Source organism: Notechis scutatus, chromosome 3 (genome assembly GCF_049901735.1).
Source record: "Notechis scutatus isolate UNSWTSFEM ecotype Mainland chromosome 3, rNotScu1.2, whole genome shotgun sequence".
Taxonomy (NCBI): Eukaryota; Metazoa; Chordata; class Lepidosauria; order Squamata; family Elapidae; genus Notechis; species Notechis scutatus.
In genome coordinates this window covers 16778396-16833135 of record NC_142011.1, presented here as the reverse complement: position 1 = coordinate 16833135, position 54740 = coordinate 16778396, and the positions used below count along the sequence as shown (strand labels likewise).

General features: G+C 40.8%; 1 protein-coding gene and 1 pseudogene across 1 annotated transcript; one reads left to right on the top strand and one right to left on the bottom strand.

Moving 5' to 3' along the window:
- Window positions 1–7123: 7123 nt before the first annotated feature.
- Window positions 7124–11674, bottom strand: LOC148131085 (uncharacterized; annotated as a pseudogene).
- A 14424-nt stretch (window positions 11675–26098) lies between these two features.
- PCK1 (phosphoenolpyruvate carboxykinase 1) lies at window positions 26099–43899 on the top strand. Its single transcript, XM_087959248.1, has 10 exons — window positions 26099–26230; window positions 26755–27018; window positions 29011–29192; window positions 31790–31993; window positions 33400–33587; window positions 34960–35122; window positions 37256–37480; window positions 37586–37717; window positions 40053–40148; window positions 42552–43899. Exons 2-10 carry the CDS (start codon window positions 26795–26797, stop codon window positions 43007–43009), a joined length of 1872 nt encoding a protein of 623 aa, XP_087815374.1. The 5' UTR covers window positions 26099–26230; window positions 26755–26794; the 3' UTR covers window positions 43010–43899.
- The last annotated feature ends 10841 nt before the right edge of the window (window positions 43900–54740 follow it).

Sequence of the window (54740 nt, the reverse complement as noted above, 5' to 3'; positions counted from 1 at the left end):
CTTAGATATCATGGTTTAAGTGCTTATCACTTTAAGCACAATGCAGCAGGCAATTAGCCGATTAAGGGTGCGGTTAGAAGTTACAATATAAGGAAGCATTAGAAGCTGGAAAGCTGACTGTAACTGTGTGCTGCTGTGACTTACTGTGTGTCACTGCGACTAACTGTGATTACTGACTGTGAGTGCCTGTGACTGAACTGTTATTGTTTGCTACTGTTTGCTGTTTACTGCGTAATTCTACTGAATATCCAGCGTTTGTTTCTCTGGAGAGTGAAACCGGAGGAGAAGAAGATATCTTTATCGGCTGATAAAGATATTGCAAGACTCTTAACTTGGACTATACTAGTGAGTCTTACTGGATGGAAATACTGTGAATGATTTAATGGACTGAATGACAATGCTTAAACTCTAACTGGATTAAAAACTATTTAAACTACAAACAGTGTTTGTGTTCAGTGTGTGTATACTCTGGGGCCCTTCCGCTCTCCTTTGGTTGCCTGGCTTGACTACTGCTGCAATACTCTTCTAGGGGTTAATTCCCAAACCCTAACATTGGTTATGGGCCCAGCAGCATAGTCTAAATAACCAGGATATAGCAGAGAGAGTTGGTGTGAGTTGCACATTACTGTAAAATACAAACTGTTTTAATTAGTTTAAAATAGTCAAAATATCTGAAGAGCAATGGCACAAGTAAATTTGTCACAACTGTCCATGATATCCAGGCTGGATGGAACAAACTATGTTTCATGGTCAATGAAATGTAGTTTACTTCTACGCAGAGAAGGTTTGTGGGACATTATAGCAAACCCACCAGATGTGAGTAGATGGGATCCTGCTGATGATGATGATAAAGAAAAGTTACAAGACTTTAAACTGAAGAATGAGCAGGCTTTATGCATCATAGGACTGACTCTCTGTGATCAGCAGCTTGTCCATATTCGTGGAGAAGAAAATGCTGCAAACTGCTGGGAGAACCTCAGGAAGATTTATGTTCGGGACAGTGTAGGAGCACATATAAATCTTACACGGAAGCTTTTCGAACGCATCTTCAGAGGAATGGAGATATGTTAGTTCATTTAAACTGTATGAAGAGCATTTTTCAAGATTTGCAAGAAAAAGAGCTTATATTTAATGAACTGCAACAAGTCTACATAATATTATCTTCATTAGATCAAAGCTATGATGACTATGTGACTTCGTTAGAAGTATTGCCAAAAGAAAGTCTCTCATTAACCGAGATTACAGGCAGGCTACTAGAAGAAGCCAGAAGAAGGCGTGAGCGTGACGAGCTGAGAGAAGATAAGAAAGAAGAGAAATTATCTTCAAAGCTTGAAAGAAACCAGCAAAGCAAAGTAAAGCACCGGAAGAAGAGAATTTATCTTCAGCGGCATACACAATTAAAAGTGTTTTAATTGTGGAGGCAGAGGACATTTGGCAAGATTCTGCAAAAAGAGAAAAAGCCAGAATATAAAAAAGCCAAAGAAAGCATTTGAACTAGCCACGTTTAGCAACTCTGATGTGAAGAATAATTTATGGGTGGTTGACAGTGGAGCATCCCACTGCATCACAAGAGATAAGACAAAATTTATAAAAATGTCTACAAGTTCTCAACATATATCTCTTGCTAACGGCTGGAACCTGAAAGCGAAAGGTCAAGGTTTTGCACGTTGTCCGTACATAAACCAGGATATAAAAATGTTGTATGTACCGCAACTAAAGTTTAATTTGCTTTCAGTAAGGGTATTAGATAAATTAGGTTATGTAATTACTTTTAAAGATAATAATTGCATAATTGAAAAAGATAACAAAAGGGTAACTGCAGCTTTAAATGGAACATTATATGTATTAGATAATAGTAAGAAAGGGGAGGCTCAAACTGTATTTAATAATATAAAGCCTCATGAAGAATGTATCCATTTATTGCATAGGCGTTTGGGGCATGTAAATTTTAAAATGCTAAAACGTACAGTTGAGTTATCTGAAGGAATAAGGTTAAAACCTTGTGATAAATATTTGCGTTGTAATGTTTGCTGTGAAGATAAGAGCAAGGTATTGCCTGCAAATAGGCTAAATGGTTTCAAAACAAAAGAACCTTTAGAAGTAGTATTTGCAGACATCATAGGTCCAAAGAAACCCAGTATGGGGGTGCTAGATATATACTGAGCATTATGGACCATTATTCTAGATATGGGTTTTGCTATTTAATGAAAAGCAAAACTGAAACATATCAACATTTTTCAATTGGCTTAGGTTTGCTGAAAGAAAGTCTAAGCGACAACTGATAACCCTGGTGACAGATAATGGCACGGAATTTATTAATAACAAATTCCAGAACAGACTTAAGGTAGCTGGAATAGAGCATAAGAAGTCTGCTCCATACAGGCCAGAACATAATGCTTTTATTGAAAGAAGAGGCCAAACACTACAGGCAATGGTTAGAACAATGTTAAATGATTCTGGGTTACCTGATTCTTTGTGGGGGAGGCTACAATGTGTGCTAATAACATATTGAACAACGTTGTTAATACAACAACAGGTGAAATACCATTTACCAGATGGCATGGCAGGAAACCTGACCTAAGTTACCTGCACACATTTGGTGCACCAGCATGGGTGCATATTCCTGCACAACTCAGAAAAAAAGGGCAACATAGAGCTAAAAGATTTTTCTTCGTTGGTTATCAGGCAAACCATAGGGCATATAGATTTTGGGAGAAAGGCACATCTAAAGTGTTATGTAGTGCTAGTGCCCAATTTCTAGAACATGAAGGATGGGAGAAATTAGAACAGGATGCCAATAAAGATGTAATTATTGAATCCTATAGAAATCCCATTAGTTATCCCTGTAACTTTAAAAATAAAGTAAAGAGACAAATACAGGATGAAATAGTGCCCATAAAGGAAGAAACAGATTCAATAGCTGAACAGGATGAGGAAGATGAACAGGTAGTAGTTCAACAAAGTCCTCCTGTAAGCCCTGTAATTCCCAGAAGAACTACACGTATATCTAGACCGCCTGATAGGTACCAGGCTAACACAGTGTGTCAGATTAATCAAGTTCCTAATTCTGTTGAAGAAATTAAAAAGTATCCTACTAAGGAAAAAGAAAGATGGTATGCAGCAATGAATAAGGAACTGAATTCATTAAGAGATATGAAAGTGTATGAAAATGCCAAATTACCTGTAGGAAAGAAATCCATTGGCTGCAAATGGATATTTAAGGTAAAAACAGATAAAGATGGTAATTTAATCCATAAGGCAAGGTTAGTAGCCCAAGGTTTTAGGCAGAATGCCAATGACTATGATGAGGTGTTTGCACCTAGTCTTAAGGCAGCAACCTTGAGGGCAGCTTTAGTGTGGGCAGCTAGTAAAAACTATATAGTTAACCATCTAGATGTGGAAACTGCTTACTTGCACGCCCCATTAAAACATATTATTTATATGAAAAAACCTGTTGGTATTAAAAGTGAAAATAAGGATAATAATGATTGTTGGTTGTTAAAGAAAAGCCTCTATGGTCTTAAACAATCAGGCTATGAATGGAACCAGTATATTGTAAAGGAACTAGACAATATAGGATTTAAAGCTGGTTTAGCCGATCCATGTCTGTTTAAGAGGGAGACAAATGGGAAAGTATCATTATTATTACTATTCACAGATGACATTGCATTGATAACTGAAACTAATGATGAAGCAAATAAAATAATAGCATCATTAGGAAGAGAATAAAGATCAAGCAATTAGGGAGATAAAGAAGTATCTCGGTTTGAATATAAAGAAAACACGGAAAGGTTTTAAGATATCTCAGGAAGATAAGATAAGCAAATTGCTAAAAGATTACAAGATGGAGCTTTGTAAGCCAGCTAAGACTCCAATGAGTCAGGAGTTTAGCAACACTGATGAACAAAGCCCTGAGTTTGATAAGGTGATTTATCAATCTTTAATTGGTAGTTTGAGTTATATTAGTAATTGGTCTAGACCAGATATATCGTACTGCGTGAATCAGTTGGCTAGATTCAATTCTGCACCATGTGAAAGACACTGGAATGCAGCTAAGAGGATATTAAGATATCTTAAAAAGACAATGAATTATTCATTGTATTTAGAACCAAAGGGTGATTTAATTTTGAGTGCTTATGCAGATGCTAGCTTTGCATCAGAAAGAGACACTAGAAAGTCGACTTCAGGAACAGCCATAATGCTGGGTAATACATTAATAGGCTGGAAGTCAATAAGACAACAGCATATAAGTTTGTCTACTATGGAGGCAGAATTCTCTTGTTTATCATTGTTATGTACAGAATTAATAATGTATAAACAAATGTTAATTGATATAGGTATAACTGTAGATTATCCTATAATTATACATGAAGATAATCAGGCAGCAATTCAAATGGCCACAAATATTGGAGTAAAAACAAGGAGCAAGCATACAGATCTAAGATACCTAAACGTGAGACAATCTGTAAGAAGTAAGATGATTCAGCTAGAGTACTGTATGTCGGAGGACAATTTAGCTGATAATTTTACTAAAGCCCAAGGTGCCAATAAGCACCAAGAGAGTTGTGAAAAATATGGGGTTAGATTGTAAGGTATTATATATTTATTTCACCCAAAAGGGGAGTATGTTAGGTATAACATTGATACCAAATATGGTTTGGGTGAATAAATATATAAAACTTAGATATCATGGTTTAAGTGCTTATCACTTTAAGCACAATGCAGCAGGCAATTAGCCGATTAAGGGTGCGGTTAGAAGTTACAATATAAGGAAGCATTAGAAGCTGGAAAGCTGACTGTAACTGTGTGCTGCTGTGACTTACTGTGTGTCACTGCGACTAACTGTGATTACTGACTGTGAGTGCCTGTGACTGAACTGTTATTGTTTGCTACTGTTTGCTGTTTACTGCGTAATTCTACTGAATATCCAGCGTTTGTTTCTCTGGAGAGTGAAACCGGAGGAGAAGAAGATATCTTTATCGGCTGATAAAGATATTGCAAGGACTCTTAACTTGGACTATACTAGTGAGTCTTACTGGATGGAAATACTGTGAATGATTTAATGGACTGAATGACAATGCTTAAACTCTAACTGGATTAAAAACTATTTAAACTACAAACAGTGTTTGTGTTCAGTGTGTGTATACTCTGGGGCCCTTCCGCTCTCCTTTGGTTGCCTGGCTTGACTACTGCTGCAATACTCTTCTAGGGGTTAATTCCCAAACCCTAACAGCAGCATTTTGGGAACATGCCTCAGAAAAGACGCTGGCAGGCTATGTACTTTGTACAGAGTTTGTACTACTGTGATGAAGAAAGATTCTCAGTCTTAACTACACCATAGAGCAATTACAAGAGGAGAGGAAGAGAACTAGTTCCCTCTAAGGCAGAGTGTGTCAAACTCAAGGCCCAGGGACCAGATCTGGCTCTCAAGGTACTTAGATCTGGCCCGCGGGACGCCCTGGAAACAGCAAAGGACCGGCCCACGGTGCCTCTGCCAGTGAAAACGAAGTAGGCAGCCCTCCCAAACTCTGTTTTCACTGGCAGAGGGTTACAGGAGGCTGTTGCAGCTGAAAACGGAGCTTCGGAGCTCGTTTTCGTTGGCAGAGCGCTCGGGCCACCACAGGTGCCCCCAACACGAATGATGTTGAGGTGGCCACATCCCCGCAGTCAAACACAACCCTGATGCAGCCCTCAATGAAATCGAGTTTGACACCCCTTGTCAAAGGTATCAGACTGAAAATCAGGAGACTGGGAGTTTGAGTCCTGCCTTAGGCATGAAAGCCAACTGGGCGACTTTCGGCCAATCCTCAGAAGACTCTGAGTTCTAGTCCCGCCTTAGGCATGAAAGCCAACTGGGCGACTTTCGGCCAATCCTCAGAAGACCCTGAGTTCTAGTCCCGCCTTAGGCATGAAAGCCAGCTGGGTGACTTTGGGCCAATCCCCAGGAGACGGTGAGTTTTAGTCTCTTCTTTGGCCAGCTGGGTGACTTTGGGGCAATCATTTCTTTTCAGCCCATTTCACCTCACAGAGTTGTGGTTGTGGGGAAAATAGGAAGAGGAAGGAGCATTAGATACATTCAACACCTTGACATTATTTACAAAAACAATAAACGCAAGCTAAAAAAAGTCTAAAATAAAAATAAAAGGAAGAAATGAAACCATATATGCAGGCTTTTGCTTCTTAGAAGAAGGATGGCACACAAACATAACAAATCATAAACAAATATCAAGAGTTGGAGAATAATAATGAGAACTGCCCTAGAGGACAGCTGTACCCTAAGTAGATAGATCAAGACTTCTTATTCAAGGCAATAAACTAAACAATTAACCTAATACAGTACCAAAAGATTGGTCATTGTTTGAGTTTCTTATGACCTTGGTAAGTTACAAATAAAAGAAAGCATTCTGTAGTATGGATTTTCCTACACGTGAGCTCCAATAATTCATATTTCTATAGTTTTATTGAGTAGTCAATTGACCGTATTATCAACACTCTTAACAGTAAAAACATGAATTCAGGCTGAGTTACCTACACATAGATAATTACAGGTAGTCCTCGAGTTACAAGCACATTTGAGCCCAAAATTTATGCTGCTATGTGAAACATTTGTCAAGTGAGTTTGCCCCATTTTATGACTTTTCTTCCCACAGTTGTTAAGTGAATCATTGCATTTGCTAAATCAGTAACATGGTTGTTCACTGAACCTGGCTTCCTCATTGACTTTGCCGGTCAGAAGGTCGCAAAAGGGGATCGCATGGGACACAGCAATGGTCATAAATATGAACTGGTTGCCAAAAGTCTGAATTTTGATCACGTGACCCTGGGGAAACACTGCAATGGCCGTTAAGTGTAAAAAATGCTCCTAAGTCTCTTTTTTCAATGCCGTTGTAACTTTGAACGGTCCCTAAAAGAAACTGTTGTAAGTCGAAGACTACCTGTATGGGGAGATGAATTCAAAGACAAGTTAAGGAGGAGGAGAAGGAGGAGAAGCAAACATTGTTAAGAACTTCTCTGCTGATTGGAGTGAAAGTCCACCTACTTTCCTAACAACAGCTTGCAGCCTGCTGCTGATGTCAGTATTCTTCAAGGAACTGGAAGTTCTTCCCTTTACAACCATAGGTATCTAAAAAAAAAACTGTGCAAGTTATTTTATACCTTTCCCTTGCTGGACTATGCCCTCTTGGATTTCTGAAGAAACGTCACCGTTGATTGCAACAGGAGGTTGGGATACACGGTCCTTGCTCGGGGTTTTATTTTCAGAATTGTGCAATCGTGTGGCTCCATTTGGAATATCTGCTGCTTCGGAGTCAGGCAGAGAGATAATCCTTCCCTCTTCAGCTACAAGGAGCTGCTGGTCCCTGTCTCCACCTCCAGCTCTTTTTTCTTCTCTATCAACCTGTGTTTAAAGGAGCAATATATGTGCATGAAACCAATCCAATTTCAATGGGGGGCAGCATCCATGACCAAAAAGATAATTTCTTATACCGTATCATTTAGAAGTTATAGCAATGATATTTTTTTTTTGCTTTATTTGTTTAATAAAACACAACAAAGGGAAGGTGAAAGAGAGAATAAATAATAATAAAGAGAGAGAAAGGAAGAAAAAAAACTACACAACGAATAGAAAATTCTCATCTCTTTCTTGGTATATTTACGACTTATTACTCAGTAGCCATTACAATGAACCCCCCCCAAAAAGGAACTTATCACCTGGTTTTGAAATTCTGACATCTGGCCCCCACAGTCATATGGTCCACATTTTGGATTCTGGGTAAAACAATTATGACCGTTTGCAGCACCTTGAGGTCACCTGGTTACAATTTACTATGTTTTTGCCTGTAGATTATTGTAAAAATCTTTATATGGTACATTTCTAATGGGAAAAGCCTGATCTTAAAGAATGTAAGTGGCGCATTGGTTAGAATGCAGTACTTACTGTAGGCTGCTTCTGCTGACTGCCGGCTGCCTGAAATTTGGTAGATCGAATCTCACCAGGCTCAGGGTTGACTCAGCCTTCCGAGGTGGGTAAAATGAGGACCCAGATTATTGGGGGCAATAGGCTGACTCTGTAAACCACTTAGAGAGGGCTGTGTAAGCACCGTGAAGCGGTATATAAGTCTAAACGTTATTGCTAAGTGCTATTCAAAAACAGAAGCCAGATGTTCCACCACTAATAATGTTCTCCCAAAAGAGAATGGGACATCTTGCCACAGCCAACTCACCATGGGCAACTTGGTGCAGGACAACTCTCCATGGGCAATTCACCGCGAGACTACTCATTACGGGACAATTTAATAATTCTATTTAATTATTTAAAATAAATAAAAAATATTTTAATTTTTGCCATTCATATTTCATCCTGTCCCTTCTTTTGCATCCTTTAATGATTCCATTCCACCTTTTCTTTGATATTAGTATAACTCTTGTCCTGCAGTGAGTTGGCCGTGGCGAATTGTCATAGACCCCTCTCAAATATCCCATTGATCATCCACTCTCCCCTGAAATTTTCAGAGGAGTCAGTTCTGTTTTGGTGATGTATTTTAAAATTTATATACTTGGGTCTGTTGTTTTAGCCATGGAAATTTTTAGCAGATATGGATAATAAATCTTTCAATGAATACCTGGCGACTGTGTAGTGTAAACAGAAACTTATTTAAATCTGAATTTTCTACTGCTGAAGACATTTATTCCTTGCTGCAATCAGGAGACAAAGCCTTTGCAATAATTCTTCAACCTTATTTGTTCCATCAGGAATGCAGAAAAGAAGTGTCTGTTTGCTGGTGGGTGGCATCACTTCCACAAACATTTCACATCTGTTCACTGCTTGCAAGATACCAGACTTAGATTTATAGACTTCATGCTCTTTTACGAAAATGTCAGAGCGATTTGTATTAAGAATCCTCATGCTGGGTTCACTGGACATCTATATCAAGGGCTATGCAGTGATCTGATTCAGAAGGGACACTGGCATTTGGAGAACCCAAGAGGGCTCACATTATGCTTGTTGGCATCGCCTCCTTAAATCAAATCTGTTTTTTCTTGGGACAGACCCCCAAGATTTCAAGGACAGGAGCAGCTCCTGTAAAGACTTGCTGATGGGTGCCATGTGAATATCCTTGTGTGCACTGAATTTCCTTTTCCCCTTCAGATCTGTATTGTTGCTCCTCTTACAGTTTCTTTATGCAAATTGTTTTATTTATATCACTCTACCGCCGTGATGGTGAACCTGCGGCACACGAGCTATCGTCCCAGTGCAGTTTCACTGCGCGAGTGCGCAAGTGCCTCCTGACAGCCAGCTGATTGTCGGGTATCTGCTGCGCATGCGCGGGGTGCATGTGGGAGATGTGCATGCATGTGCAGGGAGGTGGGGGAGTGCAGGGGGTTCACGTGCATGGAAATGGGGGAGTGCAGGGAGTGCATTGCATTATGGGTGCAGGCACACTTTCAGCACACAACAAAAAGGTTACCCATCACTGCCCTAATGCATAGCAAAACCAATCAGATTACCCCATTCTTTGCACCTTAAGGACAAAGCTCAGATACTCAGATCTGCAAATTGCCAGAACCACCATCATAAGATTTTTTTTTCAGATTTATATATTAAAGTTTAATATATAAATGCATTAGCATTTGTGAACCTCATGAGATGCATAGTGTCTACTATCACGCTAATATTGCTCTCTCTCTCACTTCGACACAAAAAAAAGATAAACAAAAAAAAGCATACTTTCTTGCTTAACAACAGAAATTCTGGTCCCAATTCTGGTCCTTGGTGCTCTGAGCTTGAAGACGTTTTATTACCCAAACTATGTAATATCATCAGTGCTGGTAAGGAGTGAGATTTGCTCTCAGTTTATTTTCTAATGGCATACCTCAGGGGTGTCAAACTCATGGGGTACTTCGATATGGCCCACAGGGCCACCCTGGACACAGCGAAGGATTGGCCCACAGTGCCTCTGCCAGTGAAAACGGAGCTCTGGAGGGCCGCAGGCTGCAGGAGGCTGTTGCAGCCAAAAACGGAGCTCAGGAGCCCATTTTCACTGGCAGAGCGCTCAGGCCATCATAGGTGTCCCCGACGCAAATGATGTTGCGCTGGCCAGGCGCATCCTGGCCCAGGTTCTCCCTAGCACCCCAATGTCAAACACAACCCTGATGCGGCCCTCAATGAAATCACGTTTGACACCCCTGGCTTACCCTGTCAATGTTGGTGAGGGTAGCCTTAGAGGTTCTTTGGTTGGACTTGTTTGGCAGTTCCTTGACTGGAGTATTGTCTACTTGATTGTTGGTCTGATGATAATCTTGGAGTTAATCTATGCTCATCTGGATGCTGATTGCTGGTGGGGAGGAGTTTCAGTCTTTTTGTTCCCATTCTGGCTTGCTGATCGTCTATTTTGTGTAGTATATAGACAATTGTTTATGCCTACGTGTCTATTGATGGTAATTTGTCAGAGTGCCAGGCTTCTAAAAATTTCCTAGCATTTTTAGATTTCCCAATTGAAGCTATGGTTAAAACTGTCCTTATGTTGTGAAACTATAAACTGGGAGCAGAACCCATTCCTTACTAGCCCTGATCAGGAGTGGGCTTCAAAAATTTTAGCAACGGGTTCTTTGCCCGGTTGCTGGGTGGGCGTGGCCATGGTGGGCATGGCCTAGTCAGCCTCCTGTTCAACACAGGAGGCTTTCCTCGAGCCTCCGGGAGGGCGATAATGGCCTCCCCGGGTTCCAGAGACTCTCTGGAAGCCAGAAACGGGCCCATTTCTGGCCTTCCCAAACTTCCAGGAGGCCCGTTTTCCGCCCTCCCCGAGCCTCCGTGTGCGCCCTGCACTTATCTGCAGCCAAAACGGGCCGTGTGGAGACTCCTGGGAGAGGCGGGGCGGGCAGGGCCAGCCAGGAGTGGGGTTTGGGGGTTCTCCGAAATGCACAGAATCTTAGCTAGGGGTTCTCCCAACCCCCTGTGAACCCCTAGCAGCCCACCCCTGGCCCTGGTGTTACCTAGTTAGTGTAATGAAACGTCTGCAAGAAAACAACCAAGTTCAGAGAGCACCAAGGACCCCTTATTTCAACCCTGAGCTACATTCTTCTTCGTTGCTACCAATTATTATCATAAATTGAGACCCAAGTGTGATGAATAATCAAGAGCAAAAGTTACCTGAATCCCAGGAATATTTGGATCCCTCTCAATTGACCATCTCCCCTCATGAAGTCCTGGTGTTTCATTTGGACCGTTGATCACTTCTATCTCGTGGAGTGCATAAATGTCTTCTGGCAAACTTATGGCCAAGACTTTCCCTGGTTTCTCTTGAATGTCTATGCTATCTGGCATTCTCACCAACGAGTGGATGAAGTCTGCCTCCCTTCGTAACATAGTGTGCAGCTCCACTGGGTGATCAATTAAACAAGCCCCCTGGATATTATCTTTCTCTGTTTTCAAATGCACCGTCTTCAGCAAAATGAGGTTCTTCTCGCCTTCTGAAGATGATGGGGGCCATTTATCAACTTCTTCCAGCAATTTCTTGAACAAGATGGAATGGACATCTTCGATCTTCTCTGGATAGTTACCGCTACCCACTTGTCCAAAGGATATGTTTTCCCTTTGCATTTTGTTCTGGACACTTTTGTCATTTTTGATTTGAATTAAATGCTCCTCAGATTCTGTGTCCTCCTGGTGATCCATTGTGGTCTTTAAAAAAAGGACTGGAAGAAACCCCAAAGGAAAGATTTAGGGGGAGGTAAGATTTTCCTAGAAGTACAGTACCACCCTCCCTGCCCCCACTTAGCTAGTTTTAGTTTCATTTTAAGAATCAAATCAAAACATGAATGGGAAGCTGGAGCCTCTAACATTCTTCCTTATTTGCATGGATGGCTTTGAGTCCCATATTCACTGGAAAAAAAATCCTAGAAAATGAAATTAAGTGGCTGTAAGTAATGCAATGCTTTGCTCACAAATGAACCTTGCAAAAGTGACTTAAAATAGTCAAGAACACAGCAAGAGGTGATGGAGTAGAGGAGCAGGTAACTTTCAGATAAATGATCTGCTGACCATGCTAATTATCATAGACATGTTATGAACCAACATGCCATCCAAATGTCGACCATTACCTATCTACCAGATCTGAATTGCAAATATCCAGTCAAACCAGGCTAAGAGTTATAGCTTTCTCTTTACTTCTATCTTATGATTGTCCACAATTCTATCCCCATATTTGGTAAACTTAGTAGAGGGACCAGTAAGAAAAATTTCAATAGCTTACTAGGACTGGGCCATTTTTCAACACGAACTCACTGATGGCGCAATGATTAGGATGCAGTATTGCAGGTTGACTCTGCCAACTGCCAGGAGTTCGATCCTGACTGGCTTAAGGTTGACTCAGCCTTCTGTCCTTCCGAGGTTGGTAAAATGAGGACCCAGATTGTTAAGGGCAATATGCTGACTCTGTAAACTGCTTAGAGAGGCCTATAAAGCACTATGAAGCAGTATATAAGTCTAAGTGCTATTGCTATCATCTAGGTTCTAACCTTGGGTCAGGATGGTATTTTGTTTTTTTAATCCTTTAGAGCTTTTAAAAGGAAACGCTAAACGATAAAATCGTATCTCCCTGTTTTTTGTCCTCCTTTGGCAACCCTCCAAACTAAATGAAGTTCTTGGCTATAAAAGTGCACTTTCTATTTTAACCTCAGGGACAAACACTTTACAAGGCATAATTTATGTACTGTACAGTAACATTAAAAATCTTCCTCATCCACCCGAAACAGCTGTCGGGGAAAGTAAAATTTATTTTCCTTTTCCTACAAAAACTCAAAAGCATAACATCACTTGTCCTGATTTGCGAGCAAAACTCAAACATCAAGGTTAATTCTTAAGAATTTGATCTTTTTTTTTAAAAAAAGAGGCCCAATTCCTAATTTTTTACTGTCTCTAGCACAACTTCAACTTTAATTCCGTCTCATATTTTAGAAAGGTCAAATTAGGTTCTCAACATTAATTGATCTCACATGCTGGCAACACACATTCATTTTTTTAAACTGGATTATCTCTAAAGCGGTAGGAGTCCTTGTGATCTTTGCTCTGTCTAATCCTCAAACTCGCACTTCTTTTTTTTCAATTATGTTCTTTTAATTGCTTTGGCTGCCTACGGCAAATTAAAAGGGGAAAAAATCGCTAGAGGGCGAACAGTTTTTTTTTAAATATGTATTTCATTTGATTAAGATTTTACTATGCCCCTAACATAACCTCTTTAATACCACCAGAAACTCCCCTGATTATTATTCCTCTGTTTAGTAAGCCGAGAACCGGTTTTTTCCCCAGTTTCTCAAATTCAATAACATACTTTAATTTCTCTTTTTGTTTATACTCGGTTTTCAAATTATTTTGAATTTTCAATCTTCCAGATCCCATCAACTGAGCAGTTTTCTTTAGAAGCAATACTTCCCATCTTGCACCATATTTTATTTTTAAAAGTGTTTTGCAGGGTCTCATTTTATAACTGCACGCGCGGGGTGTGTTTCACTCCCCATACATTTTTACATCTTGCTTTCCGATTAATTCCTAATCCGTAACGTGCGAATGCGATTTGAATGAACCCGTGCTGAAGCAATTGATTCCACCGGACTTTAAACATGCCTTCATGGCGCCTTAAAATTCATTTCTAATGAAATCGGGCGAACTTTCGAAATAAACAGCGCGCACGTTTAGACATCCGTGGGAAATTCCTATTTTAACTCGGTTCCTGACGCAGGGCATCCAGAGTTTCCGCGCACCGGGCAGTATTTCACAGTATTTACTCGGAAGAAATACCTAATGGATTACTCCTCTTAATCCCCGTGAATACTTACTGTGGAAAAATACTGAGATTTACTTCCAAGCAATTAGGCATAGAAAACTCCCCACCTCAAATCCTCTGCCCTTCTGCCTGAATCCCTTACTTCCCGACTTTTCCTACAATTTCCAGATTTTCCCCTCCCTCCAAAGCCACAAATTAACTTCGCATAGATCTGCCCCCATCCCCCCAATTTTTATTCTGATCACTTCCCGCCCCCAATCTGAAGGATGGCCCCGGACCCCCCTCCATCCTGAAAGCACACACACAAAAAAAGACCCACAATTTCTCTTCTTCTTCCAGCATGGCGAATTGTCTGTGCAGAAACCCGAGGCTTCTTCCCACCCTCCCAAACGTTGCAAACAAACGTTGCAATCTGGTTTGTTCGGGACGCAGTCCAGTCTGTTGCACGTTTCTTGGGAGAATGGGTCCCTCCAATCCCGTGAGTGTGTGTGTGTACAGCGCTGAAAGATAAAGGAAGCTTAGATGTTGTCCACCAACGTGTAAATAGGTGTGTAAATCGGGGTTCACTCCTGTGCAAAACTACTTGGAAATTTCATTCAGCTCTGTGGAGGAAACATTCACAGACTGGAACTGTCTGTGTGCTGCTTACTCACAAGTAAGCAATTGGCATTGTCCAGCTAAAATCCTGACCAAATATCAGTCATGGGTTCATTCAGAATTTTATTAGGAAGTTACCTTCTAAGCTAGTGGGACAATTATCACAGAAAGCATATTTTGAGCCTAAACGGGAAGCAAAAGGTTTTGATACCAAGGGGTGGTGAGGATTTGTTGGGTCTTCAAAGAAATGGCCTTTCTTCATCATTAGAACTTCATTCCAAGGTGCACAGACTTGTCTCTTGTGGCAGTGTGTTTAATGGGAAGTGCAATTAAATTCACTATGGATCCAGGGATAATTTTTCTCTGCAAAGAAAGCTCAGGACGAACCTGGATCACTGTGTTGATTTTCAGGCATGCCAGTGGAAAGGGGAACTCCACAACAGCTGCAGCTTGTGGAAATCCTATGGGCCTAGATGCTTCAAAAGATTGAAAATTTGCACATCTTTACAGTCATAAATGAGTGGGCGTGTTTATTATAGCCAGATCTTTTTATAATATCCTTCCTGCTTTGTAAATATGGCCACTTAAACCTTGCCCCCAATGGTGACAACAGGAAGGTAGAATAATATTGTATTCCCAACCAGGATCATCTCACTGTGTGTTCTGGGACAGAAGTCAAGGCTGTGGCACACCCTGGATTCTGTGGGAACTTGCAGTGGTTTTTGTGAAAGACTAACAAAGAGGGGGGGGATCACTAGTCCAGTCACTTTTCAGTCACTGTAACTTTGCATCTTGAATCACAGGTTCTGGGTTTGGTTTTTTTAACTAACAGGTTCTGCAGCCTGGAAAAGTTTGAGCACCTCTGCCCTAGAGCACATTTGACATCTCAGTCTTACGGAGCTACTTGTTAGAAAGCAACACTTCCCTGCTTCCACCAGCAATTATAGATAGTTTGCAATGAGTTACTGAAATACCAGGAATATTGCAAAATTTGTAGATGTAGAAATGACTGTCAGGAATGTCCTACAAAACTGAGCACAGTTTTCACCATTATTAGGCAATCTAATATCCTGGTATTATTCCTCTTCTGGATTGCATCCAATTGCATTGGCTCACCAGGGCAAAGGATTTATTCTCCTCTAGTATTGTCCTTTTGTCCCACCAGCATTGTGTTGTGGCGCCTTAACCCGGCATTAATGTTTCCAGGAAACTTTGGGATGTGTTCTAAATTCTAGGCTGCAAAAATGACTAATGTTAAAGAATATTTGCTTCTATAGTCCTGCTCTCCTGCCTTAAGTATATCTTTTAGGGCAGGGGTGTCAAACTAAAGGCCCGCAGGCTGGATCTGGCTCGTCGGGTGCTTAGCTCTGGTTCGCGGGGCTGCTCTGGAAACAACGAAGGTCCAGCCCACGGTGCCTCTGCCAGCGAAAACGGAGCTCGGTGGGGCTGCGTGTGGCCCTTGCAAGCTCCATTTTTGGCCACAACAGCTTCCTGCAGCCCTCTGTCAGCAAAAACAGAGCTCGGGGGAGGGTCAGTTTTCTCTGGTAGAGATTTGCAGGAGGCTGTTGTGGCCAAAAACTGAGCTCGGAAGCCTGTTTTTGCTGGCAGAGCACCTGGGCCATAGGTGCTTTCAACACAAGTGACCATGCCTACCCTGGCCATGTTGGTCAAGCTGGCCATTCCCATCCTGGCCAGGCCAACCCCGCCCCCCTGAGGTCACACACAACTCTGATGCGGCCTTCAATGAAATCAAGTTTGACACCCCTGTTTAAGGGCCATGTTGGCTGAGGAGTTCTGGGAATTGAATTGCACACACACCTTAAACTTGCCAAGCTTGAGAAAGACTGAATTTGGTGTCACTGTACCCATTGAACAACTATGATTAGCTTCAACATCATTCTCTTTTACAATATTTCTGCAGCATTCTGAGCCTATGAGTAATCTGGTATTTGTGAAAGCATATACAGTGCAATAGTTGTTTTCCATTAGTCCATGTTCTAGAGTCAGCAATTGCAAAAAAACACCATTTGTAAAACCTTTGGCTCTATTTCTGAGTGACTCCACTTCAAAGCTGTTTCTGTTCTTGCTGCAATTCCCATTGGTATTTTATATATTCTCCACAAAACCTTCCTTTTTCTTCTGTTCACTGATAACTGATGAACACCGCTAAATCAATCAGAGACCCACTTAACTATAGAAGTGGGGCCAAAAGGGTAAACCACAATCTTTTAACAAACTAGAGAACCTCTTCTGAACAAGATTGACCAAAATCAGTTATGTAGTTTCCTTCCCTTTTGAGGTAGATCTCAACCAGCAACTATTATTCTTCACTGTACATCTTTCCTTGGATATAGTCATATAAAATAATCCTCACTAACCTAGAGTTCACTGACCATATCACCTGCCTGATGCTTCATTTTATTTTCTCTTTATAAACCTGGTTATTTATCTTTTCAGAATTTGTTTGCTAAGAGTTCAAAATTACATATAGTAAAGGAGAAAAAGGATAGATATCCATGCCTTATACCTTTACATATTGAAAAACGTGCGGAAAAGGTTCCATTCATTATAGTATTTGCTTTTTATTGTTGATATATAACTTCTATCCTGGGTTTTAAATTCTTCTCTGGGATTCATTTTATTTAGAACCTTTGAAAAGAAATAACCATTCCAAGTTATCAAAAGCTTTTTCTGCATCTAAAAATATTGCTGCTGCCTTCTTTGTCTTAATCTGGATATATTCTGATTATTGGTGGGACTCAAAAATTTTTACTACTGTTCTGTGGGCACGGCTTGAGGGGACATGGCTTGGTGGGTGTGGCAGGGGAAGGATACTGGAAAATCCCATTCCCTCCACACCCCAGTAACCTGCTTTCCAGTTCCGTTCTCCTGTGCAGGGCAACAAAAGAAGATTCAGCCAATCAACTGGGACTCGGGAGGCAGAGAATAGATGGGGGCGGAGCCAGTCAGAAGTGGTATTTGCCAGTTCTCTGAACTACTCAAAATTTCCGCTACCGGTTCTCCAGAACTGGTCAGAACCCGCTGAATACCACCTCTGATTCTGATGCATTTATGATAAATTTGTTGTCTAACATCTTCCTCTCTGGAATATAGTCTGTCTGATCTCCTTGGGTCAATCTAGGAATGCATTTCCTAGTCAGTGTAGTGGTAAATATCCTGTAATCAATATTCAGTAGAGAAATTATTTAGTCTGTCATTCCTTTCTTCTGTATTAAGATGATATATACGTCTTGGGCACTGTTTCGGTTGTTTGAATTTCATTCATTATCTTTACTAGCCATTCCATCAATTTGTCTTCTAACTTTTGTAATATTGGGCCTTTGGCCCATCTGGGCTTATTGCCTTCATAATTTTATTTTTTAATGCCTTGACTGAAAATTTGTTTTATGCTCCACTGGTTATTTTCCTTCTCCCTGTCAGGATGAAAGTTTATTGCTCCCCAACTTGTAGTTAGCACATTAGGTAATTAAGGAAATCAGTTTCCCAAATGAGCAATTGATAATGCATTTAGTTTGTTGGTCCTGCTATTCCTTGGAAGGATTATTGTGTAATATGGTTTATGTATAAGCAAGGGCTTACTGGGATATTATCAACCCTTTTATATACTCAAAATCAGCTAACCTAGAGGGAAGATTTATTTGAGTTATGCTGAGTTGCATTTGGTAATTAGTGATCATAGGACAATAGAACTTTAGAAGTATCCAATATTTACCTTTGCAGTCACAGTAGAATAACAAGCCTGGAATGTACCTGAAGAATTTCAGTGCTTTACTCCTGGTTTAAACAATGTCTGCTATAACTTCACCATTAGAGCCACGGTGATACAAGTGCTTAGAATGCAAGCACTGCAGGCTACTTCCCCTGACTGCCAGCTGCCTACAATTTGGCAGTTCGATTCTCACCAGCCCAAATGAGGACCCAGATTGTTGGGGGCAACATGCTGACTCTGTAAACCACTTAGGGAAGGCTGTAAAGCATTGTAAAGCGGTATAAATATTGACTATCAGAAGGTATAGTTTTTTTCTACATGTTAATCAAAGTCTTTCTGAATCCAAATTAACTGTGGTGATCAATTCAGTGGTAATCAGGAAGATTAGCTAGATTAGATTAGCAGCTAGAAGATAGTATCGCCCTGCCCTCCAGCTGTTACAAGCCCATGAATGAGGAAAAAATCCCCTAAAAATAAAATAGCTGATATCATGAAACCTTCACTTTTGATAATGCGAAAAGGCAAATGAGACAATTGAACTTATTTTCAGGCAGATCTATTTCACATTTTTTTTACCATAGATGTAAATATAAGTAGCTTGATTTGGATCAACCTGTGGTAGGTACAGATGTTTTGGAGGTGGTGGGCATATTTGAAATGTTGCAAGAATGTTGTGGGAACTCTTCAGAAAAGGCTGCCGTGGGGAAGCTTCCTGGTTCATAAAATTGCTGCTGTTGTAGGTATAACAAATGACTCGCACCAGCAAACAATTCCATGACATTGCTCTCGAGCCTGTCCTGGTTGTTGTCTTCCACAGCAGCTTGCAACTTGCTGTTGGTTTTGGTTTTTTTTTAATTATTTTATTTTAACTAGACAATTAAACACAGTTCCTAAGAACATGCAATGTGGCAGTTAGCCATAATTTTTTATATTTTCTAAATTGCTTATATCCTCTTAAAATTATGCCAGAGATTAGTGATTTGTTTGGCAACCTACCAGAGGAAAATCTCCAGCAAAAAAAAAAAAAAAAAAAGATTGTGGAATATTTTAATTCTTTAATATAGGATTTGTTTATACAAATGTTTGTTTTACAATTACAGGCTTGGGCTTTCTCCCTCCTTGCAAATAGAAGTATCTGTAAGGAAGAAACAGAATATATTTTAACATGGGATATGTTTTATCAAAGATTGGACGAAAGAAGTAGAAATTAGAGAAGGAAAGATTACTGAAATATATAAATAAATGAAGTAAAAAAATATTATAAAAAGTATATTGCGGTATTTTAACTATGGATATTGTTATAATTACTATTTTTATTACTAGTCTATTAATACTCTGTATAAACAAACTGATCCAGACAATACACTCTTTATTAAGCACCTATGCATTTTAAAGAAGAAAAAAATGTATAAATAAAAATCATAAAAAAGAAGTATCTTTTATAGCCTTCCTTCCTTCCTTCCTTCCTTCCTTCCTTCCTTCCTTCCTTCCTTCCTTCTGTATACTTCTCTCCTCCACTCAGAAAGTTAACATATTTATCTGCCAGTCTAAAAAGAAGGGGAAGGAACTCTCCAAAAAGTATTCCTGCAAATAATATCGCAAACACTTGGAATTGTGTTCTGTGCTCGTGTTTATTATGTATGTAAGTTCAAAGTGTGGAAATTCCAGTGCTCTAATTTTCTTTGTTTTGACCTTTCCTCAATGCAAGTAACCCCTTTACAGCAACCTGCAATTTCTTTTATCCTTCCTTGCTTTTGTGGGCTTAGATTTTATCAAACACGTTTGGTCTTGGTGTCATCAAAGACATGCCACGTTGCTTCCCTGTTTTCATTGTCTAGTTTTGAAAACGTAACAAAAGTCTCTAGAAAGTCATCATGAAGACATATTTGAGATTCGTCAGTCATTGATCTTCTTGGGTTAAAAACCGATCAAGAGTTTTAAACTGCCCAGTGATATGCATGAGGCTAGACATTTTTTCCCCCTGATTTGCAGCAATCTAATGGATTTATCCTGCCCAGTAATATAGCAATTTAAATTCCAAGAAAAGAAGCCTTTGTATGTAGGTCAATGCTGGAGTGCATGCTTTGCATGCAAAAAGGCCAACTTCATCAAATAGGGCTGAAAAAGTCACCAGTTCCAGAGAGATCCTGCTAATTGTTGTCGAAAGCACTGTGCCAGATGAATCAATGGACGAACTCAAGAGAAGATAGATTTGTTTTTTCTACAAACTAGGATTGGGGGAACTCTAATTTCAGTTCTTTCAGCAAGCTTTATTAATCAAACATTTAATGATTTACAGGATCCAATCTGAGTCAATCACCTGGACCAGAGGTTTTGTCTTAATCACTTCCCTGGCTGTTTTTGTGCCTGCTCATCCAACAATCTTAGTAGCTGCCAATGTAATGATTTAACTCTCTCAGAATCTTGCTAGAGTAGTTCTGTAGATTTTATATCTATCCTTTAATTGACACCACCCAAAACATTTGGAATTAATGTTAGCGTACTGTACCATACAGCCATCTTACTTTTAATATTTGTTATATTACTGAAATATTTTGCAGAGAAGTGAGCTGAATCCAGAATAAGAAAAGTTGGATTTTTCAGCTTCCTAATTTCTGCACCGAAGAGCAATGTTTTCATGCTTTATAGTAAATGAGGCAACTGATATTTTTTTTTGAGTAATTTCAGTTTTGGCTATTTTGACAGATAACAGTTCTCCAAGATTTCATGCAAACATCTTTTGACCACCTGCTGTCACTATTTTTTAATTTCAGTGGAAAAAATTCCAATGTCTACTGTAATTTTCCCATTCCTGCCTTTGGAAATAAAAATATTAACTTCTGTATATAAAACATGTTCTACCACACAATTCTGCACAACACTTTTGTTAGTTATGGGGTTCAGTTCTTTGAAGGATAAACACCACCAATTTCTGACTTAATTATAGCTTTAACTACTTATTTCCTGTCTCAGTTGTGTCAGCAGGGGAGATTTTTTAAAAATCAAGCTAATAATTTCAGCTACCATCATGATTTCTTTGATGGTCCCAGTAGGCATCCCTAATCTGTATGGCCCATGCCATAGAGATTAGAAAGTTCCCATTACACTTAAACAGTCACATAAATGACCCAAATCTTTGCATTTCCACTCTGGTAGCAATGGAAAAATAGCTATCCATTCCTCAACTCGTGACCATATCAAGAATCATAAATGTTTAGATTTGGAGTATATGCACATATATCTCTTAATGTGACGTAACAATCCCCTGATCATCTTTGGGCTAAATAATAGAACTTATGACCACAATATAATCTGAAATTTCTGTTGCTAAGCAAGACAGTTGTGAGGTCAATTTTGCCCCATTTTATGACCTGTCTGGCCACAGTTGTAAATGAATCACTCAATGGTGGGATTCAATTTTTTTTTTACTACCGGTTCTGTGGGTGTAACTTGGTGGGCATGGCAGAGGAAGGATACTGTAAAATCTCCAGTTAGATGTAGTATTTGCCGGTTTTCTGAACTACTCAAAATTTCCACTACCAGTTCTCCAGAACTGGTCAGAATCTGCTGAATACCTTCTCTGAAATCACTGCAGCTGTTCAGTTACAAAAGGTGATCACATGACTTTGGGACATTGCAACAGTCATAAATACATGCCAGTTGCCACATGACTATGGAGGATACCTGAAATTGTCCTAAGTGTGAAAAACAATCATAATTCACTTATTTCAATGCCATTGTAACTTCAAACAGTCACTAAGCAAATAGCAGTAGCAATAACACTTGGACTTATATATCGCTTTCCAGTGCTTTCCAGCCCTAATTGTTGTGGTCTGTCAGCGGAGCCGGCAGCAAAGTCGGATGGTAGTGAGGAGGTTGGGGAGGAACCCAGGCCAGTCCTGGAGGCTGAGGAAGGCTCAGATGAGGGCTCTAATGAGAGGCAGAGATGAGGCCAGGGCAGGCTAACAGTCATCAGCTGCCTTCGGGCTCGGACAGCAATGAGGAGGAGGAGCTTCTGGAACTGGTTCCCAGCCTGCGCATGCGCAGAGCTGCCAAAAGGAAGGCACAATTAAGAACTCAGGGTCAACATGGAGTAAAGCCACAGGTGGACGATGAATGGCCCCTCTCATCAGGATTAAAAGAGAAGCAAAAGGGGAGGGAGCTTTTGTAGGAAACAACTTGCTTGTTCGTTCATTTGTCCGTTCATTCCAGCCTCGTGAAGATTTGTCTGTATAACCCAGCTCTTCCCTGTCATCACTGGTTGTAGAATTTTACTGGGCAGCATTCCAGGATTTATAAAGGTCTGAGCTAATTAGTATACCTTCGCGAGACTTTTGGCCAAGCCGTTGGCTGACTGTGAATGAAATAAATTCACATTAATGTAATAAAAGAGGTTTTTGCTGGGACTCAGAATTGACTTAGTGCTTTTTGGGGAGGCCTAGGACAGAACACTAAGTGGTTTACAGAGTCATTACTGACCTCGGAAAGATGGAAGGCTGAATCAACCTTGAGCCTGGTGAGATTTGAACTGTCGAACTGCTGGCAGCCAGCAGTCAGCAGAAGTAGACTGCAATACTGCACTCTAGCCACTGCGCCACCGTGGCTCAGGGTTGTAAGCTGAGGACTATCAGTAGTAATGAGGACCGGGATTTTTTTTATCATTTCAGTTATGGCTGAGTAATGCTTTGAAGATGTTATATTGCTATAAGTCTCTTGGGGAAATGGCCAACCATTTTTCCAATGCCAATGAAATGGTAGCAATGTCTCCTGTTTTCTGAAAATCTCTCAATGTAAACTTTCATTCAATAGGACATTATATCTTTTATTGGCGATCCTTGAAGGTCTATTTTGAACAGCACCGTGTTTCAACCAGTAACTAGCCAAATGCATTTGGGGACCATGAATGTGCTTTTCCCCTTATTGCCTACCCCTGCCATTCAGTATTCATATGGAATTGAGCATAGGTTGTTTATTGACACAATTACTTGCTCAATGTTTATTGACAGAGCATAAAGGAACCTGAGGAGATCAGGTTAAAGCTGCTTTAGTCCAGTTTCTGTTATTGTCCAGCAAGGGATGTACTCAAGAGTTATGTTGCCTCTGATCCTAGAGGTCATCAGATCTAGCAGATACTGATAACCTGTTTCCATGAATTGATGCAGTCTCTTCTAAAGTCATATTAGTGGCCTTCACCCCATTTCTTGTTGGAAGGTCTTTAGTTTAGCTTTGCACCGTGTTAGTCAAATTCTGTACTTTAACTTTGACGATGAATTGTCCACAAGTTCAAACTCATTGGACAAATTCTAATATATAAGAAGAAATGGGGGAAACATCTGAGCATTTTGCATTATTCGATCCCTTTCTATCACTTCTCTCGTTAATAGCTTCTCCACTTTAAAAAGCCTCAAATATAGTCATCTTTCTATACCAGTGAGATAATCCCACCTTCTCACCATTAAGATTCATTTTTCCTTGCTCCGTAATTGCATTTAATTCTTTTTAAGAATAAGGATTTTTTAAAGACTGTTCTAAATACAAGGCTTGAGGCAGTCCGTTATGCAATTCTGCTGAGGCACAGTTATCTTTCTATTCACTCTGCACTTGCTGAACTTCTATACTTTGGCCTCCCTTCGGGGGAGAATATTGCTGCAAGTAAAACAGTTTCAACACAGTTAAGACAGGCCTACGTTTGTACCTTCATCATCGGCTTTGCTAATATTATAATGAAATTTTTGTTTGGTACAAATTTCAGTACGATCTGTACTATATTACATCTCCTTCCCTTGTAACAATGGTTCTGCTTATGTCTCCAACCCCTATGTATGGAACTTCTCTTTTGTTCCACCTTATTTTCAAGATACTTTTGATTGGGGCATTGGGAAGGGGTGGTTTTAAAAGGCAGGATGAGGTTTACATAAAAAGAATGGCCAGGCTTTAATTTCACGGCCACTGCTACTGTCCTGCAGATGTTGACCCTTATTGTGAATGCTGTGCTGTCACACACAAACTATGGGGCACAGGACCTGGTTGATGGTGTTGAGAAAAAAGTTGTCCAGATTATGCGCTTCAGTTGAGCGCATCTCAGTGGTGGTATTAAATTTTTTTTAACTAGTGGTTCTGTGGGCGTGGCTTGGTGGGCGTGGCAGGGGAAGGATGCTGTAAAATCTCCATTTCCACCCCACTCCAGGGAAAGGATACTGTAAAATCCCCATTCCCTCCCACCACACTAACCTGCTTTCCAGCTCCGTTCTCCTGTGCAGGGCAACAAAAGAAGACCCAGCCAATCAGCTGGGACTTGGGAGGCAGAGAATAGATGGGGGCGGGACCAGTCAGAGGTGTTATTTGCCGGTTCTCCGAAGTACTCAAAATTTCCACTACCAGTTCTCCAGAACTGGTCAGAACTGGATGAATACTACCTCTGGCGCATCTGATCACTGCTCCATTAGATTCTGTTTCTTGAGTTTCTTTCATCCACTCACATCTTTTTTTTTTTACCCTAATTTTTCTCCAGGCTTCCATGAAGATAGAGGGAAGGAAGAAAGAAAAATTTTGCTGTATCAATGGGGAAGCACAGACCAATTTATGTTTATTTGCCTGATTTCTAAGAGCAGCGATTGCCCACTTTCAGTTCTCCTGTTCTACAGAGGTCATGTGAAAAACAATCATGTCACTTTTTTCAGTAATTTTGAACAGTCACTAAATGATTAGTTGTAAGTCGAGGACTTACCTGAATTCCTTATCCTCTCTAGAACTCTTGCTAAAGAGTACATCTTGACCTCCTTACTTACTCCTCCTTTCCACCTTGTCTCGGGGACCATCTGCTGTTTGTGCTTGCTCAGCATACTTCCTTCAGGACAATGGACTATTCTGTCCACCATCATCCATGTTAGACTAGAATAGAATAACAGAGTTGGAAGGGACCTTGGAGGTCTTCTAGTCCAATCCCCTGCTTAGGCAGGAAACCCTGTAGCATTTCAGACAAATTATTGTCCAATCTCTTCTTAAAAACTTCCAGTGTTGGAGCATTTACAACTTCTGGAGGCAAGTTGTTCCACTGATTAATTGTTCTGACTGTCAGGAAATGTCCTTAGTTCTAAGTTGCTTCTCTCCTTGATTAGTTTCCATCCATTGCTTCTTGTCCTGCCCTCAGGTGCTTTGGAGAATAGCTTGACTTTCTCATATGAAAGGTAGCAGTTTGATTTACATCTCAGGTAGGAAAATATTTGGGGCCATTTTTTTCTAGAAATGAAATTATTGTCTCTATTTTTGGGGGGAAAAACAGGAAAGGAAGGAAATAGTTGAATCTACTGAGATCTGGACTGCAAGAGGACAGAGCAACTTGGTATCCTGAAAAAACGGAAGAAGTATCCAAAGCAATGCACCTCTGACCCCTTCTCCCAAGCCAAATTAAAATATTTCCATTCATCCGGAATATGGGAACCATGAGATGTGAACAGAATGCAAACATTGCCTTGGCTGCTCTTGAATTGCTATTTAGCCGTCTTCCTTTCTTCCTCTCTTAGGGAGAATCCAAAGGGTAGAAAACACACCCAGGGCAAGCCTCCAGTTCACAGCCAACAGGCCGTTACTGTGACGACAAAACCTGCTTTTCTAAATACTGCAAACAAGTGCCTTCAGTCTCAGCTGCTGCAGCCATCTGCTGTGTGTGCTCAGCCTTTCACTTCTACTGAGAAATGACGACAGGTTTCTCCCACCCTCCCCCAATGAGGGCTAGAACTGGGCCAAAGGTTGGTCAAGCCAAGGCATTTCGTAAGCGGGACTTTAAAAAAATAAAACCATTGAGAAGACAGGAGGTCTGAAGAGCATCTACTTCAAACACTCATTAATTGAGCCAGTTAAATGATAAACCTTTCGTGACTACTGTTGGTTGGATGTTTCTGCAGACATCCATCCTTGGCAAGATGTCAGAAGAACTTTTCCCTGGGGTGATTTAAGAGACAAGCCCCCTTTACCTTGAGTAGTGGGACGGACTAAGCAAGACAGAGTATTTAAGGAAGGAAAACCAGAAGTCCCAGGAAGAAGTTTAGTAAGAAGCATCATGTTCCCTGAAAGGACCAACTAAATCTTCTCCAAAGCTAAGGACTGAAACTACTCTTGTAAAGTAAGTATTTACATATATAACACCTGCATGCATTTTGATATTTTGATTTAAAAAAAACTTGGTTGAGTTCTTTGGGGTGACTTGTATTGCTTAGTCTGAAAAAAATGCTTCTTTTTTGAGAAAAGTTATAAGTTGCTGGTAGAACATATTCATGCCATGCAAAAAAAAATAAAAAAATCCTAGTGTTTTTCTTCCTGGCTTCTATTTTTGATGTTTTCAGTTTGGGATATTGCTAGTATAGGACAAGATCATGAACATACATTTTCTTCAGATTTGTTGGATGCCAGAACCCATCGGTTCTAACTCAGCCAATGACCGTGGACTGGTGGAGATCATTTCCAAACATCTAGTGGGTAACGACCACCCTTTGGTGTTATAGATAGTACATCCATTCATTTGACTCAGTTTAGTTGAAGGCAGTATCCATTCTTATCACCCTAAGTGTTTTCTTTTGCTAACAATTATAAATTTTAATGAATTAAAGACATCTTTTTCCTCTCTATAATTTGCAATTCATCTCACAGGCTAAATATTCTCATCATCATCAGCTGTAAAGAACAGGCAATGCCACCCCAAGTGCAAACACGAATGAATACCACTCCAAAAGTGGTCCAAGGAGACTTGAAGAGCCTGTCGCCCAATGTGAGAAAGTTCATTGAAAACAATGCCAAGCTGTGCCAACCGAAGGCCATCCACATCTGTGATGGATCAGAGGATGAGAACAAAAAGATCTTAGAGCTCATGGTGGAACAAGGCATGATCAAGAAGCTTAGAAAATATGAAAATTGGTAAGAGACCACTATTGTATGCTATGCAAAGCCAAATATATGATCCACTGCACAACGTCCTTTCCTTAAGGGTTTCCCCAACTTAACGGTAGTATATGGGCTTGAACGAACTTTTCTCTCCTTTGCATTTCATCCCTTATTCTAGCATTGTTCAAAAGCATCCTGAAAGTGTGTACAAAACCTTTGGAGGGACATCTAGAAGTAACCAGGAAGAGAGATAATAGAGATAAGATAGGGATCAGCTATGGGGCAGCAAATGTGATGCTAGACTAAATCAATGAAGGATGGAGAGCAATTCAGCTCAGCAGTGTGGAGCTGTCCATAAGTAGCCAGTGTGTTAATACCATTAATTTAATGTTCTTCCTGGATAGTTCAATGTAGGGACGAATAAAAACCGAAGTTCTTTTTTTTCTTTTTTTCTACATTATTCCAATACAAAACTGCCACTCTTTAATTGATGTGCCATATTTTTAGTGGCTACGTAGCTATCAAAATATCAATAGATAAAGATTTTCTCATTATTGAATGTCTTAGCTGGAGAAAACCTCAGATAGCAATATTTCTCAAAATCATTAGTTTTCTTCTAAAAATACCACCTTTCTTTGTCACTTTACAGTCATTCTGATTTTTAATTTTTGGGATCTATCTTCTTCGTGTAGAAAAGATGAAATAAAATCAAGTAATGCATTCAACCTTTGTACGCAGATTTAAATGTAACATGATTTAAGCAATGGGTGTGTGGGGGGTGGGTGGGTGGGGGTGGTTAAATCTGGTCTGGTGAAGCAACTATTAAGCAAATTTCTAGAAACTGGTATATAGAGTGCAGACTGGCTCTCCCCTTTCCCAAACTTTATGGAGAAATTTTATAAGTCCATTTCTTCAACTGCTTAAAAGAATAATTACACAGGCAGCACATTAAGAACACAAAATAAAACAGACAATTTAGCTGGAACCTAGAAGAATAAGCCAATAAGACAGTTATCTCCATTTTAGTTTCCTGGTTCAATGATACTTAGATTTGCTAGTACTTGATACCACAGACTTCTCATGCCACAGATCAAATTCCAGTGCAATTTATGCCAATTCAACAATAACACCAGTTTGCGATTAGCACAAATTATGCAATCACACCCATATAGTAATGTAAATTGATCCATGTAGCATAGTTTGCATCTTTGGCTTTATTGCAATGAAGGGCTTTTTGATTTACCAGACTTTGGTGAATAATGGAACCCTCTTCCCTACAATTAGAGGTTAAATACATTAATTGGAGGTTAGTTGAAATATATTCATTTCATGTATTCATAACTATGTATATACTTACACCTATTATCTTGTAAGCGATTGACAAATCAAATCTGAGGGTTGTAGGCGGCACGTGAAATCATGCCCCCTCCAGGCCATGGAAAAGTCTCTCTTCACGAAACCGCTGTCCTAAAGATTCTCCTGGACTGAAAGTATCTTGAGATCTCCTCTCTAATATTCCAGTGATGGACTCTGAAAATTCCATTCTAGAAACTCTAGAAGTTTTAATGTTTGGAAGTAAATATAAAGCATCTGGAAGTTTTAATGTTTGGAAGTAAATATAAAGCATCCGGAAGTTTTAATGTTTGGAAGTAAATATAAAGAGGCATTTCCATTATTTTTCATTCCAATTAGAAACGGGGAATGCACAGCACTATTTTAGATAATGAGGCGGTTATTGCCTATCTCATCTCCTTTCTGCTTCTCCTCCCTAAAAAAGATAGCTAAGAACCTAGCAGGAGTTGGGCTCCATTTTTGAAATGTCTCTGTACAGAATAAAGTCATTTTTATTAGCAAAACATCACCAGAAGTAAATGGTTTGACTGCACTTAAATAAGTAATATTCCTTTCACGATCCAGCATTGTATGGTGCTAGACTGCCTTGAGATAAAGAGAAATTGAATTGGATTTCTGTCATTTTTATTGCTCACATGACAAGTGTAAATGTTCAGCTTCTTGTCTCCACAGCTGGTTAGCCTGCACCGATCCAAGGGACGTGGCCAGAATTGAAAGCAAAACTGTAATTGTGACTCCAGAGCAGCGAGACACCATCCCAATCCCCCAAAGTGGAGTGAGCCAGCTGGGACGGTGGATGTCAGAAGAAGACTTTGAGAAAGCCTTCAGGATCAGATTCCCCGGGTGCATGGAAGGTAGACACACACACACACACACACACACACACACACACACAAACAATTTTATGGTTAGAAGTAAAATACTGCAGCTTCCTACCTGTGGTGAGATAGCAATAGCACTTAGATTTATATACTTCTTCATAGTGCTTTACAGCCCTCTCTAAGCAGTTTACAGAATCAACATATTGCCCCCAACAATTTGGGTCCTCATTTTACCCACCTCGGAAGGATGGAAGGCTGAGTCAACCTTGAGCCTGGTGGGATTCGATCTGCCAAATTGCAGTAGGAGTAGCTTGCAGTACTGCACTCTAACCACTGCGCCACCATGGCTCTTCAGATAGAAGATATAGAAAAGGGGTCTTCAAACTTGACAGATTTAAGACTTGTGGACTTCCACTCCCAGAATTCCTCCTCCAATCATGTTAGCTCAGGAATTCTGGGAGTTGAAGTCCACGAGTCTTAAACTTGCCAAGGTTGAAGACCCTTGACTGATAGAAGAACATTGCTTCAAAGATGTTCACAAAATGGGTTTTTTGTTTGTTTGTTCCATGGCTAAGCAGTCCTTGTAAGCCCAATAAAAAGAGCAAATTCTGCTAATAATAGAATGAGTGTGAACATCACAGTCAATGGCGCTTTTATTATATAATTATTTTTACCTCTGGAAAACCAGTAGAATGGTTTACTTATAGTTGTGTTTGGGTGGGCCTATAATGCCAGTTATTTAATACTCTCTTTAGATTTGCTAGACTACTCAGAAGTCACATCTGGATTTGGATGGACAGAAGTATGTAACTCTTGAACTACTGTGGTAGAGCTGTGGTGGCGCAGTGGTTAGAATGCAGTATTGCAGGCTGACTCTGCCCACTGCCAGGAGTTTGATTCTGAGCAACTCAAGGTTGACTCAGCCTTCCATCCTTCCAAGGTTGGTAAAATGAGGACCCAGATTGTTGGGGGCAATACGCTGACTCTGTAATCCACTTAGAGAGAGCTGTAAAGCACTGTGAAGCGGTATATAAGTCTAAGTGCTAATTGCTATTTCTACTGTTTTAGAATTCAGTCATCTACTTCTTAAAATGTATTTCGTGAAGGATTGGAATGGCCCAGACTGATCTTCAACAAATAAAGTTGTACTACAGAGCGCTGTTGTTCAGCTCCTCTGTTTCCTTCCCCGATAACCCTCCTAGAGAGCTGCTCTTCCCTTTATTTTTTTCAGATATCTTCCCTTGGGGATGTTCAAGAATTTCTGCAAAACTTAAAGGTTTCCCAACATTATTGACATGCCCACTTTGATGATCAAGTTGTCATATCTGCCTTTCGAACCTCCTTAGTGAGACTACAGTTTCCACAAAGATAGAACGAGACTGCAATCTACACTTATCTTCTAAACTTAAATTTGGAAGAAGCTTAATGATATACTGCTGGAATTTGGCATACATTGGCAGTAAAACATGGGACTGTAGAGTAGTAATCAATAAATCCAACTCCCATTAACTGGCAGAATGTTTGTTTAATTCTTCTGAATTTGGAATCTGGCCCTGACATGCTGATTTTGCCAGATGTTACCTAGTATTAAAATGATTTGTACCCAAATTCTGTAAACAAAACCTTTACCCATAAATGTGTATTTTATTGGAGACGGAGGAAAAAGAGTATCAAATGAGGAGCAGCCTTCATTAACCTGCTTCCCCCAGATGTTTTGAACCTGAACTCCCATGCTGGCTCAGAATGATGGGAATCCAGTCCAACTGCAAGCTGTCTGAATGGGGAGAATAACAGAATTGGAAGGGACCAAGTCCAACCACCTGCTCAAGCAGAGGACTCTATACCATTTTGGATAAATGGCTATCCAATCTTTTCTTAAGACTAGTATGATAACTTAACAGTAACTGTGTGAGGGATCTTGGAGTCTTAGTGGACAACCAGCTAAATACGAGCCAGCAGTGTGCAGCGGCAGCCAAAAAAGCTAATGCAATCCTAAATTGCATTAACAGAGGGATACAATTAAGATCAAGTGAGGTACTAATACCACTCTATAAAGCCTTAGTAAGACCACACCTAGAGTACTGCATCCAGTTTTGGTCACCACACTATAAAAAGATATTGAGGCTCTAGAAAAAGTACAGAGAACAGCAACCAGGATGATTAAGGGACTGGAGACAAAAACATATGAAGAACAGTTACAGGACATGGCTAGTCTAGTGCAAAGAAGGACCAAGGGAGACATGAGAGCAGTCTTCCAATATTTGAGGGGCTGCCACAGAGAGGAGGAAGGGGTCAAGCTGTTTTCTAAAGCACCTGTAGGCCAGACAAGGAATAATGGATGGAAACTGAACAAGGAGAGATTTAACCTGGAAATAAGGAGAAACTTTCTGACAGTGAGAACAATCAACCAATGGAACAGCTTGCCCTCGGAAGTTGTGGGAGTGCCATGAGTTGAGACTTTCAAGAAGAGATTGGACTACCATTTGTCAGAAATGGTGTAGGGTCTCCTGCTTGGGCAGGGGGTTGGACTAGATGAACCATAAGGTCCCTTCCAACTCTGATTATCTGTTATCTATTAGTAGAGATTTATAATTTTGTTTAAGATTCTATCCTCTGTTTCTCTTCTGCAGGTCGTACTATGTACGTCATCCCATTCAGCATGGGACCGATTGGTTCTCCTTTATCCAAGTTTGGGATTGAGCTGACTGATTCTCCTTACGTGGTGGCCAGTATGAAAATTATGACTCGTATGGGAACATCTGTCCTAGAGGCTCTGGGTGATGGAGAATTTGTAAAATGCCTCCATTCAGTTGGGTGCCCTTTACCATTAAAAAGTAAGCCATTCTTAAGCTAAAATGTACTTTGTTCATCCCCTCTTTCCCAAAAGATAATTGTCGTTAATTTATTTACCGAGCAGAATATTCAGAGTGCTCTAGTGATAAAGTTGCCAAGTATCTCTTTGAATAAGAGATGCTAAGTTGGGACTGGTTGGTCATTAAATGCAACAAACCAGAAATTATTCATTAAAGAAAGAACCAACAAAGCATTCCTAAATATTTTGGGGTTCTTCCAAATGACTGAATTGTAGCTTGGATGAGAAAATTAAGTGCAATCTGGCCCACTGTTTCCCATTACATCTTTTTCTCAAACCACCCATGAAGAATTAGCTTTTTTCAAAGAACGTGGTCTACTACAAGCTACTGTAGCACTGTTAGCTAACCAAATAACTCTGCACCGTACTACAACTCAACTTTTATTTACCGGACAGAAGGGAAAGGAATACAGGTAGTCCTTGACTAACGACTACAAAATTTTGAGCCCAAAATTTTTGTTGCTAAGTGAGACATTTGTTAAGGGATTTTTTCCCCATTTCACAACCTTTCTTGCCACATTTGTTAAGTGAGTAACTGCAGTTGTTAAGTTAGTAACAGGGTTCTTAAATGAATTTGACTTCCCCATTGAGTTTGCTGGTCAGAAGACCGCAAAAGGTGATCTGAGGACTCCAGGAGACGGAAACTGTCATAAATACATGTCAGTTGCCAAGCATTTGAATTTTGATCTCATGCAGGGGTGGGGTGCTGAGGGTCCACAGGGTTTTGGGAGAGCCCCTAGCAAAGGTTCTATGCAGTTTGGAGAAGCCCCAAATCCCACTCCTGGCTGGCCCCGCCCACCCCACCCCTCCCTTCCCATGTGGCCCATTTTGGATGCAGGTAAGTGCAGGGTGCGCGTGGATGCTCGAGGAGGGTGAAAAATGGGCCTTCGGAAGTTCAGGAAGGCCAGAAATGGGCCTGTTTCCGGCTTCCAGAGAGCCTCTGGAGCTCGGAGAGGCCATTTTCGCCCTCCCGAGGCTCAAGAAAAGCCTCCAGAGCCCGGGGAGGGCAAAAACACTCCCCCCCTACTGTGGTGCAGGAGGCCAACTAGGCCACGCCCACCATGGCCAAGCCCACCCAGCAACCGGGCAGAGAACCCTTTGTTAAAAATTTTTTGCAGCCCACCCCCGATCTCATGCTCATGGGATGCTGCAATGATCATGTGAAAAATGGTCATAAGTCACTTTTTCCTGTGCTTTTGCAATTTTGAACAGTCACTAAGTGAACTGTTGTAAGTTGAGGGCTAACTGTATATTCATGCTGTCTAGTTTCGAAAGGGTACATGGCAAAAATACAAAAATAAATAAATAGATGTAACTTATATTCAGGTGATCAATCAGAAGTAACCAACTCTCTTTTGCATTTTGTAGAGCCTCTAGTGAATAACTGGCCGTGCAATCCAGATTTGACGTTGATTGCTCACATCCCTGATCACAGGGAGATCATTTCTTTTGGAAGTGGCTACGGGGGAAACTCCCTTCTAGGAAAGAAATGTTTTGCTCTTAGAATTGCCAGCAGGATCGCCAAGGAAGAGGGCTGGCTTGCAGAGCACATGCTGGTGAGTTTTAATAACTAGATTATTTTTAATAACTAGATTATTTTCAATTCCAGTCAATAGACTAAGACATCAATCCGGGGCCAGCATGGCTATAAACCCATGAATGAAAATTCACGATTGCTTAGTTCCTCCTGGAACTCATCTCTGGACTTGTGTATGAGTTTTTAAAAAAGGAGAAGGATTTTCACTGAATCCTATTAGAATGTTTTGATAGATAAGCATCCATTGGGAAAAAGAAATATTTAAATATTGTGGGTGTGGCTTGGTGGGCATGGCGTAGCTTGGCAGGCATGGCTTGGTGGGCGTGGCAGGGGAAGGATACTGCAAAATCTCCATTCCCTCCCCACCCCATTAACCTGCTTTCCAGCTACGTTCCCTCTCCAGGGCAACAAAAGAAGACCCAGCCGATCAGCTTGGACTCAATGGGAGGCAGAGAATAGATGGGGGCGGGGCCAGTCAAAGGGGGCATTTGCTGGTTCTCCGAACTACTCAAAATTTCCGCTACCAGTTCTCTAGAACTGGTCAAAACCTGCTGAATACCACCTCTGAGCCAGAGTCATTGAGGCTAGGTAGCAGACATGTATTTATTTATAACATGTATGTTCTGTTTCTCATCTCAAAGTGGAATTTTCTCAAACAGCTAAAAGTATAGGCATTCTGAAAAAAATGTATGTACATCTATACCAGGGGTTGGCAACCCGCAGCTCTGGAGCCGCATGTGGCTCTTTCATCCCTCTGCTGCGGCTCCCTGTTGCCGGTTGGTGCCACAATTTTGAGAGGAGTTTCTGGTTAGGGGGTGGGAAAACATGGAGTGCCAGGAAGAGACTCTATGGCAAGGGGCAGGTTTTCCGGTCGGCTCCACAATTGATAGGGCTTTCGGTTAGGACAGGTATAGGAAAAAGGACGCCGCACTAGGAGGAGACTCTATGGTGGGGGAACTGGACTTCTGGTCGGCTCCAGAATTGAATGGGGGGACTTCCGGTTAGGACCTTTGTGGCTCTTTGAGTGGTTGCTGACCACTGAATTCTATACAATTTTAGCACAGTGTAAACTAGAGGTGTCCAACCTTGGTTACTTTAAGATTTGTTGACTTCAACTCCTTGGTAACTTCAACTTCATGCTGTGGCTGTGGTATCTGTGCGTTGAAGTCCACAAGTCTTAAAGTTGCCAAGACTGGACACCCCTGGTGTGAACTATAATCTTACATTCCTTGAACTATATTTCACCTGCAACAAGGCTAGTTGAAGTCACATACAATTTCAGAATAATGACAAATTTGGAAGTTGCCATTTAGAATATCTTCACGTTTTTGCTTGATGCTGCATGTTGAGTTTTTTTGGGGGGGAAAAACATTGTTTGTGTTTTTAAACAGATTTTAGGTATCACAAATCCAAAAGGTGAAAAAATATACTTTGCGGCAGCGTTTCCTAGCGCTTGTGGAAAAACCAATCTGGCTATGATGAATCCATCTTTGCCAGGATGGAAAGTGGAATGCGTTGGAGACGATATTGCTTGGATGAAATTCGACGACAAAGGTAATTTACTTAGAATTCAGCTGGGAGTTGATGATCCAAAGCTGCGTTCCAGTAAGGTGGGGAAACTATAGTCGTCTATATTTTTTCCCTCCCATCAATTGTGGTGTTGTTCCAAGAAGGGAAAAGGTAATGATTAATTTGTACACATTTGAGACAGGCATTTGTGTGCACTATTTATTTATTGAATTTATATCCTTGGGCAGTCAAAATCGACTTTGCGGTCTGCATGATATAAGGCAACAGTAAAATATACACGGCATAAATTAAAAACTTCTAAAACAAAATGATTTCATAAGTTACACCCACTTACCAGTAAAAAATAAATTGATGGCAAAATCCAAGCTAGAATGCTTTACAAAACAATTCGGTTTTAAGTTCTGGGAGCCTCAGAAAGGGGACAGTTCAATTTCAACTGTGAGATTATTCCAGTGAGCTACTCAGCTTGCCAGAAGTAGGGACAATAAGCAGTTTTTGCTGCAATTACCTTATAAATCATACCAGTTTTAGTTGGAGTCAAGGGTTTTTCAAATGCCAAGCCCTGGATGTTAGAATGATTGTTCTCCAAGGGCTTTCTCTAATGTTCTGGATTTCTTTATAGAATGAGAGGTGGTGGAGGATGTGGCAAGATGTGGCAAGCCCTTGAACTATACGAGACTGAGTTGTTTACAAAAATGGGAGAATATTCCAACATTCCCAGGAGAGAATACAGTGGCAATTAAAAGGGCGGGGTGGGAAATAGGGCATTTTGTGAATGCAGGTGATTCAGTGAAGGAGGGGAAGAATCCTAAATGATCATTTAAGAGACTCATAATATTTGAATTTTGGTTGTTCCAAAGTTAAAGTAATCTGCCCCCATGCTGTCACTGTCCTCCCATGCCAGCTTAAATTTTAGGAGCGGTATTCAACCCAAGTGTAACAGATGGAATTAAGGAATACAAAAATCATAGATGTGAAAAAAAAGGAAAGGTATATGGGTAAAGACTAGGTTGATGAATAGTAATAGCACTTATATACCGCTTTATAGTGCTTTATAGACCTCTCTAAGTGGTTTACAGAGTCAGTCTATTGCCCCCAACAATCTGGGTCCTCATTTTACCCACCTCGGAAGGATGGAAGGCTGAGTCAACCTTGAGCCTGGTAGGATTTGAACTGCCAAATTGTAGGCAGCTGGCTGCAGAAGTAGCTTGCAGTACTGTACTCTAACCACTGCGCCACAGAGCTCCTTTATGTTGTTTATGAATGTTCAGAGGTAGGTCCCAAAGGTGCTTTTTCAAAAGGGAACTGGACTTCCTTTGCTTTTTCTTGAAGACATTTTGCTCCCTCACATCCCGGACATAAACTGTTTCAACTCCTTCCCTCAAAATAACGCTATAGAGCACTGCACCCCAGAACAACTAGATACAAGGACAGTTTCGCCCCCCAAAAAACTGCAAAAAAAATAATTCCCTCAACACTGTTCAACTATTACAAAGTCTGCACTACTATTACTGTTAATCTTCTCATCACTCCTATCACCCATCCCCTCCTTCTTGTGACCGTATGACTGTAACTTTGTCGCTTGTATCCTTACGATTTATACTGACTGTTTCTTAGTATGATTTGATTGCTTAATGTACCCTATGACTATCATTAAGTGTTGCACCTTATGATTCTTGACTCTTGATGAATGTATCCTTTCTTTTATGTACACTGAGAGCATTTGCATCAAGACAAATTCCTTGTGTGTCCAATCACACTTGGCCAATAAAGAATTCTATTCCTATTCTATTCTATTCTATTCTATTCTATTCTATTCTATTCTATTCCATTCCATTCCATTCCATTCCATTCCATTCCATTCCATTCTATTCTATTCTATTCTCATCCAAGAAGCTTCTTCAGTTCTTGGATGAGAAGCGAAACATCTTCAAGCAAAAAGAAAGTTCTGTTGCCTATTGAAAAAGCATCTTTGGAACAACAATGACTTTGGATGGCTGAGAATCTCTATAGACATTCAGAGGGAGGAGAGTAAGTTGTGAGGAATGGACAGAAAGAAGAGATGATGATAATAGAAAAGTTTCCTGCTGCCTCTCTGGCATCTGAGCCACCTTGTGAATGATATCTAAAGGTAGCATCTTACCTAATGTTTCCTAGGTAATTTAAGAGCCATCAACCCAGAGAATGGCTTTTTTGGAGTTGCTCCTGGAACCTCTGTGAAAACCAATCCCAATGCTATGAAGACAATAAAAAAGAATACAATCTTCACCAACGTGGGAGAAACTAGTGATGGAGGCGTATATTGGGAAGGTATCGATCAGGAGCTTCCACCAGGAATCACTCTCTTGTCTTGGAAAAAGAAAAAATGGACTGCTGAGAATGGTACGAAGGAGACCCATCCTTCCATTTCTCTATTATTTGAGTTGCATTTTGGGTTACTGCATTGATGAAAATGTGACATATATTTGTCTGAATATATTTGAACAGAAGAGCCTTGTGCTCATCCCAATTCCCGATTCTGCTGTCCTGCTAGCCAGTGTCCTATTATTGATCCTGCCTGGGAAAATCCAGAAGGCGTCCCAATTGAGGGGATCATATTTGGAGGACGGAGACCTGAAGGTAACAACCGAAAATTAAGATAACCGTTCCTGCAAGCTTAAAAAAGTATCAAAAACAATTTAGAGTCATTGGGGTAAATTACGTTGTCTGAAAAGTTAGGAAAAAATTGATAAACATGGGGGACAAATTACATTAAGGAAAAGAAGAGGGGAAAAAATAACAAAAGCACCCCATAAAAGATGGCTATCCTGTCTTTTCTGTGCCTGAGGTACAGAGTTAATTGTCTTAAATTATAAGAAGTCCGATTTCAGTTAAATATTACAAATTAACAATCAGGGTGGCTTGATGCTAGACTAGTGACAGTCCATTTCCTCATTAGTGACTTAATGGCATCTTCATAGCACCACTCAGTCCCATTGCAGTGATATGAAGCCTATCATTCATTACGGCTATTTTACTTTGATGACTCTAGAACAGTGATGGCTAACCTTTTCCATGTCACATGCTGAAAGTGCGCTCGCGTGCCTGCCCCCATGATGCACTGTGCATGCGACCCCCTGTGTGCACTGTACGCCTCTGCGCATGTGCACATGACCCAATCTGCGCCATGCGCCTCTGTGCATGCAAACTCCACACACTCTGTGCGCCTCTGCACATGTGCACATGACCCCCACGTGCCCTGCACAGGCACGCACGTCTCTTGCACGCGCATCTCCCCCCACACATGCGTGACATACCCAACAATCAGCTGGCTGGCGGGGGGCACACATGCATGCACAGTGGGGCTGTTCCGGGTGACCTCTCGCGTGCCGGCAGAAATGGCTCTGTGTGCTACTTTGTGCCATAGTGCGGCTTTGCTCCGCATTAGGAAGGCTTCTCACTGGGTGGTCAAATGCATCAAGAAAGACTCCAGGCAGGTTCTATCTTGGGTGAGCTGCCCCGATCACGAGCTCGGGAAGCTCTTTTATTAAAAACACACAGTGATACGTCACAAGCGGTGAATTCTATCCAATCATTATGTTACATGAGTAGAAATATTAGTGCATACATAATAACATCCAATCACAGTGTTATATGTTCATTTTAGTAGGTACAAAGTAGCCAGTCAGCGTTTGCAGTCCAGTTATAGCCCATGATGACGTGTTGATTGATGTTTTTTGTTCCTGGTACGCTTTCAGCCTACGTGAGGCCTGGCCTGTACCGAAACTGTAGAAGCTAATTTATTACTGCACCATAGGTTTGCCATCACGGCTCTAGAAGTTGTACAGCGAAATGACCAGAGAGAGAAGACAGGTCCCCCTTTTCTGGTTATCTTTATGCCTGTCTCCCAGAGATGCCTTAATTTGAATTCCTTCTTTGAACAGAGAGATTGAATTAAGTGGCCACTTCTAAGCCATGATTCTAGGCCACCGGCAATTTTTCAAAGTCAGCTAGGCTGCTGCAGGAAAGAAGGACATTTCATAGCAGAATATCTGATATGGTGGGAAGTGGAGTCCCAACGTTTCTATAGGGCAAGAACTTAATATGTCTTAGATTTAGACTTAGAATAACTTCATTGTCACTTTGAATGAACACTAATCAACTTACATTAAAATACAGCTCTCAAATGGTCTCCATCTCCAGTATATTTATATGTCTAGCTGTAGTTCATTCGCAAACCATAATAGCTTTCATGCAGTGGTGTGATTCAGCCAGTTCACACCGGTTCACATGAACCGGTTGTTAAATTACACACAACACACACCCCACTATCAAAGTGGATCCTGTATGTTGCGCTGCAATGAAGAAACGGGCAATGGAGCGACTGCTCTCTTTCCCATTTCTCCATTGCAGTGCAGCACCCAGGATCCACTTTGATAGTGGGGGGAGCGTTTAACAACCAGTTCGTCAAGGGTCAGGTTGGTTGTCACAGGAGGCTCATCCCACATGTGCGGCGGAGCCGGAGAACAGGGATAGGCCACGCCTCTCATGACAGCCAACCTGACCCTGGGCGAACCGGTTATTAAATTATTTGAATCCCACCACTGCTTTCATGGTATATATAGAAATTATAGAATAGTTCTTAACCTTTGGTCAGAGAAAGTTGCATTTTCCTGCCCTTCACAATACTGTACTTTCTTCCCATCCCAAGTATTACTCAGCAGTACCTTTGTAGAGGCAAAGGGTCCATAGCTAACATAAATCCCCTTCCCTGATTCTTTGTACCTTAAGATAGATAGAACTGTTTACATTCTGAATAGATTAGATAAGCCACAGGGAGGATGGCTATGCAGTGATCCCAAATTTACAAATGCTGGCGAACGTAAGCCAGCTGCTGCTGTGATCTAAAGCAACAAACTCAATTAGGTGCAGCACCAGTAACCTTTAAATATTCCAACCATTCTGTTTTCTCCAGGTGTGCCTCTAGTTTATGAGGCTCTTAACTGGCAGCACGGGGTATTCATTGGTGCAACAATGAGATCAGAAGCAACAGCCGCTGCTGAATATAAAGGTAAGTTAATGTGAAATAACACCTTGGCATTTAAAGTGCGTGGCTCATTATTTTCACCTAGAAATTCTGAACATTTGAAAGAACCAACCTTCCTTCCTTCCTTCCTTCCTTCCTTCCTTCCTTCCTTCCTTCCTTCCTTCCTTCCTTCCTTCCTTCCTATGATAGTAAAACTACTGTGCTTTGGTATTTAAACAATTGCTACCTCACACAGGGCATGCAATTGTGACATTGTGTAAATAAAGAAAAAATTAGATTTTAGGCTGGAGGATCTATTCTATTAGAATCAATTATCTTAGATAATTGTAACATATTCTCCACATTCAGAACCAAGACATGGTTCTGGGAAGCATGATGTGAAAGAGAGCATGATGCAGTCATGTCTGCTTCCTAAATGTTGTTAGTTCCATCAGCCATGCAAGATTCAATTTCCTGATAGTAGGAATAGATTTCTGTGAAAAATGGGGAAAGATAGCAGATAATTTTTTTTTGCCATTCCCAGCCTGGTCTATCGAAGGGGAAGAAGATGTGGGATTAGATTTTGATCCAACCGACAGGAAAACAGTTCTTTTATACTTGTTCTCCTTCGCTTATGGAAATTTGGTTGGACAGGCAATATTTCAATTTCAGAGAGTAGTGAACATAGTTAGGCAAGCCTGCCTTGTAGTTGTGTGTGCATGTGTGTATGTGTGTATTTTGCAAGCTTGGTTCCAACTGATTTACCTTCTGCACCTCCCTGTTGTAATCCACACAAAGGTTCCCTGAAATTACAGCCATGCAATTTTTATCACATTGTCTGCTTTGATATAACAAGTGTGAGAGAGAGGGAGATAGATCGTGGGATTGAATAATTAGTGGAACAGGAGGAACAGTTCCTGTGTTAAAGATGAAATGGGAGAATGGAGCTTTAATGCTTGCCTCGATTTTGATTGTGATGTTGCTTCCAGCCCAAATTACCTTTGCTGCAGTGGGAGCTTCTTCTCATTGCCAAGATGTTGTGGTCTGTCGGCCGCTGGCCCCTCCAGCGGCCGAATCAGTAAGGCTGCGTGGGCAACCTGAGAGCTATGAGGAAGAAGAGGGAATGGAGTTGTGAGAAAGAGAGAGAGAGACAGGGGCAGAGCCTGGGCCATCCATCAACCTTCAGATGGAGAGAAAGAGCCCCCAGGTCTGAAGGTGGCTGATGAGGAAGAGGAGGAGTGCTGGGTCCAGTGCCTGATGCGCAGATGTGCAGAAGGCAGAGGAGAGGAGAGCCGTGGAAATCTATGGGCTGGTCCTTGGGATGGAAGAGCCGCTGCTGCTAGCAAAGCCCCATCCTAGCTCTGGGCATAAAAGGCAAGGGGGCAGCGATGAATTGGTATGTCAGACAACTATTCATCTCCCTGCTGTGTGTGTGTGTGAGAGAGAGAGGGGGGGGGAGAGACAGTTTTTGCGGGGGCTGCTGGTCCTCCTAATAAAAGAATAATTGCTTTAACTAAAGAGGGTTTGTTGTGTTTGGGAGCCGGGTCAGACCACAAGATCAGGAAGTGCACAATTCCAATCAGGACTATCATCTTGATCCTGCTCAGCTACAGGTTAAAGAAAAATTAATCGTAATAACGTGAGCCCCAAACTAAGAAGCCTAGATTAAAAGTTGCTTGAATTTGACTACAACAGGTAGCCCTCAGTTTACAGCAGTTCGTTTAGTGACCGTTACAACAGCACTGAAAAAAGTGACTCGGGACCGTTTTCACACTCATGACCTTAACCCCATGGGGGTCAAAATTCAGGCACTTGGCAACTGACTCATATTTACGATGGTTTCAGTGTCAAGTCATCTCCTTTTGCGACCTTCTGACAAGCAAAGTCAATGAGGGAAGCCAGATTCATTTAGCAACCGTGTTACTAACTTAACGACAGCAGTGATTCACTTAACAACTATGACAAAAAAGGTCGTAAAATGGGGCAAAACTCGCTTAACAAATGTTTCACTTAGCAACATAAACTTTGGGGCTCCCTTGCCCTAATTCAAGGACTACCTGAGGCAGATCCCAAGGCTGTACAATTTCAAGTGAGTAAATGTAAGAGTAAGAGAGAGTAAGAGTAATTTATTTGTCAGTCGCTTACAAGATAATAGGTATAAGTATAAACATGAGTATGAATACAGGAAATGGGTACAAATAAATGTGGACAATAGGACAGGGATGGGAGGCACGATGGTGCACTTATGCATGCCCCTTACAGACCTCTTAGGAATGGGGTGAGGTCAAAAGTGGTTAGTTTAAGGTTAAAGGAGTGGGGGTTAGAGGATGTAACAACAGAGTCAGGTAGTGCATTCCAGGCATTGACCACTCTGTTGCTGGTGATCTTAGAAATAATGGTGGACTAATTTTGGATGAGGCCTCCCATACTTTTTTTTTCTCCCCTCAGGAAAGATCATCATGCATGATCCTTTTGCCATGAGACCTTTCTTCGGGTACAACTTTGGTCAATATCTTTCCCACTGGCTCAGCATGGCACATCGGCCTACAGCAAAACTCCCGAAGATCTTCCATGTCAACTGGTTCCGGAAAGATGAACAAGGGAAATTCCTTTGGCCCGGCTTTGGTGAAAACTCCCGGGTGCTGGAATGGATGTTTAACCGCATCCGGGGAGAAGACGACGGTGCGCAGCTGACAGCCATTGGCTACATCCCCAACGACACAGGATTGAACTTGAAAGGCTTGGAAAGGGTCAGCCTCCAGAAACTCTGTGACGTTTCCAAAGAGTTTTGGGAGAAGGAGGTGGAAGAAATCAAGAAATATTTTGCAGAGCAAGTGAATGCCGACCTCCCGTATGAGATGGAAAGAGAAGTTATTGCGTTAGAACAGAGAATTAAACAACTGTAACATCGACTGGACACTGTGTAGATGGTACTTTGGAAAGAAATGTCCAGCTTTTTTTTTTTTTTTTAGAAACTAGGCCTGGAAGTGCAGTAAAATAGTGGCAATCACAGTTATGGACGGAAGTATCACTTGTGCAGTTCAATTGGAGTAGAGAGGTCTTCCAGTCACTCAGATAGTTGAAGCTGCTTAGTTACTTTGAAGCTACTTTGAAGCTAGATAGAGTTGATCAGCATTATTGCTTCATAAAATAAATGAAATAATCAGAACTATTGCTTGATAAGCAGGTATGCTTCCACTGCTAAGTATTGCACTCACACGTCAAGTAAGCTATTCCAGAATAGCCGTGGTTTCTCTGTAACTCTTCCTTGTGTCAATTCCTCTCCTCCTCTGTCACTGCTCATTGTAGGATGTAGAGATTCTGCACTTCAGTAAGCAGAAGATGAAAGACTAAAGGCCACTCAGCCCAGCAGCTGTCCATTTTAATTTGCAACAGCATTAAGGTGGTGATAATGATATAATCCATAATGTAATGATGATGATATCTTCACCCACTTACTTGTTTTCTGGTGCCATATTAAAATGACCTTGCAGAAAGCCAATTGTTCCTCACCACAATGACATTCTTCAGCATGTAGTTAATAATACTGAATAAAGACTTGTAGACATCTGCATTGTTGCAACAACAGATGAGGGACAATCAGAAGAAGTAATTAGCAGCTAAGGTATTTCGTAAAAATAAAGACACTCAAGAGATTACTACTCCATTGTGTCACACAGAAAATTCTATTTTCTGTATGCAAAATATTTTCTACGTGCCTTATGTTTTGTATTGTGACTCTGTCATGTATTGGGGATCCTGTTATGATCCCAGAATAATAAAATATAGCTTTGTATTTTGGCTTCTTGATATGTACTCTGAATATTGCTTATAGGCAATCCAATCCTATGCATATTTATTTGGAAATCCCACTACAGACATTTCTGCATTGTTGTGCTATCTGTCGCCCCTATGTGTCAGCACAAAAACTGGTGTCATGATATTGGTTGTTCCATTGTTGTTGCATATTTTGCCTCTGTAAAGTTTGTTGGGCCTGCAGGACAAATTAACCACATTTTCCACGGCATCATGTATTTTACATGTGGTGATCGTTTCTCATCTCAGAGCTTTCTTGGCTTCCAACCTCCCATGTTGCAACTCTGTAAGATATAAAAAATACAGTTGAATTCAGTACATACTCTGGCACCACTATATCAATATGCCTCTTTTTGGACTTCTGGTTTGAAAGGCTTTGGCGACAAACAGAAATCCACGATCGTGCGTGGTTTCTGTCTGGGCTCGCCGCTGGAGTGCCCCGAGCCGGCTGGTTTCGGGGCTAAGCCACCCCGTAAAGGTGGTGAAGAGGGGGGAGACCGCCAGCAGGGTTGAGGAGAGCGGCATCTCTCCTCCTCAGCTGGCTATTACTCCCTTTCCTGAAGGCGGTTGCAGCGGTGGTCAGAAATGGCCACCACAAAGGAGAACTCGACCGGAAAAGAATGTGCAGGAGGAAGATAAGAAGTGAAAGTTTTGGCTGACCAGGTTAAATTGTAAAAGCAACAACTAAGGTACCCTGGAATTTAAACTTACAAAAAATAACATTGCTCCCAAAGAAGAATCGGAAGCAGCGAAGGAAAGTGAAAAGGGAAAGGTTTGGCTTTTTTCCCCTTCTCTCTCCTTCCCTATACTGATAACTAAGAGACTTAAATAAGAAATTGGAAAAATCCGCTTTGACATCAATAGGCAATTAAGCTGAAAATAAAACAAAATGCCAAAGGGATAATAAAGATTTCTGGACATTAAAATTTTTCTTTTTCATAAGCAGGAAGGGAGAGAAAAGAATGAGGGCAGGATCTGGAAGAGGGAGGAGACTGCCTGGAATTAAAAAGAATCTACAGTAAAACTTCAACAAGACTTCTAAAAGGTACATTTTAACTGAAACTTTGCAACTAAATAGTAACCCCAGGAAGAGAAAGTGAAAAAAAAGAGCAAAAAAGAAACAGCTTGCGTGTATTTGGATTATTTGGTGATCTTTGGATTCTTGGTTATTATATTTAAATGACTAAAATCAATCAGGTGGTTGTTTAAAAATTTATACAATGGCACCACTTCTGGATTAATTGAAAATGGAACTTAAAAAGTACAAAGAAGATGCACAAGAAGGGAAGGGTTCTTTTGGCTTCATTTTTCAATTCTTAGAAATGGAGATTTGGAACTATGAGAAACAACAAGAAACGACTGCAAAACAAGAAGACTGGGACAAAGAAGAAGCCATCTTTAATGAACAAGCAATTTTATGTAGGGAAGAAAAAGGAAAGAGGGGGAAAGAGAATGGAGAATTTAAGACTTAAAAAAACAACCCAAGAAAAGAAAAATAAGTATAATACTGGAAAGCAACAGAAAAGGGGAATACAGAAGAGAGAAATAGAGGTAGAGAGACAAGGGGGTAAAAAGGGGAGAGAGAAGAAGAGAGGGAAGAAGGAAAGGAAAAGAAGTTACAAAGGACTGGAGCAAGATATAGAGAAACAGGACCTATTTAGAGATAATGGGTGAAAATCTAACTGAAAAAGGGATTCTGTAAAGGTACATAAGATTGTATTGTTATATTAGTAATAGAAATAACTTTAGAAAATTGGAAACAACGTATGATTAAAATGAGGGATAAAATAGTTAGTGTAATTTATGAAATGTTTGTGAATAAAATAAGTGAAATAAAATAAATGAGAAAATTGAATTAGAAAGGAACAGGAACATTTTAATTAGTTAATGTTTTATAAAATATAAGTGAAGAGGGGGGGGGGATTAACTATGGAAAGCTTATAATTGTTCCCATAGAAGTATGATATTTAATTGAAAAGTAATGTTAAAGATGTTAAGACTTTAATGAATATTAATATTAATGATAGAATTGAATTGGAATGGAATGCAATGTTGTATTAATTATATACATTTATAATTTTTTCTTTTTTTAAGAATACAGTGTGTATTTTAAGAATGTACCAAGCAGAATCCAAATGGAAGTTATGTATTATATTGAATGTTACAACTTTAGGGAAAAGATATAAAGGTGTCATACTCCAATCAGTAACTACAGGAGAAATTTTGTTTAATGAGAAAAGATAATAGATAATTGAAACAGGACAGACAAAAAATATAAATACAATGATTTGAATTGAGATGAGATAATTAAAATAAAATTGAGAAAATTAAAAGAGGGGAGAAGCTATGCAGAAAATGTAAAATAGTAATAAGATATGGAATAGAATATAAAAATGAGCATGAGCCTGAATTTGTGTCTGAATGAAGAAATGTAACCCGGGATTACGCTACTTTCAAAAAAGATGTTTTATTTGTATTTTTTTTTCTCTTTGTGAAAACTCAAATAAAATTTACCAAAAAAAAAAATGCCTCTTTTTGGACAAACAAAATAGAATAATGAACCAGAATCTGTAGACTCTCCACCCAACACAGTTGTAAGGCAAATGGCTTAAACCAAGGTTGTTTTCAAAGAGACAGCAGGGAGACAGTGAAGGCATCATAAAGTTATCTTGAGTTATTGCTGATATTGTTTTCTGTTAGACATTTTCCCATCTCTTTACATTATCCTTGGATAACCACAACTAGAGGCCAGGAGGATGGGAAAGCAGAGTGGTTGTAAACTAATAAATACATGTTTGTTAAGGGGAAGATCTATAGTACATTCTTGGCCCCCAAATAATGCCATCTAAAAAGTATAAAAATATACTATACCCCTTTCCTTCCTCCCCTCCCCTTTCCTTAAACAAATAACACTACCATAATGTGTCAGCTCTCCCAGGTAGATCAGATAGGAAACCCAATCAGATGAACTAATTCTATTTTATTATAAGCCCGCATTAACAGAATCTTGCACATCTGAAAGTACAAATAGGGCACCATCTCATTTATAGCCTGAGAACCCAGAGGGTGGGTCCCTTCGGAGTCTCTTTTCTCCATCCATTATGCAGCTGTGGAGTGTGACCTCTCTTATCTGACTCTTCCCTAGGCAGCACTTTTTTCACCCCATATTTCAAGATCTTTTTCACATACTATTACGAGTTAATGGATAAAACAGAGTTGGTGTCAGCATTCCAGCAAACCTCCATTCCAACCAATAACTACAGTAGCTACTCCTGCAATTTGGCAGATCAAATCCCACCAGACTCAAGGTTGACTCAGCCTTCCATCCTTCCGAGGTGGGTAAAATGAGGACCCAGATTGTTGGGGGCAATAGGCTGACTCTGTAGACTGCTTAGAGAGGGCTGAAAAAGCACTGTGAAGCTGTATATATAACTCCAAGACAGACATCTCTCAAAGGTTCCTTTTATTTGGATAGTAACTGGCACATGTGGAATCTCGAATCTGAAGTTCCGGGCTTCCTTACAATAAGTAAAACTATAAATCCATCCTCTATACCCATCAGCACATCACATGACCCAATCATCATCCATCCAGGGTTGGGATTCAAAATTTTTAACAACCGATTCTGTGGGCGTGGCTTAGTTTGTGGACGTGGCTTGGTGGTTATGTGACTGGGTGGACGTGGCTTGGTCATGTTATTGGCTGGGCATGGCCAACTCAATATCACTCACATCAAGGCACACATCTCTCCTGGCCTCTCATGACTGTGGGGATGCTGCAACAGTCGTAAGTGTGAAAAATGATCATAAGCCACTTTTTTCAGTGCCACTGTAACTCTGAATGGTCATTCCACACAAGCAAAGTACCAGAAAAGGAGGGGGAAAAATCTCCAGAGACGTTCCTGAGACAGGAAGTCTAGTCCTGCCAAGAATGTAATAAGGGTTAACGGAGAGGCAGTTTCTGTAAGCAACACCAGAATGTTTCCTTCCTGCCTTCCTTACAGGATTAGCCCAGTAATTTCTTCTAACAACCGGTTCTCCGAACTGCTTAGAATGTTAACAACCGGTTCTAGTGAATAGGTGCGAACCTGTAGAATCCCACCCCTGCATCCGTCCCAAAGTAAGACTTCCTTTTCACAATGCGCAACAGTACCTGACCTTGAATCAGCAAAAGAAGTTTATTATGTCTAACTAGATATACTCCAATGAATTCCCCCCTCCTACTTTCCCAGGCTCAGTTGTGGCAGCGTGGAAGCATCAGATCTCAATATGGCTTCCAAAGCTGACAGTTGGTTTCAGTTGGCCTGATAAAAACAACAATTGGAAACAGATATTCATTTTATTATGTGTATATATACACATAATACACAACACGCACAACACACACACACATATATATATATACACACACACACACATTGTGTATGTTTAAGTATTTATTTACCATATTTCTATCTATTTGCAATCCAGAGACTCAGCAATGTTATAAGCAGACATACATTTGCAGGCTTTGTGACTGCTTGGATAAGTCCTCTTAGCAAGCTTTTCAGAAGTGGCTTCGTTAACAAGCCTGGTGAGTGGTGTTTGTCCTTGGCGTTTCAATGCAGGACAAATAGAAAAGCATTTGTGGATTGATGGAATATGACTTGTGGAGAAAATAAGTGGCTCTCCTTGAATTGTGATGGGGGAAAGCTGCTTGAGTGCAAGTGAGCGCTTGGAACTGCCTGTTTAGCTGCCACTTGGTTTGCTCAGAGACTGACCCAAAGCCAGCCCAGGACTTTCCATATCTGAGGGTGTACATGAACACCCTGTCTTAATCCAATACTTTCACCACTACAACCAGTATACTTTATTGTGAGCTTCATTTAGCTGACCACATGTGAGCCTGAGGAAGCTGATTGAGCAGGCCTTAATTTTATCCAGCAGGGCAGCAATGTGGCCAGTTCAAAGCTAGAGAAAACTTACAACTGAAATACTTGGAAGTATTCTTCTCATTCCAGGTCATCTTGTGATCATCTTCATGAAACAAAATTGCTCTTTTCATTAAGGAAGGTGCTTTGATGAGCAGGTGGCCATCCAAATCCAAATGAGATTTCAAGCAATCTCTAAGTCCATTGTGGAGTCCTGCAGCACATCAAGAACTGCCGTATCTAGGGGAACTTACCAAATTTGCAGATGATACTAAGCTGGCAGGAATAGCTAACACCCAAGAAGATAGGCTCAAGATCCAGATGGATCTTGACAGGCTAGAACACTGGGCCGTATTTAACAAAATGAAATTCAATGTAAAGAAAAGTAAAGTCCTACACTTAGGCAAAAAAACCCAAAAGTACACATATAGACTGGGTGAAACCAGGCTCAATAGCAGTAACTGTGAGAGGGATCTTGGAGTCTTAGTGGACAACCAGCTAAATATTAGCCAGCAGTGTGCAGCAGCAGCCAAAAAAACCCAATGCAATCCTAAATTGCATTAACAATCAAGATCAAGGGAGGTACTAGTCTAGTGAAGAGAAGGACCAGGGGAGACATGATAGCAGTCTTCCAATATTTGAGGGGCTGCCACACGGAGGAAGGGGTCAAGCTATTTTCTAAAGCACCCAAAGACCAGACAAGGAATAATGGATGGAAACTCAACAAGGAGAGATTTAACCTGGAAACAAGGAGAAACTTTCTGACAGTGAGAACAATCAACCAATGAAACAGCTTGCCCTCGGAAGTTGTGGGAGCGCCATCACTTGAGACTTTCAAGAAGAGATTGGACTACCATTTGTCAGAAATGGTGTAGGGTCTCCTGCTTGGGCAGGGGGTTGGACTAAATGACCTACAAGGTCCCTTCTAAGGTCCTGATTATCTGTTAGGACTTTTCTCTCCGTTCAAAAGAAATCACGAGATTCCCAAATAGATGAGCATCACAATTGGAATAAAATCCTGTTGGGCTTGTGTGTGTGTGTGTGTGTGTGTGTGTGTGTGTGTGTGTGTGTGTGTGTAAAACCAGATAGAGGATCTCCAAAACCAAGTGGCAGAGATGGCAAATGAGAAGGAAAGTCTTAAGAAGGATCTGGAGGTAGTTGGAGGTGGTGTTCCCAGATATCACCCTCTCCATGTTGAAATTAAAATCTCCTTTCAAGGAAAGCATGGCAGGTGCAGATATAGCATGGTTTTCCCCCTTAGGAAAAGAAATGCTTATTTCTTCAAACAGTGTATTGATTTCTCAAGGTTTCATTGGTTGAATAGTTTTCTCCTGATCATCTCTCAGTTTTATTACCTGTAACGTTTGATGCATACCTCCGTTTTACTCTGATATGAATTGATGTTTTGTGTAGACTGCCCACTCTGCTTTCCTTCTTTCAGGGTGAAGGTGTGGAATTAGAAATTTCTAAAACAAATCAATATTGAGTTGAAATTATGGTTCTCTGATGCTCTGACAGCTCATTCATATGTTTGGTGGCACATGGGGAGGTTTTTATCCAGAAGAATCCAAAAATATTAAATATTCCCTCCCTCCCTCTCTTTTTATGATGGGTATTTCTTCTTCCATTCAAAATGAAATAAAAGTAGTCCTCAACTTACCACCGCAGTTGAGCCCCAAGTTTCTGTTGCTAAGTGAGACATTTGTTAAGTGAGCTTTGCCCCTTTTTACAGCCTTCCTTGCCACAGTTGTTAAGTGAATCACTGCAGCTGTTAAGTCAGTGACCTGGTTCTTAAGTGAATCTGGCTTTCCCATTGATTCTGCTGGTCAGAAGTTTGCAAAAAGGGATCACATGACCCCAAGACACTGCAACTGTCATAAATATGAGTAAGTTCCCAAGCATCTGAATTTTGATCACGTGACCGTGGGGATGCTATAAAGTGTGAAAACCGGCCACAAGTCCCTTTTTTAGTGCCATTGTAAATTTGAACAGTCACTAATTGAACCATTGCAAGTCGAAGACTACCTAGGACAGTGGTGGCTAACCTTTTTGGGCTCCTGTGCTAAAAATTGTGCCAGCACCTAGAAGGCAATGCATGCGTCCCCCCACACCCCCTGCACATGTGCGCGTAATCCCCCCCATGCCACCCCCTTACCTGCACTGCTCCTCACAGCTGATTTTCAGTCTCCCAGAGGCTTGAAAAAAGCCTCTGCAGGCTTTGCAGGCCAAATATTAGGCCCATTTCATCACTTCCAGTATTTCCGGAAATACAGGAAGTGACAGGGGCCTCTTATTCATCCTGCAAAGCCTGCAGAGGCTTTTTTCAAGCCTCTTGGAGGCCAAAAGAGGCCTCAAACTAGCCAAAAATCAGCTGTGAGGCACTCGCATGCACAGTGAGGTAAGTTTGCCTGAGGCTTATGTGCCGGCACAAATGGCTCTGTGTACTACCTGTGGCATGTGTGCCATAGATTCACCATCACAGACCTAGGACATGTCAAATTTTTCAACCTTCAATTTCCAAATATTATGAGTGCTCAAAAGTTGTGACATGCCTTGGGGATTGTAAAGATATTTTGGTTCCTTTAATATAATTTAGATGTGCTTGGTTAAATAACCAGATAAATATCATAACTTTTTAGCCTTTTGTTTGTTTCATTTCTGTTGCTAAGCCAAACAGTTGTTAAGTGAGTTATACACCTGTCAAGTCCGAAATTGACCTATGTGTAGCCCAGTGGTGGTATTCAGTGGGCGTGGCTTGGTGGCCACGCTTTGCGCACATGCACACTTTGCGTCCACATGCGTGCCAAACGTGAGCTTTGCACAGGCGCAGAGGCATTCTAACTTGCCTCCTGCAAGCCTGCATGATACTGGTTGTTGCAGCAGCTGCCGCGTGGTGCTATTCTGTGCTGCGCAAAGCAGCTGCGCTTTGAATTCTGGCCATAAAAGTGAGTATGGGAGCCCGGGCGGGTGGGTGGGCCAAACACAGAGCAGCGAAGAGAACCGGTTTGGTCTCCACTGCTCATCACCACTACCGGCTCTCCAGAACCGGGCAGAACCGGTCGAATACCACCACTGGTGTAGCCATTTTAGTTAGGCTTAGTATATATTCTTTTTCTTACTTTCTCTTTGGCAGTTATGGGGGAAGGGTTTCAGGCTTGCCACATTCCTAAGAGGGGAGGAGTGGAGGTAGAGAGAGTTGTTTAGGCTAGGTGATTCTTCTTCCCGTGGGAAAACGAGCTATCTGTGCTTAGGCCCCTTGAGATGGAGATTTATGGCATCAAGCAACGTTGAATTACCTCTATTGGAGTATGTGACTTTTGGGGGTTTGTTTCTAACTTCTAATATTGTGAGTTAATTCCGGGTTGTATCAGATCCGGAATTACCACGGACTTTGCCAATTTGATGCTTTCCTAAATAAAAGAAATTGTCTTGGAAGATGGACTTTGTTCTTTTCTTTTTAAATGGATTTCATCACTTGGAAACCTGACATACCATTTTTTGACCCTTTTCCCCCACAGTTGTTAAGCAAATCACTGCAGTTGTTAAGTGAATCATGTGGTTGTTAAGTAAATCTGGCTTTCCCCATTGACTTTGTTGATTGGAAACCGGCTGGGAAGGTTACAAATGGTGACCCCGAAGACCCCAAGATGCTTCAACAATCATAGAGATGTGCCAGTTACCGAGTGGCTGAATTTTTATCTCATTGTGACAACGGTCATAAGTGTGAAAATTGGTCATGGGTTATTTTTGTCTGTGCCATTGCAATTTCAAACAGTCAGTAAATGAATGGTTGTAAATCAAAGACTACCTGTAATGAAAATTAAGGAAGGCACTGAATAGCACTGTATTATATATTAAAAAAGCCTCTCCTAGGATCAGATAAGAGTACTGTATATTTCATCCATTTACTTTATTTCTAATCTGAGATCTTGGGAAGTAACACCAGTAAAAAGAAACCACACATCAATATGACACCATTAAAACTTGTGGAGTGGGTGGAACCAGGCAACGAACTGAAATAAAAAAAAGAAAACAGTATTGTAGTAAAGTGCCCCACTAATGTAGCTTCACTAGCAATGTATAGGATCTCCAGCCTAAACTTCACTCTCTAATTAATTTTTATGGGCAGCTTTTTATGGAAAAAAATCCACCCATCTCATTTTAATATCTGCGTCGGTTTTACTCCCAGTTTTCTCCTGCACCACATCTTTTTTGTCTCGGGAGAAAAAAAACTGGACAGAATCCAGCTAACTTAAAACATTTTGAAAGCTGGGCTGTTCTAATGGAAGGGAATTTAAGAAGCAATATCTGACTATTATCATCCAGTAAATGGAAAGAGTTCCTTAAGAGAAAGAATGTGACCTTTGCATGAGCCTTTGTGAAGATGTTTTGCTGGGTTGAGATTACATGCAGGATGGCAATTTACCATGCCATCTATAGAATTGGACTGGAATGGGAATAGTGCCACAAACCCTTTCTGCCTAGGACAGACGCACAAGCTCTCTGCCATGTTCAATATATGAAGAATTGCATTCCACGCACAGAGACTCACACACATCTGCACAAATAATTCCGAATAGAGCTGAGACTCCGTACACCCACTTTATGGTCTGTTTCTGTTGCTCCCCTCTGGGATGAGGTTTCGAAGTATTTCTAGCACAACTACCAGATTCGGTAATGGCTTTGTTCCCTATGCCATCCGTCTGGTAAATTTGCAAGATTTATTTTTCTCGCTATGTACATGTATATCTCCCCAACTAGACTATGTTGTTTCTCCATGTCATATAATATATGTGGGTATATGCGAATGTATGTATGTATGTATGTATGTATGTATGTATGTATGTATGTATGTATTTAAGTATGTATGTATGTATGTATGTATGTATGTATTTAGTCATGTTTATGTAGTGTATAATTGAGGTAGCGACCCTTTGAGAACAGTATGCAATGTAATTTCATTTTAATGTATGCTGATTAATGTACATTCAAAATGACAATAAAGTTATTCTATTCTATTCTATTCCATTCCATTCCATTCCATTCCATTCCATTCCATTCCATTCCATTCTATTCTATTCTATTCTGATTAGTTTCCATTAGTTTCCACCAGACTTGCCTTCTGGTGCTTTGGAAAGTAAGTTGACCCCTTCTTCTTTGTGGCAGTCCCTCACACACTGGAATACTGCTATCATGTCACCCCTAGTCCTTCGTTTCTCTAGGCCAGCCATACCCAAATCCTGCAACCATTCTTCTTGGAATACTACAATACTCTAGGAATGCAACATCAGTCCTGATTTTGCACATTCATTTGCAAAATTTTGCAATTTTCCTGAGTAAACAGAATGCTCGGCTCATTGCTCCAATATTGTATTCCATTTAATAGCAACATGCCAATTAATAGCAGCTCTTCGCCATCTGTCACAAACATCCCAAGACCCTTCTGACGGAGAATCTGGAAACTGAATCTGGGCGCTTATACTTGCAATGCAATACATGCCTTTGTCACCAATCTAGGCTGTTGCACAAAGTGGTTTGCAAACTAACTCTTTACGAATCACCCAGATCCTTCAGAACAAAATTGGAGATTACTCCGTCCCCCCACCCTTCTCATCCCATTGTTTCTGTTTCGAGCATGAGTCTGCTTGTGTGCAGTAAAGAATGAGAACAGCAGGGCTCTAATTAAGAAGGAATGAATTCCCCCCTTATTATGGTAAATAAAAAATTGGAATTACTGCCTCTGCTCTGTCAACAAAATTCTGCAAGCATGGCTGCATGCATAAACAAGTATGTAACTGTTGCTGCTAAATATTTATAACACAGGAATGCCCAGAGGATCAAATCAAGGTTGTGAAGTTCTGTACAAAATACAAATTCATAGAAAGGGGTAGGAGTTGTTCAGTTGTTGATAT

Excerpts from the sequence above, each read along its gene's own strand:
- PCK1 (XM_087959248.1), top strand. The coding sequence starts at position 26,795 with ATGCCACCCCAAGTGCAAACACGAATGAATACCACTCCAAAAGTGGTC. Across the intron at positions 33,588-34,959 it reads GGCTTGCAGAGCACATGCTG|ATTTTAGGTATCACAAATCC; the intron begins GTGAGTTTTAAT and ends GTTTTTAAACAG. Across the intron at positions 35,123-37,255 it reads GATGAAATTCGACGACAAAG|GTAATTTAAGAGCCATCAAC; the intron begins GTAATTTACTTA and ends AATGTTTCCTAG.